Source organism: Saccoglossus kowalevskii, chromosome 19 (genome assembly GCF_978046115.1).
Source record: "Saccoglossus kowalevskii chromosome 19, keSacKowa6.1, whole genome shotgun sequence".
NCBI classification, from domain to species: Eukaryota; Metazoa; Hemichordata; class Enteropneusta; family Harrimaniidae; genus Saccoglossus; species Saccoglossus kowalevskii.
The window spans coordinates 10,409,051-10,481,139 of record NC_140659.1 but is presented as its reverse complement, the minus strand read 5'-3'; the positions used below and the strand labels follow the sequence as shown (position 1 = coordinate 10,481,139).

General features: G+C 35.5%; 1 protein-coding gene across 1 annotated transcript; it reads left to right on the top strand.

The window, feature by feature from the left end:
- The first annotated feature begins 38,044 nt into the window (after positions 1-38,044).
- On the top strand, positions 38,045-44,105 carry LOC146730262 (uncharacterized). Its single transcript, XM_085494077.1, has 9 exons — positions 38,045-38,341; positions 38,913-39,982; positions 40,369-40,471; positions 40,678-40,841; positions 41,248-41,327; positions 41,499-41,718; positions 42,184-42,393; positions 42,529-42,748; positions 43,660-44,105. Exons 2-9 carry the CDS (start codon positions 38,915-38,917, stop codon positions 44,103-44,105), a joined length of 2,511 nt encoding a protein of 836 aa, XP_085350203.1. The 5' UTR covers positions 38,045-38,341; positions 38,913-38,914.
- The last annotated feature ends 27,984 nt before the right edge of the window (positions 44,106-72,089 follow it).

The following is a 72,089-nucleotide window of genomic DNA, read 5'->3' as shown; positions in this document are numbered from 1 at the left end:
TGTATAATATCATGTATGATGTATGTGTGAAATTTGATTGTGATTGGTACAGGCATTTCTAAGATACAGGTCCGGACGCACGCACAGACGCACGCACTGACGCACGCACAGACACACAGAAGTCAAAACATAAGTCCCCGTTTTCGGACTGCGTCCGAACGGGGACTAAAAACTTGTAAAGTTGAAATCCGTCAATCCCCGACACAGCTAACGGCCTCCGAGATCTCGTTGAAAGCACGAGACTTGTCTTTCTGCGGATTGTTTCTCGTCATCACGTGTACTGTCCCTAATACCATAACGAAATCACGTAGTCCCCTTGCTCTCAACGAGATCTCTGCGGCCATATACGTCTGATATCTATTTTCATTCCATTGACCAATGTTGAAATGCATGTGATTAAACTAGAACACTTATTGCTGAAGTTAAGTATAGCCACATTACAGTCAATCGAGAACTTCGTCATGGATAGATTTGAGACACATTCATTCTTGCAAAATGTGTGTAGAACCACGCATACACAAGTACTTATTTAACTATGCGGCTGTAAAGCTATTGTAGTATTTTGTTGAGCACATACATCGTGTTTATATTTTGATATTTAATACTAAGAAAATAATTAATTGAATCAGATTATATGAATGTTTCATTTGCATGGCGTCAGCAGTTTTTATATTACTAGTCGGACACAGATGGAGGGTATATAAAGCTGAACATAGTTTAATACTGGGTCTAATTGACCAACTGTTTAGTAACAGACTGGCGACGGATTATTCATGTACGCTTGCTTACCTATATTCATTTTATGCAGTAAGGTGTAGAACAGTTAACTAGCAACAACTTATATTTTCTACTAAATTTTCATTATAACTCTGAGTGTATAATAATTTAAATAGAAATACAAGACGATTGTACTTAAATAATACACTTAAATAAAATGCGGAAAATCCCAGTGATTTAATTCCAATTACATCACAAAAAATCATGATTTTGGAAACAATCGTATTTAACAATATGATGTCATCATTCGTGATATGAATGCAATTTACATTTTTCATGTCACCAACTAGCTACCTTCTAAAATGTAAAGACATGGCTCGTTTATTGTCTAAACAAAGTATTTTTATGAAAACTGTTTGAAATGCAATCAATTCAATGGGTAGGATACGTTCAGACGCGCGCACATACAAGGGATAAATAGGGTATCAACATTCGTGCAATATCGTATTTATGAAACTTGTCACAGTGTAAGGCCTGCTTATCGCAATTGAGAGGGCCACCCACAGAACTCGCACTGGACAGAGGGGTTCTTTCACTGCTAGTATGGGGTAGACAAGACAATAGTACTGGCAATGAAATACACATACACCAAAATATCGAGTTAAAGCTTCGAATAAAGTCACTAAAATAAGGGATTGCTTAGGAAAGTGTGCATTGCTGATAACTCAGGATGTCCAGGATGTATTAATGGACGACAGTCAATGGCGTCTGCAACACAACAACAAAGAAACACAGGAGTCTTGCTTGTAGAAGAACGCTGGTATTCTGGAGGGCACCGCTGAAAGCAGGAGATCGCAGAGCAGTTCATACTAGTCTCACAAAACGATGGTTGTAACCTGTATCACTTGTCACACAATATCGTAGCAGAACACACTGGATACCAAGTTGAAATGAAGGACCCAAACTGTCCTGAGTCTGTCCAATTTATATGCATGATTCAATGTCACCACCTGGGTTTCCACATAAGCCAATCAGAATGTGATCTCACTAGCAGCTGGGGCACGTAGGCAACTCAGTAGATCATAAACATGCTTTGTTATTCAAATAACAGCACACCTGGTATATTCCAACTCTCCTTCCAAAGTTGTAAACACCCTTTGTTATGTAAATTATAGGCACACAGATCCCGCTGTCCTTCCAGATTTGAAAACAAGTATGACCTGTCAGTCACATTTCTGACAGTTATCACAATGCACACCGTTTCTTCCCATGATTCCAAGCACACTTCCATTTGCAGGGTTTGAGGTAATATGACAAAAAACATGAAATAAAGGATGCTGACAAAACTAATAGTATAATAGTTGTCATGTGTTCCTTACCAAATGCTAGGAAATTACTACACTTGTTTACGTCTATGATCACTCATTGAATATTCTCTTTCTTTTAAATTTCTTCCAAATACTCCATGTAAGAATGACTAGTAATCATATTAAACCAAATTTAAAGCATTTGCCTGTTTTGTTTTTATTTGTATCACCGTCTAAGCCGATAAGTACTGGGAGCAACACACTTACTCGTTCTATTTTAAATCTATTTATACACGGAAATAACACTGTGTTTCACATAAGTACGCTACATTGGGGTTCAGCAATGAACATGCGACCACTTATTCCATTTCAATACCGTATATGCAATTTCACAGTATTTATAAAAGTCGGCTATTTTGAGGGTTGTTTACTCTGTCTTTAGATCAAATGGGAATTGGGAAGAAAACATACACATGATCGGCTAACAGTGTGCTTTTTATTTCTTTACATGTTTACATTCGTTGTCGGCAGCTATGTATTGCATGCATATATTGAACGGAGTTTAAAATATGAATTAACGTTCGCAATAGTTGCGCCCTCTAGCGACGATCTGCTACTGTGACGTCAATATGACACAGTGTTGTTAAAATACACTACCGCTTCTGCGTTTAGTTGTTCATTTGGAATACAAAGTTTGAATTTATTGACGGACAACCACGTAGTTGACAATAGACGCTGTAAGAGAAATATTTTGTCGGTAGAGGGTGCGCCTTACAAGAACGAATACGTTATTTTCTTTAAAAATCACGTTTTGCAGATGTGTTTATCAAATGTACATATGTACTCTAAAATTAAAAGCAACCAAGTAAAATCAACATAGAAATATAGCATACTGCTTTGATTTTACAAGAGGCAAATGTTCGGGATTTCTTTTTTTTAGCAGTGACAATTTATTTGGTGTCCTTCGACACATATATTGTGCTTGCTCACAGTCGATTTTAATATATTGTAATCTCTATTTTTTTTTAAATTAGGCGATTGTCAATAGCTTTTGTGCCTATTGTAACAATATCTGATTAACAGTCACATTTAACAGCTTCTAGGTGACACTGCGAGTGACAGAAAAGTATCGGGGAAATAATAGGTGTTTGACATATATTGTGTTAAACCAGTGACGAGTGAACATGGAGACACATTTAGTTTAATAACTTGTGGAATTTCTATGAATATGTGAACAAAAAATAATTGCGATTGCATGAAATGCAAAACCTTGTAAAAATTAAGTGTACCACGTGTGTTTGTGGTCATTTTGTCACATACGCAACGTCAGAACACATATGCAAATACCTTGAATTCAAATTTAAGGTGTTGTTAACTATAGATGTGCCGTCACTTTGACGATTTCTGCTCGAATATATGGCCCCATCGACATATTAATTGATTCATTCTGTATTTTAACTAAGATATATAGGACCAAATTAATAACGTTGCATACCATGGCCTCCGTTTTTCATATTATTATAGCCATATGTGTATTTGTTCTTTATTTAATATAGCAGTTATAGTTGAATAATGCACGAGGCTATAACACTCGTATGAGTTGTGTACATTTGAAGCAACGTGTCGCTTAGCAACGCGCCGTGTACAAACCTGCCAGTACACGAGAATATCACTTGCTCGGTCAAAATGCGGGATATCGAACTCCTAAGGCTAATATTTCAAATAATTCCTAATGCAGTCAATTACTGCAGATTAAGTACTTGATTGAACCGATTATTTCTATAATAAATATCATCTCATATGTCATCTAATGCCATGATGAGCCGACGACATATTCAAGCAGACGTGTCAATTTCACTTTGACGTATTTCAATGCAGTGTGTCACGCTTGTATATGGAAACGTAGATATTGTTGTTATAACACACAGTTTGATTGCGGAATGCTCAATCAATTGTAAAACAACGAATCCTGGTGAGCAATTTTAATCGCATTTGTCGAAGTTGTCAACACCGCAATTCAGATAACTGGGCGTATTTTAAATGTACGTTTTAACGCTTTGATGATTGTTTCTTCTTCAAACTCATTATGTTTAAGACGTACTAGTATTGTAGTTTATTGTACAACGATCAAAGACAACTATTAATCATGGGAAGACACACTTTTATCACTTACAGAATATGACAATGAGCAAGAGATGGTCGATGCGTAAAGCTTACGCATAATATCTGATAATCAATGTATAACATATAGATGATTGTGGTTGGTAACGTAGTCCATGTTAATTATTCGATATAACCAGACGTTCCGGTCGTTCTTTCGCAATGGTAGACCTGAATAGAACAATATAGCACACAAGAGTACAACAATTATTTTGTATCCGTGTGTCCGTAGTATTGAAAGTAGGGTAAAACTAACCTGTCTCACGACGGTCTAAACCCAGCTCCGTGTGTTCACACATTCATGATATTATACATATGTACATTAATTTGTGTCACAATCAGATCAAAATCAAGCATTTATGGATGGATTTTGTTCAAACATAGTACATACGTTGGGCATTATGGTACCTTGATACATGTCATTTTATTGTTCAAGTCCGATTTAAACTGGACGACTGGCGGCTATTTTATTTGAATGAATGCAGTTATAGTGCCATTATATCTCTGCCATGACTATGTTTAAATTTCATATATAATGTATTCATTATACATCATGACATAGATATACAAATATATTGGTTTGACTATCTGATAGAAAATGGACAAATGACGGCCATTTTAGTGCTAACAAATCATCAAAAACCAAGCATTTCTGGCATTCCGGAACCGGATCTTTGCGTTTATACATGGATTTTGTACAAACTAGGTACATAGTTTAGACATTATGAGTTTCGCGTGCATGTCATTTTATTTTTCAGGTCTGATTCGAAATGGCTGACTGGCGGCAATTTTGTTTTATCCGTGACATTCTTTGACTGATCATATTAAAATTTTATATTTTCATTATACATCATGTTATAGATGTATTCAAAATGGCGGACCGATGGCCAATTTGTTATAATTAATGCTGTTCCAGAGCAATCCCTCTCAATATGGATAGTAGGAAATCATGCGTGCAATAAAAGAGACAATCGATTTATTTCTCACGCCATCAAATATTGCTTTCGGATTACTTCACTACCTCAGTGATATGGTTGAATGAAATAACGGGCTTAAAAACAAAATACGACATAGAGTTTTTTTTATTATCAACTTTCATTTTTTTTTACTTTTCTCAATTTGTTGTACTCCTGACTATCGCGATTTGTCATGGTTGAAACTACTAACCAAATTACTGCATAACATCCGATCCAATATTGATAACCGGATCTCTTCATAATGACCCTGGGGTCGTTAACAAAATTCGGCTTAGCTCGTCGCAAGTTTGATTCATCCAATTGGCAGGAAAAAAACAATAAACACAATTTCAATTCGTTTGTTATATCCCAGAGCTGGTAAATACGTTTGATTGGAATGGTATTTGTAGTATTTGCTGGAGTACTTGTATTCCTGCTGGCATTACGCCGACTTTGGTGATCCGAAACCGTGGGGAAACCACTGAAAATGAGACCCACATCACGACACGACGCGGTGTGACATGCTACGTGCGGCCTTTTGTTTTTATAATATTAGGAGAAAATCATAATAACTAATAATAATTACTTGGAATTCATATGTTAGGTTCGAAAAAAATCAAAATCACCTTTTTGGAAGACTTGTATTACAGGCCACTGTTAAAGGCATTCCTCATTGTTAACATTAAGGCTCCTAGATAAGCAAGCACTGAAAACTCCATTTCTGTTATATTTTCACGTTCAAACAATTCGAAAATGCTAAACTTAAACACGTCAAAATTTGTTAATCATACGTATAATCTTCTATAACTACTACATACAATTTACACAGTACCAGTTCAAGTTATCAGATAATATTTTTTCTTATCTAAATAATACTTTTTTAATGGAAATATCTAATGACGTTCAGCTGTCCTAATATCTGATGTGGCAAAGCGGTATTCGATACTATCTGTTTCTTAACAGAAACCATCCGAATAGGAGACATGTGATACATGGCAGGTGTCACAGAAAAGGGTAATATGTGATTTTGTTTAACCCGACTTATTTCTTTTTTGCATGTCCCGTGGCTTATTTTACTTTTTCCCACTATTCCATGTAACGTGATTGTCAGTCGCTCATTGTTATTTTTGTTTTGTGACTTAGGTAATATATATATATGTATATATATATATATATATATATATATATATATATATATATATATATATATATATATATATATATATATATATATATATATATATTGATATTGGGGGTTTTGTTATTATTTTGATCGCAAATCAAGCAGCAGCAAATGTTACCAACATACTATAATAATTAAAGGGCGGTGCCCTTTGCGAACCGCGTGTTCGAATTTCATGCAAACAAACATGAACAATGTATTTTATACGCATTGGGTGGGTCGTTCTAAGTTCCATATTGAACAGGACGAGGCGCGACGACCAGCGCCATTCATACAACGTTGTAATCTTCCAATTGTCTTAATACAATGGCTTAAATATAAACAAAGGTCATACACTCTCTGTTACAGTGTATGAACCTATTGTTAAATTGTGAGTAGTATTTCATGATACTTTGGGTTTTTATGGGATATCTCCGTATGAATGTGTTTCCGATTAATAGGTTGATGGGTTTAATTTACTAACAACACGCCAAGTAAAACCGCACCAGGAAAACTCGAGTTAATATTTTTTTTTTCAAACTTCTTTGTAGTGTTGTCGAGTGGTATAACTACATTTGATGTTTTATCCAATTTCACCACCCACGTCGACAGTATGTACTGCACATCTGGCTTATGTTCACATTTTGTCTTTATGTTTGCTCAGCAATGTCTGTCCCTGGTCTTCTTTGTTCGTCAGATTAAAGTACCACTTGAGTTTTCTTCTCCTGATGAGGATTTGGGAACACTTCATTCATTCAAATATTTTAGACTCCTAAAAACACCAGTATTTATTAGGAAAAATATTTTTTGGATAGCTTCGCGCCAAATGGATCTCCTCCTACAAATTTGGGAGTAAACACCTCAGACATAGCTCGTTCTACCAGCTTGAGTGTGGGCGCAGAGTTAATATTTCAATTTTTGATATTACCGAGAAATTTAACCCCAAAGTTGGGGTAACTGTTCATCAGAAATGGCTTTTTAACTCTTCTGTATTTTTTTTTGGCTGAGCCGATTTGGTTCTAACTTGGCAGGCAAGTCGTACCTTCACTCTAGTTAGGTTGTAAACTCTGAAAACAAATTCTGGCCCTCCGTTTCTATGGCAAAAGCCGAAAACTGTTTTTTTAAGACATTCGAGCCAAATGTATTTCACCCTACATTTCTACGACTAAAAAGCACGGGCGTAGCTCATTCTACTCAGCTTGATTTGACCCCAAAGTTGGGGTAACTTTAACCAGCAACGGCTTTTAACTGTTATGTGATTTTTTTTAGCTTGGCTGATTTTGTCCATACTTGACAGGCAGGTCGTACCGTCACTAATTAAAAAAAAAACTTGGCCCACCGCTGCCATGGCAACAGCAAAAAACTTATTTTTGAATAATGATTATGCTTTTTTATTTTTGCTAATTTGCGCACAGGTGAGATATCACTGGCGCCGATATTGTTACACTGTATCAACGTAATTCCGACGCAACTTTGAACTTCGAATGAACTGTAAATGCTGCCTTCATTCTAGAAAATACTATCGCAAAACCGTTGGAAATAATAAATGTAACAGCAGAATACGACATAGTAATAAAGTGACTTCTAAAGACTGAATGGTTTTTGGCGAACTTCGTATACGAGGCCCATTTATTTATAAACTGACGTTAGCTTCACGCTCATGTCCTACCATGGAAACAGCCAAAAACATGTCGCTTGTTTTTTGAGCAGAGCGAATCGCCAACCAGCCTATCGGCTTGTTTAACTTGCTTTCCAATTGTAGTTATTTACATACTGGGAACAATTCAATGTAAATGCAATGTCTATAGTTGAATCGTTATAGACATTAATTTTAATCTTTATAGGCTTTAATATTACTTATACTGTATTGTTGGTCGAAGTATTTAGTTGAAGTTCTTTAAATTTGGAGTAACTGATCCTTAATTTGTTTTCATTCATTTTTTTCCACTCGTACACACGTTTTCAAATTGATTGCTCGGTTGTAATGTTGTCTCATTGCAACAAATGATATCCTTGTTGTTGGTCATTTGTGGGATGCTGGTTACGTGATATTCTGTTTGGTTACGTCAGCAACTTGCAGGCTCGTTCCAAGTTGGTTTATAACTCAAACGTTTACTTATTTCTACTACGTTTCACCCTGTAACTCATACATGCTCGAATATGTACCATGGGAAATATATCTCTGAATACATTTGCCCACCAGGTCTAATAATTTGAAGGACTAGTCATCATAACAAATAGGACAAACGAGGGAGAACAAAATGGCGGACTTTATGACATATTCGGACATTAATGCCATGTAACCCTGATACAATCGTCAGTGTGACCCATTTACATAGAATACAAGCTAAACAGGCGTTCTATTCATATATGACAGAGCTACATAACTTAGTGGACGCTCTAATCATAAACACACATGCCGCATTACGTATACAATGTATAAGTTTCATCAGTGATTATCTAGCACCCTGGGAAATGATGACATATCAGCGATGACGTCACGGTGAAAGCTCTTCACAATTCATGCGCAGCTTATAGTAAACGCTAGTCGGCAGTCGCTAGACTAATTACACATTACTGTGCACTTTATCGTTGTGGTATTGCTGCAATTGAATCTACCCATAGAATAGTCGTTTTACAGCGTTTGCAAGGCGGAAAACAACAGAGAGCTTGAGAAACCTGGCGAAAGACACTTCCTTATTGTCATTACCAAGTACATATCATGGAGGGTGGTTATTTCACGGACCAATGTGACGAGAATGTATAATGTGTTTGTACGTTTGAATTGAAGTGTCGTGATCGTTGCACAGTGCATTTAAATTCATGCACATACGTTTTGCACGCGTTGTATACGTCGCATGAGACCCATATTGAGCATGACGCATGGCGACGAACAGTGCTCTTTGACTATACATAAACAAATAATTGTTTTCTTTTTTTAAATATTGAACAAGTCTTAATAGTGCTGCACCCGCGTCTTTCTGAGAAATAGACGATAGACAGTACTAAGATCATTCGCCAGTTTAATCATAGAGCGGCCTTGATCAAATAAAAACTAAAAACGACATAGCATAGCCACAGATCCATAGTTATCGACAATCAACAGATTTTTGCGAGAATGTTACTGTTGTTACAAGCATACGCGAAAATAATTGAATTTGGTTTCCTATTCAAGAAACATCTGATGCAGAACCCGGACTTGAGTGGTGTATCGTTTTCATTCCGTCACGTACGACTACATAACAACATTGTCTAACTTACTGTCAAATGCCAACATTTATTGGATAAATGTGACTTTTAACCATATTTGAAACCTCGGCACGGTGCTTATTGAGTCTGAGTAATATAAGATTGTCCTATGATATGCAAACTGTCCAGCGTCGCATTAACTCGAGGATGATTTGCATCGCAATTAACCGAACCGGGCGACACTCATGCGTTGCCTTGAATGTACACACATAACCTATTTCATATACATTGGTCTCCGTATAATTTGTAAATTGCGAAACAAGGGTCGAATCAGATAAAAAGTGTGTAATGGTGTGTATCAACGTGTGTGGGGTGGGTCGGTACGATGTATATATTTTTTTACCTCCCCCTTCATTTTTTGCTTTTAGCAATATTCGAGTTCTAATTTACCAAACCCCTAAGACGATACGAGACGAGAATGAGACACACATATACAGAAACACAGCTGCAAACATTAAAAGATCTGTACATGAATTAAAACAACTCATGGGGCTACCATTAAACAAATCTTGTGTATGATGGGTAGTTCCCGGATGCAACCCACTGGATCGCTTTAGCTTTCATGATGTGTGGTGATTCGGTCTAGCGTCACGGGTCAATTGAATGATATACTTAAATACGAAATAAATCAAGTTGTTGTTGATAGGGCAATAAACTAGCGTTCAGGTTTTTTTTTAAAATATTATCACAGGTCAAAAGTCAGCAGTGTTGCACGCTTATGCCTACTATTATTTTGAAATGTGATTGGAGAGGCACTCGTTTAGTTTTTGTATGTGATTTTAACTAAACGACTTATATTACTTATAGTACTATATTTCTAAAGGCAGTCATTATTTTAATATTTTGGTTTTGATGTTACCCCTTCATTCATATGCTTGCTCAGTAATCATCGTTGTATTAATTATAACATTGTTGACATTAACTGTTGATGGATTTACTCAATAATATCAAATGGATTACCCCTAACTACTAAATTTGTTCCTCTCACTATAAACAAGTACATGCAAGTGATGTTATAATGGGTCGACCCTATCATTTAAACCCTATCCTGTAAAATGTGGCCAATATCGTTAACAAGGTCACAAAGCCATATTAACTTATATGGATTGCTTTGGAAAATATTATCATAAATTAAATAACTTCAGAGGTTTCTGTCTTCGTGATCGGGCTTGTTAAACGAGCTATCTCTGTCTACTGGAGTGAAGTCTGCTGGATAATTCATGCATCAATGAATTGTGCAGCGTTCGAGTATGCAGCCCCAATACCAACAAGCTCAACGTGTCCCGTATATAGAATCATACTTCAAGAACAAACAAAAATGGGTCACTGACGCCCAGAAGATGGGGGAAATAAATAAACCTCATACAAAATGATTGAATAGACACAAATATCCATTGGAGATTAAATATTCAGAAATCATCGAAATTTGTTGATACCACTATAATGCCGATGATATTACACTGTAATCATTACATTAAAATATAATATTGATGAGCGAAGACGTAAAAAAAACGAACTCGAAGAAACAAATCAATTTAAGGAGCCTGTCTGTCATTGGCTTCATATGCAACTGATATTAAAAGTTTTACTGAATACATAGTAATCTTAAGAACACCAATAAGTTAAGCTCGTAAAACGGTATTATCGTTCATAAATCTGTTGCATCCTTTGCATAGCAAGAAATTTGTTGCCGTGGAGACATGCTCACTGGCCAGAATCTTCATCTTTCTATACTTTACAGATTTAGAGCATAGAGTACTAAGTATATTATATTAATTACAACGACATACTGTTTATTGATTGACACAACATACCCAGCTTTATTCTAGATTTGTAAACAAAGAGATGAAGGGTGGGTAGTACAATGAGGTGAATTCAATCTCAGGTACTGTCCACCCTTCTTAGTCAAACATCCTACCGGTCAGCTCTTAGTGGCATTTGATGTAGTCAACCGACATTCTATGTCGTCCACGCAACAAGCACACTCACACTGGCCGTCAAGGGAATTAAACAACAAGACGAAGTAAACCTAAACTTTTTGATATTTGGATAAAAATCTAAATAAATGACACTCGCCTGTTCACAAATATATGTTTATCTTATGGTGTCCAGTGTTTGTTTGTTTGTCTCTAGTATTTGTTTCATGTGCCTGATCAATATACATGTCTTCTCATGCGTGCACATTCTCACTGAACTAAACCTCGTACGTGAGCTGTAATCAAATAATAAAAACACGGCAAATGTATTGTCCACAGTTGTACACTAATATAAATTCAACTATTTTGTAAATCAAACGTATTTTTGAAGAGCAATTGCAAAAGAAAGTTCAGCTAAACCACCGCTTTCAGAGTTTGCCACCAGCGCTGTCATTGACGTAGATAAATTAGTATAATGAGCATGCGCTCGCGCATTTCTTTTATGTACTTGACCCGACCTTAGAATCAGAATAAGGTGTCCTTACAAGTGGCAATAAAACCGACTAATTAACAATATATACTTCGTAGTTCATCTGAGACCAACTGGAACTACTGCCAAAATACAAGAGAGTTAGGGGACAATCCTCGTCTATAATGGGTGTACGTCATCATCATCTTTCACAGAAGAGGGTATACTATAGTAAGATTACTGTTATTATAATTTCTTCACTGACAATATATTTGTGGAGATTGAAAGGCATGTATTTCAAATCACTGGAATTCTCATGAGTAGACATTATCCACCATTGCCAAATTACCTATTCCTACATTCATATTAAGCGAGTTTCGTCAAAATGATTTTGCCAGGAAGAGAGATCGTGAAGCAACATCCCTTAATTGCAGAATAAAATGTATTGATGGTGTTATTTCCATAAATTGAATTCAAATTGAATGGTGCTTGTCTATTGATGTATTTATCAGAAACAAGTGAATCAGCATGTGCTGCTTCATATTTTAATATTTACCTTGAACATGACACTACTGGTCATCTTTCTACAAGACTTCGTGATAAAAAGAATGAATTCTATTTTGACATCATACACTTACCACACGTTTACAGTAATATTCATTTCTCTCTTGCATTATTACATCATTTATATTAAATTGCACCAGGGTTTCATTGCGAATTGTAAATTTGTTTCTGGATTGGCACTAAACTATTGTCAATGTACAAGAGTAATAGGGAACGATCTCATCGGCAGTTGACAGAGACTATCATCACTTTGACTTTTATGAACTCTTGTCAATATAATAGACAATAAAGGACGACGTCATCGACCATGGTGGATAACATTATCGCGTTGACCAACACAATTATTGTCAATGTATAAACATATGGGAATGACCCTCCTGTCATTGATCATGTATCTATTATAAATATATACGCCTTGTGCCACTGGGAAAAACAAATTAGTTAATATGTAAATTCAGGCTGGGAAAGTGTAGTATGTGGTGTTTAAATTATGCATCAGCTTAATTGGTTGAAATATACATGAGGAAATTGCGCCATGTTACCTTCATAACATGTGATGACAAGACATGTATTCTCATGAACAATGCATTGAAAGCCACTTATACACTCAGTTGACACACACTCGCAATTATAATTTACGTCTTCTCTTTAAGGGCACTGGAAGTTAGGACTTTACCATATGGCTGATGCAGACACTGATTCTAAAACCCGTACATGTAATATTCTTCCAACGAGACAGCTGTCAACTGGAAATCAATGACGAGCTGATAGATAGATAGGAATCTGAATTATTGTATCTGAATATCCCGCAATATTGAATATATATAAATTGTACTACCACTTGGTGCACAATATACTAAATTGATAAATACGTAATAATGCCGTAGTTCTTGCGTCATTTGCTCTAAATGCAGAACAATGCACACGGATAAATTCTAGCGTTTGCTATATATAACTGCAGCTCTTCACATATCTGCATATAAGCATGTTATGTAACTGAAAATCGATATAAAAAACATTGTTTCAGTCTGCAAACAGGTAACAGTTTCTATTGGGTGTGCTATTATTACAAATTGAAGTACCTGGAGATGGCAAACGCTTTCCAGGTATGAACTAAATGTCAATTTATGCTCACTGAATAGATTGGTACATGCTGGTAATAAGTGTCTTACGTCTTATTTGAGAGGCAAGGCGTCTAGTACATGTCTTAATTTTCATACTATATATAGTACTAGATAGTGTGCGCCATCATACTAGTAATATAAGTACAAAAATATTACGAACATAAAAACGCGCAACACATGAGATTTGAACGCGAACTTGTGATTAGGTGGACATGTGCAATCATAAGTTTTGGGTATTGGAGAATAGTCATGTCCTAGATTGCATAATCCAACCATCTGAGTTATCAATATCACCGGAGGAAATTATTTTCCCTGGGCAACTAGAATCAATTATTTCATTGTCGAATAGTTTATTCCACACTAGTATATGTATACGTTATGTGACCATAAATTGGAACACAATGCGCATCCGAAACATTATTATTATACTTTATTTCACTATTTAATCACATTCTTTTTTAAAATAAATTTACCTACGTGTCGAATAGACGTGCATGATACTGTATTGCATTGTACAGCACATATCGATAACCATTTGAATTGCCACGGTGGCTGCTCTACTGGCAAGTGAACATTTAAAATACATCATCAAATCTGGAGTAAGCCATTTTTAGTTAATTACTTAGACCATTACGTAATTCTCTCAGCGTATATTACAAGTTATTTTTCTTTAGTATATGTCGTCAAACTCCATAGGTTGATTTAGTTGGTCAATTGAGGGAAGTAATTAAACTTATAACCTGCGTGCTATGGTACTCAATGTTACGTTCTGACATAGGATCGCATATAACAAGTGATTGTGGAACATTTAGGTTCCTTTGTATTTTTTTTTATTGCAGTTTTGGATTTATGAGGAACGCAGCGTGGTATTTCGTCTGAGTTTTAATATTCTAGTAAGTGCAGGATCTATGCGTTGTCTGTGTACATACGTTCTACTGATTCGTTAGCGAGTTACAGTGTGTGTGTGTGTGTGTGTGTGTGTGTGTGTGTGTGTGTGTGTGTGTGTGTGTGTGTGTGTGTGTGTGTGTGTGTGTGTGTGTGTGTGTGTGTGTGTGTGTGTGTGTGTGTGTGTGTGTGTGTGTGTGTGTGTGTGTGTGTGTGTGTGTGTGTGTGTGTGTGTGTGTGTGTGTGTGTGTGTGTGTGTGTGTGTGTGTTGGTGTAGACGTAGAAGTAGAGCCAGTAGACCAGACATACACAAACAAAGTGGAGCCATTTGTACAAGTGGAGCCCCAAATTGGTGGCTCCACAATGTTTCATAATTTATATTAATTTTTAATCGAATTTAAGTCATGTTTGCGAAGCTTAGGTTTAGTATCGGGGAAGGTATGGTTCAGGTTATATTAATATTAATATAATTATACCATACCTTACCCCGATACTAAACCTAAGCTTCGCAAACATTTCTATGTTCAGTCACGGGATAATCAACTCTAGTTTAATTAAACTTAATTAAAGTGCAATTCTCCATTGTATTGCATTTTAATTGAGTTTAATTAAACTCCAATTAAAACGCAACCCTATATAGGAACGCGTTTTAATCGAGTTCATATCGCAACTATATTAAAAGTTAATTCAACTATATTAAAAGTTAATTCAATGGTGGCTCCACAATTCATGGGACACCTGTGTGTGTGTGTAATATTCAGTTGCGTTACTACATGTTACGTCTCTTCCAAATGAATTGCAAGTCACTGTTTTTGTAAAGGTAAACTTAATTAAAATCTCATTTCGCAAATCTAAGCACCGTTTGCCATGTTTTCATATCAAGATTTATCAACCTTATTTGTATAGTTTGTTTATTTTGACATACATTATGATGTCGCGGTAAATGTATCTGAAGCATGCTACACTAATGATTGTCCTCTTAAATGTGTGTATACTCATCACGTGACTTGTACAGGTGGCGCCCTTCCAATTGGTATCATGAAAATAGTATTCAGCCAACATTGATATAATTTGCCATTTCCCATAAGATAAATTAAAATAATTACTATGCAGCGAATATATCAATGTCGTGGTTACAACATTGATTACTATAATGAGATTACTAAGTTAAAATAATCCTAACAACAATTAAACTAAAACTGTCATTTGATTAGCGCCAAGATCATTGAATCAGAAGACCTTTTCGGCCAGCCATCAATAGCACGCTTTTTTATTCTTGCTAGGAAACACTACATATAGTGACAACATTGGTCAACCAACAACTAACACCAACTTTCATATACAATCGAACAAGTTGAAATAAACATGTATAAATAACAATTTGAATATGTGCAATAAACATGCACAAATTAAAATCTTTTTACTTCCTGTCTTTGTAATCTTGCGTTTCTAACCACTTTCAATGCAATAATAACAATACTGTATTTATTTTGCCAGTTTGATAAATTGACGTCACTACACTGACGTCACTTATATTTGGTAAATCAGTATTAAATATCATTATAGTATGAGATGGAAAAACACGATTACTTTTTTTTCTTCAAGTTAAGATGGGTGTTATCATGCTGGAAATTATGTTCTTTGTGTATGCCTTGTTGACGTAAATAATGCTAGATGGTGCAACTATCTATCACTACGTTTTCATGTTGAAGCTCATTGGATGGTTACACTGGCCAATCCGTGCGAAATATATTTGACACTCATTAGTTTATCCCTCAATTTGAGTGTTAATATATTCACAGAGACAATTCGTCTCTAATTCTGGGGGATGGCCCACATAGAAGACATTTGTATCAGAGAAATCAGCTCTTACATACTAAATGTCGTACATGATTAAACACAATGCGGACAATGGCTCAACTGACCCTTGTATTTTTACAATCCCTGGAGACTGACGCTTACGAGACATTAAATACGCTGAGAATTTAGCGTAACACTATTAGTTTTTATTACATGCCTGCAGAGCCGAGATTGTACCACTTTTCAAGATTGCAAAGCAACCATGCGATTCGTGTTTAATTACACCCCACCGTCAACATATTTTACAAGAATAAACTATCAATTCCCCACCTCTCCAACATCATCGGGAATTCGTTCTATAACTGAATATGTGATAATTAAATTTCAAATTAGATTGCCTATATATAACTTTTTGAATGAGATTATGACGTTGCATACCACACGTCTACTTTGGGCGGAAAATGGTTGTCGCATACAAATCCACTCAGTGATACGCGCGTGCGCACTTCGCTATGTTTGTGTCATTTTTAAAAAAATGGGTACCTGGATGTAATTCTAACTGTAAATCATTATCAACGTCAAAATGGGAACACTTAAAAGCACTTATATTTTCAATCTAAGGAAAAAATACCAATTTCAACAATGTTGTGATGTTTCAATCAAAACCCGTTCCTATTGACAGACAATATCGCTCGTTCGCTTTTGTAAGATTGCGCCGTAATAACTGAGGAAACATGGTGTAATCAGAACGTAACGAGATTCGTAGTTCAACATTCAATAAAATAATGAGGATAATAACTCACCGATGATTGCTTTGAAGTACGCAATATATTTACAATGTTTGGGGTCAACACATTATTATCGTTGCATGTAATAGACACAGTGAAGTATATTTTATGGCATAATTACGCGCGCCAATGGTACGTGGTCCGTAAACACGCAAAGCCATGGTGTTCAAACCGAGATGGCAATTTTAAAAGTATTCAGTTGGGCAATTTTAATTTTTCGTTAAATTGCTTCAGGCACTTCAGCGCTGAAATTCACATGGCCATCATGCGATTGATTTGCATAATTTAAACTTGTGTCTATGTGATCAATATATTTATTTGAAAACAATACTCGTTGGATGAAGATGATATTGTACGATCGGAACTACTGTGGCGTTATTTAAAAGAAATTCGTTCGATCAACGGAATTCAATCGATAAGTGCCTTTGAAATACACACGTACACATACGTACACAGTTGCCATGAAATTTGCATTTAAAAAAAATGAAATTAAATAATAAATTATCTTTGAATAAAATTGAAAAAAAAAAAGGATTCTGAGTTGTAGCCATCTCGCACTCGACAGTTTCCGGCGTTCTGGCTTCTACATATCGAACTAAAACTGCGCCATCAAACGTCAAACAACGGCGGAGTCGTGTGCGTGTTTCTCGGGGCCTGCTTGTGGTCTCATACACTAATGTTGACCGATCGGTTCCAGTACGAATGGCATTTTGGTAAGAATAGCCACAAAGTTTATACCAAGAAAGTGAAATGAATTCTCACATGTAACAAAATTGATCAAATTTGCCGTCATCGTCATTTTCAGGAATCGTTTGATCACAAAGTTTCATTTCTGTCCCATTTACTATATTTTACGTTGCGTTATTTTCAGAATACGATCTATATCACCACAGTCACTGTGATATCACCACATACGCTCGGAACAGTGAACAACGCTAAACATAGCAATTTCATTTCAAATAACTATGGATATTTGTGGCTAGTAATCTTTGCAGTGACGTTTCAGATTCGCGAACACAATTCTCATTGTTTTCGTTGAACCATGGACAGTCTATGGTTGAACCTGTTATGTGGTACTTGGTAACGCATAAGGAACTGTGTAAATCTTTGTGAAAACTAGACTGACTATTCATGTTTTAGTGCAATCACATCACGTGACATCGATTGACAGTTAATTGTTCGAGCTTAGTAGCGCACCGGTTTACCGGTTCACGTTTTTAAAACATTTATTCAACAAAATCTTAATTTTAACTTATTTATTGTCATAAATACAACATTGAATCACTACAGTGACATTCATAGTCACATCTACTGTTTACTGCAGCGAGAATTGCAAAAAATTAATTAATATTATTTAGAAGCCTATTTATACTTGGGTCACGACGACCCTTTTCCGAATTGGTCTGTAAACTTGTATTTTGTTATCAGGTTTCATTTATAAATGTAAATAAATGTTTGACTCTTACAATCATTTGAATTCCTAAATATATTTTACTAGAAATTTCCCGTTTTTCATAGTCTATAGTATGTGTGAGAAATACTTCAATGGTGCAGTTTCGTTTGGGTATATGAATTCATTTCAGCTTTGTGGTAGAGTGTCTCACAATTATTTGCGCGAACTTTTGCGAGCGTCCGTAGAACTATGGAAGGTACTAACGGAAGGAGCCACGACGCAATTGTTTTTGCTTTACCCATTGATCGTTTGTCAATATTTGTTCACAAACATTGGTTCTTGTTAGATCTTGGCACCTTCTTACAATGGGTTACGCTACGCTTATCTCGGTAAGGCCACACTGATTTAATTTTATGGATGACTTCCTATGAACAGCCCAACACTAATGCGAGAGGGCGAAAAAAAAAATCCTGCCAAAAAAATGCTGCTAAAACCACAGGACTACGGAGCTGTTATTACGAATTGAACCACAGTGTATCAAAAAACAACAACTAGTCTTTATTTGTAGGAGGCACAAATAGATCTCGCCCACAGTCTTCAAGCACTTCGGATCACCAAAATATGCGATCTTTAGTTACAACAGTAAATCGTTTGCACATCGCTACATCAAAACAGACAGAAGAAAGCGTGCTATTTTAGAAACCGAAACCAAGATACCACAAGAGAGTAATATCAATCCTTTTAGAAGTTCTGAAAATCAGCATGCCCGGATTGACCCTGCAGTATTTGTAAGTTGTGTTTAACTTTCAGTCGATGTAGCGTGTCTAGCTGTGTCATTTCCGAGACACATAGAAAAGTCACTGTTCAATTTGTCACACTTAGTTGAATACCATTATATCATTGTAACTATTATAACTTGTATTCAGTGGATCGATTTTGAATATAGCATAAAGTATGCGAAAGTCGAAAATTGATGTCCGATCTAAATAATTGACCTCTTCCCCCAAATTACTAGTAATTCATGTGTTTATAAATAAATGTGTAGGTAGCAAACACGAGTAATAGTATCGATATTATATTTATAAACAAAATACTAGTACCTAGAAAAAATTACGAGCACGTGCGGCGCCCAAGAATCAAATTACTGCGTGACTGATTAACCGGAAATGTAGCATGACCTACAATTTGTGACCTGTATGCAAATGTTCCTGAAAAATCAGCCAATAGCATGCGCTTTAAATATGCCGAGTATACGCAAAGTATACGTAGATCTGCGCCGATGTTAATTTTGTGCACTGGTTTGTTGCATGACCATATACGCTACGTATACGTGGATCTGTGTCAGTATTAACAGTGGTTTATCACGTGTCCGTACATACTACGTATACGCAGGAATACGTGAGAAAGCATTGTTCTGCATTTGGTGTACGTTAATGTGTGCACTGTATACTTCCGGTCTCCGTAAATATACTGCTGTGTATATTTACGTATCAGTATGTTCCGAATGTGTGAATATACGTTACGTATTCCACGTACACACGTTGAATGTACGTGTGCGCCGACCAACGTATATCTTCGAATATCCGGAATATACGTGTGCGAATACGCTAATGTACCCGCCGTATATCTACGATTTTGCCCGGTGCCAGCAATGGCGTTTAACTCCTTTTTTTGGCTTTCCCGATTTTTTTTCATACTAGATCGTACCGACACCAATTTGAAAACAAATCTGGCCCACCGCATGGCAACACCCACAATCTGGTTTTTGAATTCTTTCGCCCAAATTTATCACCTTCTACCAGTCTTGTAATAACAGTGTTCAAATGACCATGCTTTTTATTTTGGGATACGTTAAGCACTGTCAAGATATCGCCGGCACCGACATTGTTACACTGTATCAAAGTAAGCCCAGTACAACTTTGAACTTTGAATGAACTGCAAATGCTGCCTTCAATCTAGAAAATACTACCGCAAAACGTTTGAAAATAATAATTGTAACAGCTGCAGAATATGTCCAAGCACTGTCCCTCGTGGAGGGACTGTGGTCCTAGTAATAAAGTAAAGTGACTTCTAAAGACTGAATGTTGTTTGAGAACTGTGTACACGGGGCCCGATTTTAGTTATAAACGGACGTTAGCTTCACGCGCCTGTCCTACCATGGCAACAGGCAAAACATGCTTGCTTGTTTTTTGAGCGGAGCGGATCACCAACCAGCCTACCGGCTTGTATTGTTACAAGTGACTATTGACAAAGTGGACGCATAAAGAGTTATTGTTATGTATCAGTGGGCTGATAAGTGTAGAAAGACAAATAAGCGACGCCAAATATTAATGTATTATATGGACCAATCTCTAAGTGACATTTGGATTTGCCCATCTTCTAAAGTTACAATTGGAGTTACAATTATGTTCACCGTGTACATTAATCATGTACATATATCATCAGTACTTGTCTTTATTTATGTTCACTTGCAGTTAATCTTACAAAAAAAAAACACTTGTACTGTGTTTGCGATACGCATTGATAACAATAGAAAAATGAAAATTAGGAATGAAAAAAATATACAAGCATATTTAGTAAAATCAATATAACCGATATATTGTGGTTTAAAAAAAGCACAGTTAGCATGTAACCCAAAATATGTTTGTAGCGCCTCGCAATATTCGAAGATTTACGTTTTTCAGTGTGGAAAATTTTACTATAATCGCTGTTTAATTTACAACTATTGTGGCTCGCACTGAGCTGTTATGATTGGTGATTACAATTTTCCTAAAGTGGTAGGGTTCGAAGTCAGACGCACTGTATTGAAACTGTCTATCTTCAAAATAGGTCCTTATCTGTGTTCTATATTTTAAATTATAGTTTTAGAAACATTGTTTTATTATCTCGAGTTAAAAAAAATCACAGTTTTATTAAACTGTATTGAACAACCCCAATGTTAGACAGAGCTGTGATATGGCTATTACTGCATGAGAAGGGCGGGGGTCTCAGGAACACGAACAGATGTATTACTTGAATATTTCATGGTAAACACGTGCTTTGTATTACTAGTATATTGCATACTTGACATTGCAATACAGTGATTAGCATATTCTATTGAAGAAAAATAAAGTTGACTAAGATAGCTGCTGAATTTTGTGAGAACGGCTGTTTGAATGACAATCAGAGGGGAATTCTAGAATAATACTTCATTAATTTCATCTTTTTCATGACAAATGTTTTATCGTCACAGGGAAGAAAATAAATAATTTAATTTTGTTCCATCCCCCGGCGCCATATCATGTTATGTTGTAGCACCATGTTTCCACATAATCGATTCACATGCATTCGCATTAGACGTCTGTAAGTTGTAAGTTGTCAGCTTCGGTGAGACCATTTGTACACGGAGTTCCATGCTCTGTACTTCATAGAGTTGACAGGGGGCGCAATGAGTACATGTTAGGGTATCAAGGTGCTGTACAGTTACAACATTCATAAGTTAAAAGTAATCGTCAGGTCATCGGCGTCGCGTTGGTATTGTTTAAATTAGTGTGCCTTGTCAGTAGCAACGAAAAAATGTGAAAACTCTTACGTAATAACTGAATATACAATGCAGTCATACACTAGTTCTGCATAATTAAAACGAGGGGTCAAATTAGAAGTTACATATATGAGGCTTATAAATTCACGGCGAAGCGACTAAAGCCCAAACACGCATTCCGGAATTCCTACGCAGGGAATTTATTGCATCGCTAAATGCTCATCTTTGTCATACGACACGGACGAGTTTTAGGTTACCGTGTTGCTGCGCTGCTCAGCGCACGACAGTTACAATTATGTGATATGATGAGGCCATTGTGTCAAAGATGTGTGTTAATACATTCCACGTCTGTTGTTGTTTGGAAAGTCTTGAATCATATACAAAATTCTAACTGTCACGTGCATGGATGCTTGGGAACTAGAGATCCCGTATATTGTTCGCATTTTAGTGTCTTGCAGAAAATAAATCTAGTAATATTTGATCCTATTTTAATTTTATTTCTCTTTAGTTTGAGTAAATGATAATTAATAATAATGTCTGACTGGCAATTAATTTTTATCGCAAAACGTCAACCTGTCCAGATGCATTTCGGATACAATTCATGACATAAATTAGCTATAATCGTTTATAATAAAATTTTACACGCTATTAATTAAGAAAAATAATTAAAATATTCCTACTATAATAATACTTTTCAAAAGAATGTTCAATGCGTTCGCAATAAATCTGCATAAATCTGCATAAATCTGTGTAAAACTAATTAAGCGTTGTCAATTTTACAAGTGTATTGCTGTTACTTTAATTAATTTATAGACGTATACAGCAGCCTATCCGATATTTTACAATTAATTCCATTGCTTCTTTCTCGTATCCGTTCCAGAGTAAGGTTTTGAGATAAAGTGACAACCGGAAATCACGTCACACGTAAAAGTAACCCGGTCGTTAAATTAGTCTATTTAATCTCCACGTCAGTTGACGATATGTCCAGGCACTATAGATGTAAAGCATAACAACGCACACCGCGAAGTTTAAAGGTAAGTAAGTTCTGAAAAATGTCCACGACCTGATTACTACTATTTTATTTATTTATTTTTTTTGAAAAAAAATAGCTAATTTCGTGCGTACAGATGTTGTGTTTCTCAATGCACGGCTGTTGTGTAAATAAATAAACATAATATGCGTACGCACTACGCGCGTACTGCGTGCGTGTCGCGTGCATGCGCCTACAAACAATTCACTATGTTTATACCTATGTTTTCCTGCTCGTAAGAACCTATTGGGTGTAGCATGTGACATAAACTCATAGAAATATAGTGAATACCTTAGCGTCCGTACATGGGATTGGACACGTACAGTGGAGTGTCTTCCAGGCGGACGCAAGCTCTTCTGATAGATGATTACAGTGTGTCGTAAGAGGCGGGCGCTGTGGTTCTCGTGTCGTTTGTCAATACTTAATTGGTATGACTTTAAGCTCAATCTTTAAGTGTTAATACGTGTTAATACCATCACAGTGCCGCTCTTAGTATCACCAATCTTTTTTCTTGTCTACCTGCTCTATTGTTTCATCCTTGCCAACTCTCAGTTACTATTGACCCGACCAAAGATAATCTGTGACAAGAAAACCGTATATTCAATAATCCCATCAGCAAGAAATGTGCCACTAAAACGCCACAGTCGCCGCGTCATGTCGTGTACTTGATGGGTCCCGTGCGACTTTTACAATGCCTGTGCATTGTTTCCTTAAACGAACTTCGAACACGCGCTGCATGACGACTCGGGGATTTCAGTACACTCCAGTAACACGACGATTGAAAGTCATGATTTCATTAGTTCCATTAGTTTGTGTGTATATGTTTAACGGGCGTAATAAATCACAAACGGGGTTATGATTGTTTTCAATTTAATAATACGAACTTATTACTAGTTTTCTTTGTATCATTAATTTTAAAGAAACTAAAATTGACATTCAAACATCTATCCTGGAATCAAACACGCTTCGGTGGTGACACGAACTGTCGCAAGGGAAGTTTCAGAAGGATATATTCACTATTACGTATGATTACTAGTTAATTTACTGAACTCATCGTCACTTTTAATATTGAAAATAAAATAATATACATTGAAACGTTCTGGGGAATGTACGTTCTGCTTTACAGGACATTAACTTTACTAATACTGTTATTGTTACGCCGTATTGTCCCGACACCAAAACAGCAGCATTGCCAGGGGACGTAAAACTAATAGCGCGGGACTCGGACACGTTGCATATAAAAAGAAGATCTAGATATGATTGCTTTAAAATTAATTTTATTCAATTGCATACATTTTATATAATAAATGGCAAACTGTTTGTACTGAAAATGTATGAAATCTCAGGACACCTTCGAGTGATGGTTAGTTTGGTGCGTGTCATAACGCCTGTAAATGAATGTATTTTGCCGAACGGCGCACCCTCGTAAAAGTGGTTTGAAGTAACCGGATCTAATCATGTAACGATATCGAGACGCGCATAACAAACCAATAAGCAACTCAGCAGGCTATGATGATGTTTTGGTGTTACAGAACAGTATGGCGGTCACAGTAATATTAAATCACCGAGCTGCTCATTTTGTAGATTAACATCGAAAAGTCTATCTGAAGCATAATAGTTTGCGGGTCATACTACCAAGATAGGGCCTTATTTAAATTATTAATGTTTCCAAATCGGATCACGTTCGTTTTTAGTAATATCACATTCTTCACATCTTTCCAGCGAGCAATGGTAAACGATCTAGTTAGGAGACATTTCAGGTTTGCGATAGAAACACTAAAGTTGTCTCTAATATCACAGCGCGTCAGTGGGACGCCGTTCTGGCACAAATACGCCATGTGAATTATTATATACCCCATATATATAATATGTTTTTAAAATGCAGTCCCTCACAATCTTGGCTATTACCGTAGATTTATCGTAGCCGGAATGATTTTGGTTTCTCGGGCATCTCTGATAAGTAACCAATCTAACAATTGGACTATATTAATGATATTATCAAACAATCATAGACGATGTTGGCGAAAATCGTTCGTTTTTGGTCTCTATGTGTTTTCGGTCTGAAACGCAAAGGCGATAAGACTAGATTTTCAAGGACGCAGTTTGTTTGGATCGGGCGGTTTTCATTTGTTTCGAGTTCGTTGCGTGTCAAGAAACATTGCGATCTGTGAATCGAAACATTTTAATAATTCCTTATTGCAACCTCTCCTGCATAAATAGTCCTCAACTCTCCAAAATTTGACAATGGTACCAAAAAACAACTAAATAAATAACTAGTCCATAATGAACATCTTTTTCATGGCGTCTTTGATTGTTCACGTCACTACACGTAAAAGACGCACACTCAGGAACTCATTCACTCGAGCGTTTATCGTGCAATGATAGAAGCAAAAATATGGGAACACCGACTGCGTCACTCATAGTGATCGATGATACGAAAACTGTCCAGGATAGCTGTATTTAGTAACAGTTGTGTTTCTCCTTTTCTCGGTATGAAATCGTATTGCTGCTGTAGACAACGATGACCGGCAGAGTGCTACCACATTTTTTGGGCTCTCTTGACACCGGAAACTGACATTTTAGCTTTCATTTTTTACATAACGGATTTTTTTTGTGTGTGTATTGTGTATGTCAGTCAGATATTGACGGTCCAGGAATTAGTCAACATAGGACTCGAGAGTCACAAATAAATGAACGTATCGTATCTGATACGATATACTGCAACAATATTCATGGTCTGGTTACGGATTTTGCAGCCTAAAGTCGTGTGGTGGGAGCGTCCGAGCTTGCGATGTCGCGTAAGACCGTAGGGCTGCTTACGTAACCATATGCAAATATTGATAACATAATTTATTTACGTGTTTAATTCTAGACTACAGTAATTACACTAACAATGATGAAGACTTAAAATCATGTACGCTGGAATTCATTAAAAAGAAGAACTGTATACAATATAACACCCATGGTTAAACTGATACTGACACTGCGATAAAAACTTTCCGTTTTTGACATTGTGATTTTTTTCATTTTTATGAAGAAATATACAGCATTTTTTGTAAGTAAAATCGTATTTATTGAATTAATTCATTGTTCATACGTGAGTTGTTGAACATATTACATAGTTTGATTGTTCATTCAGCTTCATTCGCTCATAATTCAAGATCAATTCCATCTTTATATCCTAGTTCTGAATTTTACCTCTAACTTAGCGTTTTTCCCACGTTGCGTACCTTGCTCCCACTACAAATAATTAACAATATACTAATGTTAATTATGTGGTAATCAATAAGGTTGGTGTGCTCGTACTCCCTCGTATTCTCAAAGGTTACACGTAATGTTATTTGTCTTTATGGTGGTGGATATGTGTGCGCAAGTGAATGTAAAATGCGATACATCTATTAAATATTAAATGTTCAATTATACTTAAATATAATGCAATTGTTCGGTCAGCAAAGGTATCTATAATTAACAAAGAAATAAAGATCGCGATGGAAAAATTAAAGATGTTTTGAATTTAAAAAAAACAAACATTTACGTCACAATTAACGTTATATAAACCAAAATGTCTATTACCACGAAGCCAACTAGTTATTATTTAACAAAGTATACAGTGAGCCAGTTGTCGTCGCCACTTAGATATGAATGGCAGCGTTTCTTTACCGAGGCGCATGCCGGTATGTGTCTTCGATAATTGATTCACAGCAATATAAGTGGTGCACAACAACAGCTCATAGAAGTGTTTTGGGAATATTATTGCACAGTGTAAAACTAAAATGTATTAATATTTAAACCATATTTAGATAATTATTCACAACTCGTTTGTTCTCTAGAGCGTAGACTATTTTGCTAAATTAAAAATAAAAGCATATTATAGAGAATAGTTCGACAAAATGCTTCTTTCAAATTTGTATGCGTTGCATTACATGAAGAAACAATTATATGTTACACTATGTATGATCGCTAATACGACTCACATCGGTGTTCTGCGTTAAATTAAAGACAGTATTTTCAATATGAGGGTCCTCGTCGAACTACCATCGTCTATGTCCTCCGCATCTTTGCCGGCCAAGGAATGTTTGTTTCGGGTCACCCCTCCAAACTAACCTTTATCAGATTGAATCACTACACTGTGTATTTAATAGGCGGCATTAACGACAAGGAGGGGAGATGGGACGAAAATAAACAGCCAATCATCTTGTATCAAAATACAGTAAAGCTGTCACGTTTTTTTTTTCTTTAAATGACGAACAACAGAACATATCACGCAGTTTTTCTAGGATAAAAAGCCTCACTGATCACCAAAATCATGTAATTGAGGCATTACCACCTGAAAGATAGATGAGTTTGTTGCAATGAGGACAGGGAGTGTCTGATAACGTCACAGAAGCGACTAACTTTTTTTCAGTAATGACGCTACGCACCTATCGCGCCTGACCTCGAAGCTTAGCTGTACGTAAAAACGAGTTCATGTTTTGTCTTACAAAACATGCCCCATTAAAAATACCTTGGAGAACTAGAGCACCGTTACTGTCCGTTGGCGCCATGAAAAAACGTAAACCTCGGTTTTATTATAAGTAATTAATTACACCAAGCGTGGAAATAACTCATCGCATTTTATTGGTATTGATCATCCCGTCACAGCCAATAAATTCCTCCAGAAATGATTAAAAGTATAAATCTTAATTCTGTTATCATTCATCAATTAAACATGAAAACATCGCGATATTACACTCAAACAACGGGAATGTCGTGAACAAAGCATCGCACGTCTGCTTCTCAATTGGCGCGTAACAATACCTGTCGTCTGCGCTTTCAGAGAACGTCTTTTATCTGATGAGAGAAGAATGAATAATTAGGAGTGTTTCCTCCTTGAAAAAATAATTTAACAAAAAGAATGTGATTGTTAATTTATCATCTTTTTAAAAATTATTTTGGGCAATTATTGAGTATGTTTTTGAGAATTGAAAATGATTAGAAATAATTTGCGGGAATATATCAAACATGATCACAATTTTATTTTTCGTGTCGGTGTAACCTACATAACTCATAAGCAACCAGAAACGTTCAGAACCGCATCGTCCACGGTGTGTCTAATTATTGTTCATTTCAACTCATCAACTGTCGCACACGTTATGTCGGACGTCTACTTCACCGCACCAACTGACACTCAAGGTATGACTGGCAGCTGAAATCTAAAGGTAAATAAAAATTTTACTTCACGAACAGTTTTCTCGTTACGATGCAAGCCGTCTATTCAGCACGTACTGTACCTTCGATAATTTTCACAATTGTTAAGCTATTTATAAATATAGCTCAGAAGTTTGTGGGTGGCGTAGTAATCTCGATTTGTTCTACTACTATGTCAAGTAGTACGCTACGCTTCAATTTTGTGATTTCACACATACACAAACAATGCTAGGTCTTTTTTTATGTAATTATGAAATATGTAGAATTTCAAAAAAAATACAATTCGCTAACTCCGTGGATTATTTCACACTAAAATAATAATAATTTCAAGTTGTATGAATACGCGAATGTCCTTCCATCTATTTTGAAAACATCTTTTAGCACGCATGTATTTAACACTGTTTTACATAATATAATACAACGATATACAAGCATTAGGTTTGACAGTGTAATTTTATCAAAAACCATCCAGTTTTGAATTGACGAACTAAAAATATTAGAGTGACGCTGGGTCAACCTTTCCGTAATGTCGGTATCACTGTGACTTCTTTGGTGGTATTTCTAATTTTGATTTGAAAGTGTTTGCACAAGAATTCGTCCACGGTGAGTTTAATTTCAGTAGGGGCCGTAATGTTCAGACGTTAACACGTTGTGTTAGTGTGGTCTTAGTTGCTCAAGGTAGTCAAACATTTCACGAAAACCAATCTCCACGATTTAACAAACGTTTCATATTTGATACAGTGGATCATCAACTTTTCGGAGCTAAGAGAAGGTTCGTCGTGTAAGTTTACAAGGTTTTAAGTGCGCCATCACAGTGCAAAGTGAGAATGTCTGAGTAGACACAATTATCTGCATTGTAACTAAGATATCAATCTGAGATTAAAAGTAGGTAACATGTACGAGGGAATTTGTTTCTATTAATTCATGAGGGGTATTTACACCCTCCCGCTGCTGAGAGAAATAGTGAGAGAATTAGACGTACGGTTACTAACCATGATGCAGTCGTGCAATACTCATTGAAGTGAGCGCAATTACGTCAATAAACCGTTACAGCAATCTAACGCATTAAAGCGTAACTAGATAGAAATTAGGATACACTATATAGGTTTATAAAAATAACGTTTTATTGTCGCGCATAAATCGAAAACAAACAGTGCGATAATTAATTACAGTTTGAAAGAGATCGTAAATACACAAACATGTTAAAAATTTCCCAAACTTCACAAAATAAAACAACTGCAAACATTAGATCAGTTTATGGTGGAATACACATATACGAGTTATTACCGATCAAGATTCTTCTAAATTGTGTCTGAATTTATCTGCAAAATTAGGATGGAAATCCTCAAACTCGGTTCAGAAACTCAAACTACTCGGTCAAAATGCATTTGATTAGTCATTCATTCAATAGATTACTCTCATGGATGTCAGTCTTAAAGCGGGAGGGTTTTCACCTGCTCACGCGTGAGAATGGAGTCCCAAGCGACGATAACAACACACGCTAAATACGCAAAAGCTCATGGGTAGACGCTTGTTTGTAGACAATGACACGCTATGGCCATCTGACGCATGCGCAGGTGACGACTCCCCCGCTTTAATGGTATTGCGGGAGTATGGGGGGGAGTAAGGCTGATAAGTTAGCTGGCGATGTTCAACACACATGAACTCGGTAATGTCGGTTGATCTCTAGTGCTTTCTGAATCAAGAATAAAACACACACATACTGATGTAAAAACAAACGGGCCCGGATACGAATAGTATACAATAACAGTAATTTAAATCAGAGTATGTCGATAATACCTTCGGATGCTTGTTTAAGTGACTACTTTTCAAGATATTCAGATAGTTCGACACACAGAAGTGGAAGGTTATTTTTCAGAATAACGCAAATGGCGCCTGCTAATTGTTTGTTGTCTGTGCAGTTCTGTCAGACAGGTCATGTGACCGTTAAGGTTGAAATTCATCGTGTCAGCTTGGTGCTGTACAGTGTGCGTGGCGACAGATCTGTTGTTAGAAAGCTAGTGTTATTATGTCATCTTTTCAATAAAATGAAATAGCTGCAAGTGGGCTTAGTATGACCTCAAATTTGTCAAGAAAACACTCGTGACAGAGCAAGATTAAATAAATGACGCCATTCATTTCTGTAAAATTGACGCAAGCCAACGTTAAAGATCGAGAAGAACATCGAGTTACAATTTAAGCGTGGTTTCTAAAATATGGACGTGGCTAGTTTGTAACTCGATGTTTTCGTAACTCGATGATCGTAACTCGTATCCGTAACAATTCAGCATCTCACTGGGTTCAATAGTTTCAAGTCTGAATATAATAACTAGTTCTTATAACAAAACTCACTGTACCCCTGGAACGAACATATCGGAAACGCTGTGCCTTCTAGAATTAAAACATAATGACACCGGATAAAGGCGCGGTTCTCATACGGTTCACATATCTGAGAAGGTTATGCCCCCTAGAATTAGTATGTAATGACACCGGATAAAAACGTCTCTCTAACTAAACTCTATTGCAGATCATAGATAGACGTCATATCTTCACGTTCAACCGTTGCGTATTCTCGAGGACGGTGAAAGTATAGGATGAAAACACTTCGGAATAAATATATTGGTATTTTTTCATCAAAGGAAACTGCTCAAAAAAATCGCCATATTGAAATTATACAGTTAGGTTATTAAAAATGCAAGGAAAAAAATATATATTTTTTACATATTTGCTTAGGTGCTTATTTGAAAAAAAAATACAGTGTTCGTACCGTAAGCACTAGACTAAGTAAACTACTAGTGAACTAGTGTATTTTACACGCGTTGTATGCGTCGTCCGAACCCCACAATAAACACATCACACCTTGACAAACTCCACCAACATTTATTTCACTATAACCGAGATTGCCGCTAAAACATTGCTAAACGTTTTAACTCTTGTCGACGTGTGTTGTTTGTATTTTATAATTCATTTCCTGTAACCATGGTTATCGCCGCAGATGCTCTCATTTGCGGTGATTAATTCTACACGCCTTAACGTACGAGGGGTTATCCGTTTGTATGACAAACATTATACGAAGACACGTGGACTCCTTTCTCGGAATGCTTTTAATGGCGTCCCCTATTTACGCGGTGATTATCACTGCATTCCATGAACAGTTCTTGTAGATTTCCTTCAGAAATCTACACCGATGTTTACGGGGTCGACCGAGATTCCAGTGGGAATTAACTAGGCATCTTTACGTCATCTTGTTACTTTCTTCCGTTGGTATTCACTCTTTCTGTGATAACTTGATTTACATCCTGGAAACCATAGTAACCATCGCAAGGAACCGCCATAAACTCAATTCGGGCACATCAGCTTTACTATCTATTAGAGTCGAGCTGCACTGTCACAGTAGATTAAAGCATATCAACAAAACTTTTCAATTCTTGAGAAACTCATATCAACGATTGTACGTCTGAACAGATTTCATCTGAATCGTATTTTTTTCACAAAACAAAATAAAACACTAACACCGTGTAATATATTCACATGCAAACAGATTATGAAAGTATTCAATACGTGTGACTTTTCAGTCATATACACTATATACAACATTGACAATACGACATCACGTACATGGCGCCTAAATCCGTGCAAAATAGATGTTTTTGTTTTCATTGCTCACACAGAAAGTGGGCGAAAGTGTATATATACTTTCAGACAATGACATGGTTGTTATATTTTACCGTGTATTATTTCATAGTAGTTGTTTTGGGAAATCAATTTAACGTTCAATAGCTCTAACACTATTTCTTGAACATATAGTATTTTGTATCATTGGCTTTATTTCTGACATTGTTGTTAACACGTGGTTTGTTTTTCCTCATACACCTCGCCCCTGCCTATTTTTCAAAATGGTACACCCATAATACTGTTAGACATCAGCGTATTGAACCAGGTGCTATCATGACTGTCATATTCAAAACGTAACGTCTCGGTAATATGTTTCGCACGATTCAGTGATATCTTATATATCTATTACGATTGAATTCCCGGACAGTGTAATTTTTTGCGTTTGTGATCCATAACCAGGCAGTAATATCATTACTGTCAAGTCTAGTTCCTAAATGAGTTATAAATCATCGTAAGACGGATATTGGGGATTGTTTTGTTGTTTTTTTCGATTATCACCGTCACGGTATAGAAGATACATGTAGTTGGACACAAATGAGAGAAAAGGCCATCATATGTGTTATCAGCAGATTTAACTATACGGTTCCAAATCTAAACTGTACGGTTCTTGATTGTATCTTTCACTTATCGTCCTGTCGATTTCCGGGGGTTACCTCCTCGGAATAGAGGAAAAGCGTCAATGAACATTGATCTATTCTCAGTTATGAATCATCTTGTATTGCAATTTTAATATCAAAGAAAGAGGCTGCAGAGATGGAAACAATTAATGGCTGTGTACTACTGTTTTATCCATCAGCACCTATAATCAAATTAGCTTTTGATTACGTAACATCTGAACTTTTCAACTTTCGGAACTATTTCTTTGCCCAATAACGTTAGTGCCTAAGTAGGCTCCATATTAGGCCATGTGCATACCAAACGGCATACTCTATAGTGAATATTGTTTATGGTATAAATCCGTACTGACGTATCCCAACTCACGTTCCCTGTTGGTGGGTGAACAATCCGATAAGTGTGACATCCAAACTCGTCTTTCAATACCTATTGCATATAGTGGACTCTATAGTGAATTGTATGGCAGACTTCATGATATGTAAATTAGACCATATGACATGACCCGTTGTTGCAAACGCCATAGAAAAATCATAGTAGACAATATATATATATACTATACACCGTATGGTGTATCTTAAGAAAGACTATATTCCATACCTATAATATATTCTATGGTAAATCACATGGTTGACCCTGATGCAGTCTCTGTGGTAGACCATATATTAAACTCTATGATATACCCAATAGTAGACTCTGTGGTAGATCCTGTATTAGTCCATATGATATAAACTCTATTATATACTATAAAGTAGACCCTATAGTAGACTTATGGAAAATAACTTGTAGTAGACAATATGGTAGACACTATGGTATAACAGATAGTAGACGAAGAAACTATCGGCAGACCAATACAGGAATGTACGGGTTACTAAGAATGTGTGTGTGACGTCATAATGCAGACATGAATACAGTCTACATGTCTCATGGCTACTTCCCAAAACTAACCCGTTAATGTTAATTTGACTTATTGGCAGTCCATCCTACTATGCAATAGTTATATGTCAGGTGGGCCAAACAAGAGCCTCGTGACCGTTTTTAGTGGTTAATATCATGGTTCAATGTTCATTGCATGCATTGGCCTTATGTATTGGCGGATTTAGATGGGGGCCGAGGGGGCCGCGGTCCCCCCTATTTTTAACAACCAACAGGGCTTAGGACAACCCTAAGTGCTTTTACGTTGAGGGTAAAACATCAGTTGTCGTCTGAGGAAATATTTAGTTTACACAGATGGCAAACCATGTCCACCTTGCATAGACAGAACAAAAACTGAAACGAACATTAAGCGTTCGCATTGACGTTCTAGAGAAAAAAAACAAGTGTAGACTCTAGTTGTTTGAACTCTGAGTTCGCAATTGAAAACACTTAAATCTCGAGAAGCAGACTTCCCACTTCTGTTGAACCGTAAATCCTGACAAGGAATATTCTTGGGAAATCTAAAGCAGGTCGGAACAATTCCTAAACTTATCAGCACTAAAGAAGTGTGTGTTGATTTGTATTCGCACAGAAAGCCACTCTTGTCCGCTGAATCTTTGTCTTAATTTGTTATTTACTCTAATACTGTTATTTACCAAATTCTATATTTTCTCTAGTCTCTCGAGGATCTGGATTTTACTCTTACATATTTGGAAATACTTATCACAATCTTAAGCACAGTAGCTTCTCAACCTGAGAGGTCTGTGTAATACACGTAAAATACAAAATAATGCGTGATTGTGCGTCATCCTCCTGAAAAATATTCTTATTATTGACTGGCGTAAAAGTTATATAACCTCAATTCCATTACGCCATCTAAATTATTCCCGTAAAGTATTCACAAATACAAGAATAATTTTCATGTGTTTCCACTCACCCACCCACTCGTTTCTTATTTCTAATAAATCTCCACGCTTAATTATCAGTAAGTAGTCACTTGTTATTCTCGAAACCTAGCATGTATAGATATGTTGACTGACGCATGCGCAATTCTATTGTTGACCTTTATGTGCGAACAGAAGCCAATCACTTACTGACTCCCAACAGATACGTCACAAACTGGATAAACGAGTTAACTTTAAAGGTAAAAAGCTCATCGTTGCTTTGTATGCATGTTACTTGTTCACCCATTTCTGTGATGATGAACGCTGAGCCAGCTGTCCATGAACTTGAATTTTACTCTCAACTTGACAAGAAGAACGTATCAACCTCTTTTGAAGTAAATATACAACGTTTAGCTCAGCGACAAATCGTTCCGAAACACTGAAGCAGGGAACATTACGATGAAATACATGAACAGTTCACGGCGTTTAAATTCAAACCACCGTCTGGCGTATTATTGTTTACTCCGTCCCATTTCAAACGCGCGATCATAATGATTGACAATCAACCCATTAACAATTCAAGCAATTTAATATTTAGGCAGGTATAGAGCTATCGTTATTGTTAGCGATGGCGGTTACACAAAAACGAAGTACCGGCGAAACCAGCATTTTTATTTTGCAATTTTCTTCAGTTGACGTTCAATATTTAGTGGGAGTAATGATTGATCAAGATCATTTCTCGGCTAAGGATTCTTCTTTGAGCAATGTTGACTTTCACCTTTGTAATGTCACACTTACTTTTCCCAGTTCGTTATTATTACTTCATTTGGTGTAATATTATATATATATTGGGTTAGGACTGGTCCATGAAATGGACACGTTATGAACTGTATTTAGTGATATGAATTTTAATGGAGTAAAGCATGTCCCATTTCCATTAGACAAAGTACCAATGACAGCACAATTGAAGTAGGTAGGTACGAGTGCAATTAACACGTCTTAAACAACCGCCTTATTTGTCTACTTGAAAATTAAGGCATGTGAACGAGGCTGGGTAGTGCCGTAAAACAATTGCAGCCGACTTTTATTCGCTGGGGAGACGATCACATCAAATGCAATTATCGGTTGAATGAGCGTGTAAATATTTCCCAGAAGCACACATAGTGCGATACAAGTCACGTAAATATATACGATCGTTGTCGTGCCACCGCGAGATCTAATCTTCTCTGAAATTATTCATCGAACGACAAGGTGAGAAATTTCAATGTTAATACAATTGCTTGTTGTGGTGATGTTCAGATTCTTTTCACTTCGTAAGTTATACCTTGCTGGATAGGGAAATGCTATTATTTTACCAAAATAGCAACGAATATAAGCGTAGGCCATTCAAATTAATACCGGTCTCGTTGTTGACGTCTGAGATAGAGTGAAAACTACAGGAGTGAGATCAGCTGTAGAACATTGTCAAAGCATTGGTCATACCGAAGTTGTTGTACATAAAGTATATTTGTATATTGCACCACTGTAATTGAAATCGTGAATATTTTTGAGGAACTCCTTGACACATTTTGTCACAGTTCAGGGAAGTAGTTCCTTGGCGGATGACGTCAGCACTACCACGTATTCTATGTATTTCATTGTTATGTAAATACATAGCAACACATAAATAGGTGGTTCTGAGAGTGGAACAGTACAGTGTAGTGTAGTGTAGTGTAGTGTAGTGTAGTGTAGTGTAGTGTAGTGTAGTGTAGTGTAGTGTAGTGTAGTGTAGTGTAGTGTAGCCATAAGATGATTATCATTATTAATCAACTATAACTTATACAAAAACAGAAATGCATTCTCATGATTAAGAGTATTCAGTTGTGAATATTTTAAGCTTAATTAAGCTTATAAACACTGTTTTACGAAAACATAATTAGAGTTGCATCCAAAAAAAAGTATTATACTAAAAACAAATCTCAAAAAAAATTGTGGCTGTGAGATCATGATGAATTTACAGCTGGGTTATACTTACTGATACATTTTCAGATCCCAATGGACGTTACCGGGTTAATTTGTCGCTACATCCTTGAAATTTGCAATCTGCAGTCCAATCCAATTCAATTCGTACAGTATTTTGACGTTTGATTAATGTCACGCCCGTATGTAAAATGAAAAATATGTACACAAACAAAAAGGGACCAACATATTTCTCGACGTTTACATGGGGAAAATGAAGAAAAGCATATGAACGCAATTTTGAATACCAACGAGTCTTCTGACGTTTTTGGCTTCAAATATAGAAGGGCAATTACTGTAGCGTGGTATATATTAGGGAACTAGGACGGAAGCAAGCATCGTTAATTGAATGTGAGTTGACGCAAAGACTACATTGAGTCTCAGACTAGTAATAATAGTATTACTAGTCAGAGATTGAGTTAAATGTGCGTTACGTATGGAAAATAACATTTTCCCAAAATCGTTTCTTTGGAAAAGCATATCAAACAAGTCGTTGATGAGTGTATCATGTTCTGGTAACGCGATTAATATCAATAACTGTTAACAATGGAAAGCCACGTGGAAGTGAGATCAATGTGGCGGCACTGTTTTGTAGCATATGCGAAGTTACTCTTTGTTAGACGCGCGGCTGATTTGGCGATTCGAGTTCCAACTTTTGTTTGATTCGACTCAATGAACATCGCCGCTGTGAGCGATACTACTACTGGAGTCATTGGGCACTTAACAATCATCGACCCGCAAATTATGAGTGCATCGAAGGTCATTCAATATATAATTCAATTTCATACAGAAACCCCAACTCTGCCTTGATTATCAAACAGTTCAATCTTTAAGCTTTCGAGGAACACTGAATCAACAATTTAAGATTTGAATACATGGCCGGGTTATTTTACTTGATACCCATTATTGGTAATTAGTAATGACATTTGATTTTGATTAGTTTTAGTGCGGTTCGGGTTTAGATCCATCAATCGTTACTTGTCTTCTGTCTCATGTCGCCTGCCTGCCACAGAGCTATACTATATATTCAGTGTTCTCACTTTATGGTCAACCACCAACAAATATTCTCCCATCGTCAGAAATAATGGGACAATATGGCCGGCACTTGTCAAATTTGCATATCCATTGTTCCACTCTAACGCAACATACACGTAATTGAAGTAACACAGAGTTTGACAATGTCTATAAAGAAAACACACATATCTACCTTTATTGATGCGTGAATCAATTTTGTTGGGCTTGAAATCGATAGTTATAGAACATACATATCCATTAACAGTCAGATAAACTAAAATCTAACAAGTCTCTCATGCTGAAATTGCCGTAACTTTGTGCGTTTTTTTGCCTAATGAATGTCAATTCCCACGCTTACTTACTGAAAATACGGCTTTTTAAAACTAAAAAAACGACCTTTGGAGTTGCGAAACAACTTTTGTCGGGCTTGTATGTTTTACATCCGCGTGAATCCTAGACACAGCAAGGTAGCACAAATAAAATGCGGCGTAATTCGTAGCCTCATTTAGTTTTCCGTGCGGTCGATTTTCGACTTGTTTCCCCGCCGCTGGGTAGCCAGATATTCTAGGAATAATTGGATTAGTAACAGGAAGTAAGATTTATTTGTTTAAAATACCGCTATCTTGAACCAGTGTTCGCTGACTAATTTCGAATTCTGTACTGCTATCGCCATTTTGTTTCTGGTTTGACCTGTGTCAAAGTTTAACTTGTCTGTCGCTGCAACCTCGGAAGTGGTCTAGTCGTACGATGTACTAGTCGTCTGGAACTGTATTCGTCTCATCAAAACAATGAAACCATCGTGGTCGACAAACGGTCGATCAGCCAACACGAGTATTAAACACAGTGTCTTTTGTTTCATTATGACTGAAACTAATGTACGTGTGAAACGATCGTCATATTCGCTTCGTGTTTTGAACACATCGCATCGCACAGACTTGAGCTCTATTTCCCGAACCTTATTTCGATATTTATACCCGGATTCCTACATCTCCGATTCATCGCCGTTATCTGCCAAGGTACGTAATACATTATGTAACACGAATTAGTAATTGTTTGTTACGGATGGGCCTGTTACAATGCCTTCCACACCTTTCTGTTTAGAAGTTTTTTCACATGACCCTTCAATGCGGGTGAACTAACGAGTGATGTTTGACGTGTACCCTCTAAATGATAGCCTGTATTTTCTGTTTATTTACGGCAATTCGCAATTATTAATAGCATGATGGAATTATTATTATTGGAGTAATATTATAATCTTAATACAGGTATGTCCGTATTCTGAATAGGAGCATGGATAAACATGCTCTCTAATCTTCATAGTACATGTGTTTAATAATTGAATGTATTTTTAATGGAATGTTCAGAAAAAAAAAGCTACTGATCTGGTGTATTTAATGTATTTTTAATAGAATGTTCAGAAGTTTGTTTAACTTTTAAATTTACATTAAAATAATTGTTTTATTTCATTTTTTTCCATAATCATTCTAAAAATTGCATGCATAGTGACCACATTATTTAAAAAAAGACTTTTCAAGTAAATATTTTGAAATAAACCCTGTATTAATTTATGAAACATTTTTTTTTCAGAAATGTCAGATAATATCCATTCATTATATAACAGGCTGAAGTTTTCAGAAGTATTTATTGGTAATACTGAAATCAGTCAGTTGACATGTACTCTCCAAGACGTTTGCGAAGTCGTGTTCGCATTACATGTTAAGTGGAAGACCTTAGAAGAGTGGGCAAGGGAGTTGACTGTGGGTAGCACAAAGGAGATTGAAAGAAACTATATCAAACTAGTTAACTGTTCAATTCCTGATGGAATGTTCAAACTAAACGAGCAGTCCAATCGCCTTGGACCAGTGTTCAGAAGCAAGAGCCAGGCAGTGAAGAAGACTCTGTCTTTAATCAAAACTACTAAAAAGAAAAAAGAAACAAGAGAAAAGGTGTGGAAATGCCACATTTTCAAAAATGACTTGCTTAATTTTACAACTGTCATCAGTGAGCTGAAAATGTGCCAAGAACAAAATGCCACACTTAAAGATGCTTTTACACAGCTATCTGATCAGAGACTGCATAACAAACACCTTAAAAACTACATTGAAATATTAGAGGGACAGACAATGTGTAAAGGGAAGAAAATAACTGATGTAAAGGTGAAACAAAGAAAGCGGAAATTGAAAGAGCTTCAAGGAAAAGCAGGAGTAGCACTGTGGTTTATGAAAAGCTTTGGTATATCTGTAAAATCCTTAACAACAAGTGATGGTGACAGTGATATTATATTCGACTTCGCTAATGACACCATAACTGATACAAAGTTAAAAGAAACAACAATGCATAATCAGAATTTGACAGATGTGCCTGTAACCTTGTGTTCACAGACAGAAGATGAACAGTTAAAAATATTTGAGCTGCAACACTTACTAGACAGATTTTCCATATCAAATGAGGCATACCATGAAATTACTATGACTGAAAGTGGAAAAGAGCTGCCTAGAAGTTATTTGGTGAAGCAGTGTAGAAAACAGCTAAACGATATTACCCACATTCAACCTGTGCCTGAAGGATATGGTGCCCAGAAATCATTTAAAGAATTGCTAAGGAGGGAAATTGATCATCTTATGAAGGAAGAAAACAACAATGTGGAAGAAGTCAAGGTAATGTTTTTTTTCTTTTTAATTTAAATGTCACAATGATAGCACATTTCTGAATAACCAAAATATACTAGCTGTTCTTTCATTGCTTACAACAACAAGTCTGTATCTGTTAATGCTATGTAGTGCCAACGTTTTATTGATTTTTATGTATGCAGCTTCTGTGTATATAGTGAGCCCCTGATTCAAAAGAGTTGCAATAAATAAATAAATAAATAAATAAATAAATAAATAAATTAATAAATAAATTAATACATGTTATAATAAAGAGTGCTACTAAAAGAGCAGGCTTTTGTTTGGAGAAATTTATATTTAATTGCTTAGGCATTATTATTGGCACATTCATGTATGGTATACAACTTGAATTAATTTTTATTTAAATTGTATAGGTGAAAATAAGTGGTGATGGAGCACAAATGTCAAGAAGTGCAAACTACAATTTTCTCTCATTTTCTTTACTGAATAGAGGGAATATAGTCAAGAGTGCAAAAGGTAACTGACATGCCTGTATTTATTTGATACACCTGCACAGTACTGTACTTTTCACAAGTCCTTGCATTTTCATTGTTTTATAATTAAAATGCATTTAGTACAAGATTCATGAATGTCACTGTGACTCCAATTAATGAAATTGGCAAGATATTGTGTTTAAAATTACATTACTAGGGCTAAAATGATTTTAATTATTTTTGTTTTAGGAAATCATACTATAGCATGTGTGAAGGGCCAAGAGTGTTATGAAACAATAAAGACATCATTTAAAGATGTAATATCTGAAATCAATGACATGGTTTCTGATCCGTATATAGAAGTGCATGGAAAGAATGTCAAATTAATCTTTTACCTTGGAGGAGATTACAAGGTATGTATTGAAATTGTTTCATTTTTATTGTTGTTGCATGTCATAGTGTGTATCAAAAGGTTGGCAGATTCTATGCAAAATTTAATGTCCCCATCTCATGTCATTCAAAAATGGCTGGTGAGCTAAAAGTGAATCTCCTGAACACAGCATAGAAGTGATTAGTAGAGAGATTCCATTCACGTAAAGTGATACAAATTGTGCGAGTGATACTTAGCTCTTGCCTTGCTTTGTGTGAATGATGGGTGATCAACAAATTTTAATTTTGTAAATAATGTTGTATGTCTATTTACTTCAATAACACCAAAAATAAATCAATATTTTGGTTGTTTAAAATGTAAATATAATGTGATTTTAATGTGAATAATTTTAGTGAATCAGTTTCTTCTCTTAATAATTTTTTTTTCAGTTTATATTAATGGTTCTTGGCCTTAAAGGAGCAACAAGTGAATTTGCCTGTGCTTGGTGCCATTGTCCAAAGCAAGAAAGGTAATGATGCACCTACATTGTAAATTATATGATTGCAATATCTCAAAATTTCCACATTTATTCGACTCTTTTCAGAGAAGTAATTTATTATTATTTACAAAACATTTTCTCTCATGAATTTGGGCTGGTGAGATCATTTACTTATTGATTGAGTATTTTTTTTGTTCGCAGACATGACATGGATAAACCAGATGAATACTGGAGTAATCTACCTCACTGCAGAAGTTTGGAAACTCTTCACAGTTTGAAGGGACAATACTCTATTCATAGAGGTCCACTATTTGCAATTCCACTGGAAAATGTTGTCGTGGATGAGTTGCACCTATTACTACGAATCACAGATGTGTTATTGAGAGCAGTTGTTCTGGAATGCCATGAATTAGAATTAAAGGTATGCTTTCTTACTATTTAAATTAGTATTGGTATAACTGGTATACCTTTCTTTATACTTTTTATTTGTCTTCTTCCTCAAATGTTATACACACACACACACAAACCAATATAACAGGCTTTTTCCCAGCAAGCTTAGGTTAGCCGGGTCACATTCATGTAGCACAATACAAACATGCAAATATCAACCAAAGTTCCATCGCCCGTGCCTATTTTGTGCTACCATGATTGCTATAGTGAGGCAAATTTTACTGACCGGATGCCCTTCCTGACGTCACCTCCTTTAGTCCCTTTTCTACATGTAGTACTGGTTCTACATGGTTATCAGTAGCAGGTAGCAGGTAATAACCTGACCTGACCTGACAATCCTCAAATGATATACAAAAAAAAAAAATTGCAATTGTGTGTGTGTGAATTAGAAATTTACTACAAATGTTTATAATATGTATTTGTAATTGTTTTGCAGGAAAAGAACAATGCACTAACATCTTTGGTCAAGTGCATCAACAATAAAATACATGTGACATTTAATGTATGGGTGAAAAAAGGATCTGGAGATTTAGACTGGACGAGTTTGACTGGAAATAACAAAAAAAAAGTACTGCAGAAATTGCCTGATTATTTTGAAGATTTGTTATCTCCTAATACTTCGGAAAAAGTAAAGGCAGTATGGCAAGTAAGTATGTTGTTTTCATTCTTACGTGTATTCAAAAATCAATACAAATGATTTTGAGTAAACAGAATGAGAAATAAATTCATATGATATATTGTTTTTTGCCCTTCAATCTCTACATTCTTATTTTGATTTCAGAATTTTAGTAAGCTTTATGATTTGATGAAATCCTGTACTGGGTCTGAATATTTAATCTTTCAAGAGAGTGCCAAAGATTGGATACGGCTATTCCTGACTCTGTCTAATCAGCGCACTGGATATCAAAAAGAAAGGATTACACCGTACATGCACATTCTTGCCTACCATGTTCCTCAGATGATAAAGATGCATGGTGATATTACCCTATTTACTGGTCAAGGTTAGTAAATATGCTAGTAAATCGGTAGTGTCTCTACTCTCCACACTAACCTACAGCGACACTGCTATTTGGAATCACTTTGTCCTAAAATTGAACGTAGTCATTTGATTGGTTGAATTTTAAAAGAGGCCAGCCACCTTTGCTTGTCAAATAAATAGATGTTCGACCTCTATTTTGAATAATGACAATGAGAAAGTTCATGTCACTTTTCACATTGGAATGGTGCCGAATTAGGTCATGTAATTTATGCTGATATAATTTGGTTTACTAACAGGAAGTGATTTTCATTGGCCATTGCAAAAGTCCAATGAAATTTAAATGTTTGTGGGTGGAAATAATTTTGAATACTAAATGTAGTCCCAGGAGGTTAGGGTGGAGTGTGAGCGATAACACGTCCTCCACATCTGGGGGCTGTAGAAGGGGAAATATTCACAGTGTTTAATTTTAGCGGATTTTATGTTTCGGGGATGTTCACTGGCATGTGAGGAAAGCAATGCAGTCTATAAGAAAGTTTGTTATTTAATTGCTCCACTGTCCCCATTAATAACAATTTGGTGACTGGTGTATTTTGCTTATTGGCAGTGATGAGAAATCTTGTTTTGTGGTACATGTATTAAATCTGATGAAAAATCTGTTACACATTTAGAACAACTTGCATATATGTAAATAGTTTATTATTTAATCAATCCACTGACTTAATTGTGGGTGATGTCGGTTTATATATTGTATTATGATGTTTTTTTTTTAATATTATAAGAATTCTTGGACATTTTTCGCAACGATAAACAAACACACACACACACAATTGAGACACAATGTGTTCACTGACTCGCATAGCAACCAGAAACATGACTGTATTACCATGTTGTGGGAATTACAAGGTTAATTTATTAATTTCAATTTATATTTAGGAGTGGAAAAAATAAATGACGATGGGCGCAAAGTTTATTTCAGACGAAGCAACAAGGCAGATGCACCTACAGACATTCTACGATCTGAAAACAGGCAAGATGCACTCGATGGCTTCTCCAGGAAGAGCAGAGGGTATGTCAAACGAAAAGCAGAGTACTGGGAAGAGGGAATATATAGTGAAAGAAATTCAAGACCATGTATAAGTAAAACAAATGCAGTAACTGATCATGGTAACTACATAGAAAATAACAACACCTCCGAACTGCCGACATCAAATCTACAAGAAAAAATAGCCTCAACATCTGAGCCACATGTAATAGATAAAGCGTTTGTCCTCAAGTTGAAGGTGCCTGGTCTAAAGACTCATTGTCGCGTAAACTCTCTATCAACCAATGGGAACAAAAAAAAACTGCAGGAGAGATTGATCAAGGCCTTGAAACTTTAATTACCATTAAGCTGCCATTTTGTTTATATCAATTTATTTTTTGTAGCAGATACAAGTATCTATTTATTACTGGGAGTTTTTATTTTTAGTTTTTCTGTCTAATGTTTTCAATGAGTTGTTCATTATTTATATATTACTGTTCTGTCTCAATATAATATTTTTTTATTAGCTGTTCATTGTGATAGTTACAAGTATTTATTCTTTTTTTTTATTCAGATTGTCTGTGTCAATATAATAGTTTTTTCTCAGTACATTGTAGTTTATTATGGCAGATACAAGTATGTATTTATTATTACTGGGGTGGTTCAGTTTTTTCGTCTGAATTTAATATTTTTCATGAGTTGTTCATTGTGACAGCTGCAAGTATTTATTTTTCTGTTTAAATGTATTTCCATTTATAGTTCATTTTGCACTACTCATTTTACGTTGCCAGTTTTGTGTCTTTATGAAATAAGATCATATAATGGAAATGTGTTTGGATACCTATATGTCCTATAAATAAATTTACTCAAAATATGCGTATTGAATTCATGATTCTGTCTTAATTAATACTAAGTGTAGACTGAAGTAATATGTATATATATATATACACACACGGTAGTCTTTTTTGGGAGGATGTGATGGCCCTGAAAAGGGCCGTTTTGTTTGTGTGAATAGATCACTAGCACCATTCCTTAGTTACTCTAACAGTAACACATTCCATTTTGTAGACTTCCTTGGTGACGTCTTCTTCACTCACATAAATATGAGGCTTACTAGTCTTCAGAACAGCTCTCATCTCCATGGTGATCACTTTACACTTAGTGCCAAGTGGTGTGGTATATTCAAACCATCCATCTGGAAAATATGTTGAAATGAATATGTTTTTATCTGTGGGGTCAAAACGCCATAGACGTTTTCGATACTGCTGAATGCCAGTATCCCCACCAAATAAAAATTCATAAACATCACGACGCATTGGGATGGTTTCAGAATATACCACCTTGAGTGGCGCACAAAGTGCTTGTCTCACCACAAAGATCAGTCTGTCTACAGATTCTTGTACCCAATGTCTACCAGGTGACTGCCTTGACTGCCACCTTAATAGGGCACCAAGGGGTATATCATCCTCCGGCAACCACAACCATTTACTGGAAGGCTTCATATAGTCTGCCAACAGATACAGTGTAACTCTTCCTAGCATTCTGGTACCAGCAATGTATGACATAACAGTCTGAGACATGTTGCTAGAATGGAGATAACTGCTCACTTCTAAGAGATTATACAGCCACAGAACAAAGGATTACCTCACCCATTGTTCACAAATTCAAGCTGTGAACTACTTAACATAACAAAGGGCACTCATGAGTTTGAACAATGGACCATGAGGGCCTGTGACATCATAGCTATTCCTGAATAAATTAGCATGTAATTACTAGAGTCAGACAGGAAATGCCCATATGACCAAATTCTATTGAGCATTTCTGGTGATGCAATTCAGTAACAAGGCTCATTTCTCGTTATTTGTAAAAATATGTACTAAAAATTAGAGATTTCAAATAAGGATCACAGTTACTGTTAGTATGAATTGAACTAGCATTTACAGTCGTTATAACTAGCTCTGGATGTCTTATCAAATGTCTTATCAAATTGTTTTTGCGTGCCAGTGATGTGTCTAAACAGCCGTGACGTCACTGAGTATTGTTTAACTGAGTAGGAAAATATAAAAAATCAAAGTTGTTCAGCATTATGTGAATGCCAAAGTCATTTTTGTCCAGACTTCAATATTTTTGATATTCCTAATGATTCAATTATCGAGTACTATCACTGCTTATAATGTCGTAATTATCTCCGAGATGTTATAACTAGCATCAGAACTACATCATTGTTGCCAAGATTTTTAATTTTGTCGATTCGTTCAAAACATGTTATGCTGAATATGATAACACAACCTGCGGCTTTTACTAATTACCGCTTTATGCCAATCGACGGCATAGTATCTTCTTTCGCAACTTTTACGAAATCGGGTTGGATTGATCTGTCATATTACGTTAGATTTATGAACTGTTGCAAGCAAATGCTATAAACATGTATTTTTCTGTATTGCACATCACAGTGCAAAGGTTTAACGAAAACTGATCACACATATCTCACATATAAAGACAAACACTGCTGTTCACACAAAATTGACCCCGAATGGTCATATTGGTGTTCCGTTGCCGATGTTGGATGATATTGTGATTGTCAAATCAGGCTCCAGTTATATAGATAGTGTATGATAGGATGTCACCGATGCCACTTTATCTTAGCGTTATTTTGCACACCTTGTCACCGTTCGTCATTTTCCGATGCTTGTTAGGTACTTAAGTACTGTAAGACAACTGTACTCTTTATCTGTCAGGGCCAATTTTTCCTCTTCACCAAGCTATTATACTTGAATCATCCAGTCGTTTTGTTCAGACTTTTGGATTCCGACACCTAATGTGTGTCAAATTCACAATTTAATAAATTAATTATGAGAAGGTAGTCGGCTGTTATTTAAAAAAAAATCATTGGAGCTCCTTGTTATTTTTTTTATTTATGCGATTCTGCACAGCACCCAGAAAAAAGAGTTGTGGTCACAAAACATGTCTAAAACTCCCATAGAAATGGCGATATTTAGGGAATATAACATTGGTTGCTATGGTTAAAATATCTTATTGTAACTATTGTGATGCGTTATGTTAGTGTGCGCAGTGAACGTTATAGTAGTCATGAATTATTAGGAAATTCTCTGAATTATTATTTATTCTTAATTTACCAAATAATGCTTTAAAACTGTTTCATATGGAAATAATTTACTCCAATATACATAGAAGTGAATATTTTATTAGAAAGCGCCCCCCAGCGATGACGCGTTTCTGTGATGCATATGGGCCACGGGAATTCATTTTACACCGTCGACATGTATCATCCGTCAATTAAAAATATTGTTTTTTAAACAGTTGCGATATCATAAATAGCGGATAACCACTCAACCAAGCAGATGTGATAGTTTAATGACATTTCTTATGTAATGTTGACTCTAAACAAACTATAGATAAACTATTTAACACTTGTTTAGATATCATATGTTGACACTTGAAAGGCACTTGAAAAAATGTGCTCATAAACATAAGTTTTTTTTATTTGCTCCTCCGTCTCATCATAGCAGTTTCCCTGAAACAATTCTAGTACTTGGACATTGCAAATTCAGTTATGACGGAGTCGCCTGTTTGACATTGTATGTGAAAACTAATATGTTAGTAAAGTTCCTTTTATTACATTGCACACAAAAAGCGTCATGATCTTGTAAATTGAAAAAAATTTATTGGGGTTTTCAAAAAATTAATGACAATGAGTTATTTGTCGTATGCCAGTATATATCGACAATTACATATTATGCAACAGAAACATAGCGTGCCGAGTTTGCTTACGCAGTCAAATTAAACGACCAATTTATATTAAAATTATTAATTTAGTATTTAATGTCATGAACATTTTACAGATATTGAAAACACGTTCAATCAAAGCGATGCCAAGTGTTATATTATCGTATATTACTGTAGTTTAATTCTTGTGATGGTTACTATAGTAACACGTTCAATATTGTCATTAATGTTCATGGTTTCAATCAAGATAAGTCAGTCACACAACTTCCACGTTTACTGTTGCTATTAGCAACAGCTTTATTTGCAACAAGACGTTGCAAAGTAGAATTATTAGCTAACTAATCATACATTGATTACACCCTCTGTTATGAAACGAGAGGACAAGTTTCCTTCCCTAGCCAAACTCAATCTCCATAAACAGTGAGGTAATCGGTAGTACAAGCGCATATACACATATATTCTCGTTAACGCAATGCATAGTAAAACTAACGGGCAACATAATTTGTCGGTATCAAACATCGTCGATAGTATCTTTATTCCCTTCCCTCGCTACTAAACAATGTGATATGTGTGTATTATTATATATTGCTTCTCATTTTATTCCAAAATAAAGAACGAGTGCCATCTTGCGTTAGGACAAGTTCTGCATTAAGCGTGAAGTCAATTTCCCAGTTAAATGCTTTTAATTGCTTGTATAATTGTACAACGATTCTCGGGACACTAATTTACTGCACACATCAAATTCTAATCCGTCCTCTTGGAAACTACTCATTTGTGTTAACGCTTTCACTATGATCCAGACGTCGTTGTTATTTGAACATTGTGATACTGATATTGCAGCCAAGTGTCCTTGGATACTGTAATGTAAAATGCATTTGTTGGCACCAAAGCAAATTAAAAAGCAAAGATTATGCATGGTGTTTTAATTTCCCTAATAGAAAAACACTGTTGTTTTCGACTGGGTTGACCATTCATCTACGTTTTTCTATCAACAAATAATTATCAATATCATAATTGCAACCTTGAAGAACACAGTCATTAAACGAATCGCGGTAAAACAGCGGATTGATTTTCTCAGTCGAATCAACTGCACAATGATTATGTAAGTTCATTTGTTAAGGTTGTGTGTATTGCAGTGCCTACAGGCGTATGATAATACGGGATTCACATTCTGATGACGTATGTGGCAATCTAATAACGGAAGTACTATATTGTATTGCCTATTTTCCAACCCCAAAAAGACTGAATCAAAAGCTTCAAGTGGAAACTTCTTGAGTAACATATAATCATTCGCTGTGATATGTTTTAACGAGGAGCGGATTAAAAACTTCATTTTGAAGGACTATATGTTAAGGCGTTAAGTGCCATGATTACCAATTCCCTCTTTTTTTGGAAAATTCAAGTAGCCACGAACTTTTATGCATTGAAGATGATTCACTGAGCGGTAACGTCGTAACTATTCTAGACAATACTTTGTTGATGTATATTTTACTTCACTTTGATGTCAATGTGATCCATTTTTCATATCACATTGTGTTTCTACTTAAAAAGGCAAATTTAATCACAATGTAGTACAGAGTATTTAATAGTGTGGGAGGGCGTGGCATTGGCTCTAACCGCTTGTTAATTGAACAGAGCGAAGGCGATATCCTAAGTACGTATTTAGAAACGTCATTTAATCCACCATATAGAGCTGACTCCTATTCCGAAGTGGAAATTGTAACAGCTTGTTGTATTAAGAATACGTGCTGTCCCATTATGTTAGCAATGGAGTGGCAAGGAATCTACCATTTGAAAAAAAAATCAGGTGCGTGACCATGTCTAACTTCTTTATTTAAAACGAAACGCAGCATATTGTTGAAGTCTTGTTGGTGTGAACACTTACATTGTACAAAAGACGAAGGTTTTAGATATGTGAATCCACCATAGTTCGCGCGAGAAATTCACCTGAATCACACACGTTGATTTGTAGTTATTTCAGAGACTTCAAGTCAAATAATGTTTGATTGTTACTGCTGTCATTATTTTATTTGACGGGTTTGGATACCCGGAAACCTTTTATATAGACTTCATACATCTCATATGTTACTGAATGTTATTTACTTCTACTCCGATGCCAAGACGTCATGTCATTGGTTATCTTAGTATCAAATGAAGGTAATTAAAACTAACGTGATCGTGATTGCTGTAACACGCTCAGTGCAGGTGGATAAATATATGATTTCCATAAAAAACAGTCAAAAGCACATTAGTGGAATTAATGGTGACAACGATCTTTGTGAATTTCAACACTGCGGCGATTTACTTGTATTACAATTTGCATTAGATGCGTGTATCTTCACTACTTACACTGTGGTTCCTGTAACTTCATTAGAGCAATCATGTCCGTGGGCTATACCTTATTCTCTGTAAGATCATTAGTTAGAAATAATACACTAACATGGCGCGCCTTCATTATCGTTTTACTTTCAGTAACATTCTGCCCATGAATCATCGTTCTACATGTACAGTCGAAAACACTTTCAATAAAGATTTTAGTTTTTCAATATTGACACATTACTTTGATAAGTACTGGCACTGCTAAATGGGCATACATAAATAATAGTACTTAGAGTAGATTTCTTCATGATTTTCAAACTTGTCACATAATAAACAAAATCTATTTGTTATTAACCAGTTTGCACAAACCAGTTGTAGCATGTAATAGAGAAAACAATATTATGAGTGATGTGAAAAAAAGTCAAATCTAAATTTAAAATGCAAGTCCCAGTTATTTATCATTATCTATTTGATACTATTTCACGATAGTTCAAATCACGGCGTTTCAAATAATATATATGTTATATACTTATCTTCAATAGTTTATAAACAATTCGGTCGAATATGTGCGTACGTTTTTTAAGTGTATCTACTTACCACAGATAAGTATGTGTCACGTATACAGTTTGTAGCTCTATGGGATATGAATGCCATTGTGCACACATGGGATCGAATGAGCCTGCGCTCACATTTGAGGAGAAAATGTCACACTATTATTCTGTTTCTTTTAAATATGAATCACCAGCTTTTTCTAATAGTTCATGACAATCACTTGTACTCATCATATGATTTTATGATAAACATGTTGTTTCCACCATATGTTGCTAAATACAATGACATTGTCACGATAGTGAAGTATTCTACGATTTCATGGATGTTTGACAAATGTTCTGTGTGAAAAGTGGATCACTAAGCGCAGTGACCGTACATTTGTGTCTTAAAATACCATTTTTACGATATTATAAAATAGAGGAAATCTGGCGATCTGTTTCAGTGGTAGCCTATTACATTCAGAAGCAAAAACAACGGTATTTACACACTCGACACGCTCGTTTTTTCGTTATATTAGATGTGCTATTTTTATATCAAGGCCATTCATGAAATTAAACTACAAGTACTAAGTGAACTTGCAAAACATCACGCCACACAGGTTCCAAACTCTGTCACTGTCAGCAGACGCGTATTTCAAAACACCACAGTCACCTCTTCAAATAACGTGCTATGGACCCCCGAATTACAATGACTAGATAAAATATACTCAAGCCTATCCTCAAGTCCGTCGTTCGCTGTATTATATATGAAGATAATGTTTCCTTGTGTTTCGGCAGGCACTTTTTTGTTAAATAAATTCTAGATGAACTCGCAAAATAGAGCAATGAAAACAAAAAAAATCACGATGTCGCTACTTTAAGTAATGGTTTTTGTGTCTGCCTCTGAACACAATAAATTGAGATGTTTTCAGACAATATTTTAGAGTTAAACGAATTTTGTTTTGACATCAATTAAAACACATGCATAATAAGTTAAAGTACTTCCATGAAACGAATAGCATATGAACAGTATGTCTATTTGTACTACCACTGTACGCTACTGCTGAATTCTGTGACTTTTGACAATCTTGTTGTCAAATTGACCACTGATTCACCAACACGTGTAATATGTCAGGGATCTAACCCGAAATGTGAGCGAAGTTTCTTTAAATTAGAACGTTTGGGCTTCACTATGAAATCTATGATTCGGCAAATGTCAAGAACAAAGAGCAGATCGAGTTTTGTTAAATAATTAGATTTTCATGATTTATTTAAACAAGGCAATTGATAATCTAATCAGTCCTCATAAAACAACTCTGATGGTATAGATGAGCCTTGTCAATACACAATTAGGAAAGTCAATTTATCAGCCAAATCTCATTATCTAATAATTCCGATTCAACATGTTGAATGGAAGGAGCATTTTAAATTAGCCACATTTCCCATCCGTCACGACCGTTTGTAATACATTGTTGGCAATGGACACGTGAAATAGCCATGTAATTAGACGAATTGGTTTGAACAGTTCAACTTAAATTTATACGAGTGATTGAGGAGTTTACGAATTGGGAGCTGTTCGTTCGTTGAAATAAACCCATCTAACCTGATTTAGCATAGTCGGGTGTTTAATTTGGGGAAGGCCACAGTCTGCCTATCGTCACCTATCTATATTGCGTTTGCAACACTTTGGAATGTTATCTGCAATATAATATCTATCATACTAGTAGTTTATTGTGAATTGTGGTAGTCTAATACAAAACTCGAGACATTTTTTAATACGAAAAAGAATGTATCTTTTATTGCACAAATATGGAACGTGTACCACATATGTGTTAACACAATCAAAATACATTATGTAAGGAATGAATGATGTTCATTTCAAAAGCATTACCCAGGCTGATTGTTTTTGCGCTTGAAACACTACACCGAAATTAATTTGTCTCACGCACTACGCTATCACACAATCGAAAGCCTCACGGCATTTATATAATTTCAAGATATTTCGCACATAAATTGAATAAACCAGACCATCTCAATCTACTCACATCTGAATCCTAGTTGATCGTACTAGAAAAATACGTAGACGTAATATTCTGTACGTTCAAGGCGTTGCTTGCATTTTTTCGCCACATTGTCTTTCGCATGCTTCTATGGGACTGATCGTTGTACATGCATTAAGTTGTTTTCGACATCAAAGGCCTTGTCAACTGTTACAAGGTCTTGCATTTTTTTATAATGAAGAAAATATATACTTCTGAACAATTAATGCTTAATATAGTTTCAATAGTCAGCGCAAACCAAACTGTAATTAAGTAGTAAAAAAGTAAATATTTTGCTTTACATCATGAACTAGGGGTGCTGTTGAACATAACAATATATTCCACACGGGAAATGCCTTGTCATAATAATAATTGCTACTACTGTTTAGATTACATAGCTTCTGTTATGTTGCCAAACAATACCCATTACTTGTAAACTTTGATGTATTTCACTTTAATACAATACTTAGAAAGGGTTCGTAACGAAGCATCACTCAGATATGATCATAACTGATATTATACGGTAAAATATACATAGTTATATCTACACGGGAATGTGTATCTCCACGGAAATGCTATATCGATTGTAAACTATTCCTCTCATTATACACTAATTATGTGTTTAGTGGCTACGCGAAATCATGTAGATCACATGTCACTGGCCGAAATTCATTCAAACATTTAGAAACAAGTGTTACAATCTCCATATGCGTGTATTCGACTGGGCGTGGTTGATACCGAAATGCAGCATTACATCGCCATAATGTCACTATATACACTATATGTACCGTCCGTATTTCACTTGCAATTTGCAGATACAATAACAATCGATGACGTCAAATAGCGGGCAGAAAAAACATATCTTAAAATAATAAAACATGTTATAAGCCATGTTGTGAACGGTAAATTGGTTGGGAATGTCCATGCATTCCGCATACACATCGCCATATGGTGATGACAACATTATTTGTCTTCATCTGTACGTTGTCAAGAACGTCATTATCCCATACCTATTAATATTGAAGCACATACAGAAGAGAAATCGTATTATAAATGTTCAATTTCTACAAAAAGATATTTTCGTTTAAGCCAGAATCAATATAAATCGAGGATTCGTCTAAGAAACCTAGCAATAATCTGTTATTATCAAGCCTTAAGAGGATTGTGCATTCTCAAACGTGAGATCGCGACTATGGATTGATGCAATGTAACTTGCGAATGCACAAAAGTACATATGAATATGCTGACATCTTTCACTAACAAGAAGTTACGATTATTTTCTATTTATAAATTAACGAGACACTGATTGTTAACAAAGTGCTTGTGCAAAGATTGTTAATTTTCAACATATGTACGAATTTGATAAACCAAGGACAATGTGTTAAGGTATTTCATTGTAATGATATAATAATTCCAATTTTCTCGAATCCACTGGTACATCACAGCGCTATCAAGATGTAAATACATCACTAGGTGTACGAATGCCCATATGGTGCGTACACAGGTTTTTTTTTGTTTCTTGCGGAGTCATTTAACACAAAAAATGTCGTCTGGCATGTAATAAAAACATTTTGTAAATATAAGTTGAGTAGATATACGTAGATGCACGACCCGTGACTTCACGTGACATTAACTGCACCATTTATTATTTATTTATTTCACCAGTTACATAGGAAATTAAATAAATACTAATGTACAGAAATGCATATATAAATAAAATATTGCTTTGTCGGAATGCAACTGGTGATGGACACGGAAATAGTTCGGTATTGAACTAGTCTAGTCCATGTCCACGCCTAGCGTTATACACATAAAGTGTCTGCATGACTAAGAAATATAATGAAATATAATTAAATAAGTGAAATAATGTAAAGTAAAATAACAAACTGTTGATGAAATATTTCTAGTGCATATATTCGTAACTAACTGTCATCGATGAAATCTGCATTACACTGACGTGTCTACTTTATTAAACTATATCTAGATTAATAACTGTGTCGCTACTCGTAGGTACCATTGGTTTAACCGCTAAGACCATCCGTCTTATTTGTCCAAGTTCATTACTGGGACCACGTGACAACAATGAGAATGATACAACCTATAAGAAAGTATTTTTTAAATGTTAGGTTTTGTTTGCTTAAAACGCTAATTTGTGCCTGAGATGGCATTCCAAACAGGTCGTATATATCCAAATAGTTGGACAGGGCAGCTTAACAGAAAGCGGGTAATTATAAACGGTTTGATTTGTGCCGGGAAACAGCATTTAAAAAAAAGAAAAATTACGATACTTCCGATATTGGCATGGCATAATTTCAAACGTCTTGTCACGAAGATAAAAATGGACAGAGAGTAGTAAATAATGACATTCGTTTTGATTCAACAAAAAAAACTTTATATATTTTGATGTTTAGCATAAAATAGACTTATATTCATTTCCATTATTCTACTTATGATATCAAAAAATGCACCGTTTTGAGTAAAATAATAATTTCTTTGAGTATGTTTCACTGAAAATAGAGAGTGTAATAATAAATCTATGGCTACTTTTCAAAAGTTTAAGTGAACCTCAATTTAACTTAAAGTTGTAATGTAATTTTAATTGTCGACGAAATTTTGATTGGATTGGTTTTCCTCGTACCATATCGTTGATATTTATTCTCTACTCTCAAATTAAAACGATGTAGTAGCACGATGCCATATGAACTGTCAAATTGATGGACGCATTGCAACGCATTGCAAAATATGCAATGAGGTAATGGAATGAGGTATAACTTTCTTGTTGTGAACCATTATTCAATAAGACATACTCACAGAAATAATGCATGTAATCTGTATTCTGTGATAGGTATTTTTGATGGTTAAAAACCTTTCACTTAGGTAACCGGGATTCGGTCGTTTCCACGCTAGGCTGACAAAAGACACACACAAGCTTCTTTCATGTTCCCAAAACGATTCTCTGCCAAGTCCCTGGTTTTCACCCGAGACAGCATTAAATCCATCTTTATTTCTTGTCACCCCTTAACCAATTACAATCAGTATAAGAGACTCCAAGGCCTTTCCTTCCAACAAACAACCAATCACATGAAAGTTTTACACATCATAATCAATTAATTACTCGTCAAGCTGTCTAGAGAAAACATTTCTATACATTGTCAACACTAACTAATATTGATGGGGTAATAATCTCGCACTAACATTCCACCAAGATACTACCTTTTTTAAACTCGCAAACAACATTGGTTTAGAATTACAGCTACTGTCTTGTATCTTAAAAACTGCAGAGTCATAAGATGTTTTTGGTTGATTTCGACCAGCTCGCCATCTGGTCTTGTCATTAACCTTTATCAGTATATGTCATGACAACCACTGTCAAACTGACTGAAATATAAATCATGATAATTCATTAAATAAACGAAAATTGCTTTTTAAAGAATTCCGGTATGTAATAGTTGTTTTTTGTGTCAGAGGTCATTTCAATTCGCTTACTGCTTACTGCTTACCGTTCTCATTGTACACGTGAATGTTAGATTCATTATGGATTAAGTTGTCAGGTAATTTATACACACTGAAACCAGTGACAATACAGCGAGAAAAAATTACCAAGGCTTGAAGAAAAAAAATTATTTATATTACTGATATAGTGGTGATGATCATGGATCCGATGAGCCATATCATCCTGGGAAAGAAAAGTTATATATATTGGGAAAGAAAAGTTACATCTCCCTGAGGTATATCGCACACTCATTGCTATTTAGGAAGTCAATAATAAATGTTCCTGAAAGAGCATGGAATTTTTTTTTTTAAGATGTACAACTTTTGTATAATCAATTGTGAAAACAGCCAGGAAAATTTGTTTTCAATACAAGTTTTATATGAATTTGTTTTCGCGCACATTTGGATTTAATTTGATGGGTGAAGGTTGCTATAAGATGTTTAATAAGTTGACAATTACAAGCCTGTAGGCAGCCAATCAAAGCCTAATAGCGAATGCATTTGCTTCTAATTACTCGGTGTGTACTTGTCTTTTTATAAGGTACACGAACCTGCTGAATGACACTAACGAAATGAGCATATATATTGTCACGTTGGGATTATGTGTTGTTACTTTTTATAAATATACGTTTCCAAAGATACTTTATATGCGTATTGGCGTACTTCAATAAATGAATGTCTACGATTCAGGAAAATGACTGTCCTTAGAAAAATAACGTCGGTTAACTCGAGTGACTAGCCGCCGCAAATTTGACTAATTCTGTGACTCTACTCTCATAATGCACGTTTACAAAAGATGGCAGATACGATGATTGACAATTATTTAGGTTTTAACATGCTAGAAAGATTTCATTACATCAGTGGGTGTTGAATCCTCCGCTTTGCATTGTATCGATTTGTATACTACATCTAGTGTGTGACGTACTAATGAAGGTAGCGGTATAACTTCACGTGGAAAAGTCAACTGTGCTGATGATAATGATACGATACAAACACATCCTTACTCATTGTCTATATCCCTGCGAAAAATCACTAAAGATTTCTATCATAGTATGGACATGCTGGAATGTTGAATTTCCTAAGGTAATGTAAAGAAATGTTCATAAACTTGCATAATCACCGACTCCAATTAGTAATAGTTTCATAAAACACTTATAGAAACGCCATGTCGTGCCCCAAATCTTACCTTTATTCGGGAAGTTGTATTTCTTTGTAATATATGACGGAATTATTCACGGAACAATCTTCATTGACATTTTCTCGAGCGTGGGGTGTTGATTGATTACGACCGTCAGATATATGTATCGCAAATAACATGAACAACTCTTGTTGCCAGATAACCTGTTTCTGTCATTAACGCCAGGCATTATGGATGATTTCCTAAACAATCAAACAATTAGCTGTTGTTGAGCACAGCGTTAGGTCTTTAAGAGAATGATCTAGTACACACACAATAGCAAAGCACACATTGTATGATTTGAATACCTAGTTGATTACATATAATGTGATATTCATATTTTGTACTTAAATGTAATTAAAATGCATCAAAAAACCTCCACGTATAGCACTACTCATGAACTTGTTTAAATGTACGGATTTTTGAGTGACATTTTGAATGATGCCAATATAGTTAATTGTTATGTACATTCGGGATTAATTAGATCTGAAGTGTAAATAACGCGTGTTTGTTTTATAAATATAAACTGTACTGGCAATTAAGTTTTATGCATATTATCGTTCGCATGACTACATCAAGTATTTCATTCTATGCATTTATTAAGTTTCGGGCTTTGTTATTATTTTTAATACTCTTTAATTTAATTTGAGTCATTACTAATACTGACTAACATTTATATGATTCAGTGATTATTAAATATGAATTACGAGCTAATTTTTCAGAGCATTACTCATAAACTGTATGTACGCAAATACTGTCATTGTGTACGTCAGATAGAGAGTAGAGATTAGTATACAAAATATGACAGATAAAATGATTAACAGTCATTTGTGGCACTGGCGTGGAGTGCTTGTAATCTCGGATCGTCGTTTTTCAAATAAGAGATGTTATTTACAACGTATTCTGTATCACGAACATGAACTAGTGTACACAATCTATTGTTCAACAATAATTCCGGTTCAATTTAATATATACATATGAATGTATAACTAATCAAATCATTCATAATAGTTGTATTGCACTATTGACTTACTTACCCTTCAAAAATAAGATATGTCTCAGTAACATTGTATTGTTCGCGGACGCTTCATTTATCATATGAAGGGAGGATGTGATATTTTATCTGTATGTTATATTCCTGGAATCATATCTAAAATAGCAATACATAACCTATTAACATAATCACAACTAATAGGTTCTGTGTAATGTTAAACATTTAACGGGACTATAGGATAAATAACGAGTTATAATCATACTTATTTAGTTATATCGCATAGATTGCATGTATATCAATAAAATAAAACATGCATATAATCCTAGTATCTCTTGGAATTGAACTACATTGCCTGTGTGAAATCCCAGAGTGGATCTAGTGATTGCAGCAAATTTTGTAGACTATGGTCTAAACAGACTATCATAATGGTAGACACGAATCCAAATTATTTAGTAGTGATGGACAGGATTTAAAGTTGAATCAGAATACTTTCAAAATGCACAGCGCCGTGATATGGTTGACGAACTCATCTGCCAGATAGGGTTACTGTTATCCCAACGGAAACAGTTTCTGTCGGGTTGTGACGGACGTAAACACCACAAGCACTGTGCGACCCGATATCTTCCACAGTATTAAATCCAATTGTTGTTGACGTACATTCTGTTCTCCAAGCGCCTCATTGCCTGACATATGATATTGTAGCTTACCCTGAGGCAGGAAGCGCTTGACGAACATAACACAGTTCTTGGGAAACAGCATTCATAGACCAAACTTCAAAGCTTCAGACATTGCGGAGGTAGGTAGCACACCCCTGCACGTAACCAAAAAGAACTTATAATTAAAAACAAAAATTGACGAACGTGTTAAACATTCTAGGTGAAGCATCATAGAAAAGAGTTCGTATATACTTTTCTTAAATAACACGGATACTAACTCTCATATTCTTACTACGAATGATACATACTATGAGGATATTATGAGGATATCGAAAAGTATGCACTCAAACAGTACGCTGAGCGTCGGTCGATACTCCCGTTGTACTGTCAAGGGAATGCCGAAATTCAAAAAAGTTTAGAACAAATTGAGCGAACTCCTTTGTATGGGGTTCAGTCGAACCCCAGGAGCTGCCATGTTTGGTTTTTATTATTAGAAGACGCTTCCACGCGTAATCGTTCCATATTTGGAATTCGCATTTCCTATTATGGTACGATTAAAATACCCCGTAAAAGTACGGCACGCTGTAACTTATGCTTCTTTCTTGGGCTAGATTTAATGATATAATGACCTGATTGATAAGATATACAAATTGCTAGTCTTGTTTTAATATTATTCGAGTCGGGGGGGTGTCACTCATTTAAAACCAATTGTTAGAAAATTATTAAACTGTTTAATTTATTTATAGTATTTTGCTCACTCTAATACATATTTGTCGTTTACATGTCTCTAAACAGAATATTTGACAATATATTTCTGACGTGACCCTGGTCACAAACAAACTGAAATAACACATTAGCACCAGCACTGTTCATTATGGTTTGTCAAGTATGCACATAATCCTTTGTTGTTAATGCCAGCAGCTAAAGTCAAAATTTATAACAGCAATGTAAAATCCATTTTGCTGTAGGGGAGCGAAAGCTGGAGGGTCACCAAGGTTGACATGAAAAAGCTATCAAGTTTTCACCATAACTGCCTCAGGCGCATCTGCAAAGTTTTCTGGCCCTGCCGAATATCACCTTGGACCTCCTCAAAAGAACTGGAGCCACCTGCATCACTGCACAAATAAGGCTTAGAAGACTCAGATGTCTTGGGTATGTTCTCAGAATGTCCGATTCATACAACACCAATATAGATCTCCGCTGGACACCACAAGGAAAACGACCAAGGGGCAGGCCGAAGAACACCTGGCGGAGAACCATTGATCAAGAACTCAGGTAAATGGGTTTAACATGGGGAGAGGCAGAAACCAAGGCTAAAAACCGTGCGAATGGAGGGATCTTGTGTTAACCTTATGTTCCGGTTGGAGCAACAAGAATTAAGAAGAAGAGCCTCTATGCATACTCTATGCATTCATTTGCAAATTCCGCAAATGGCCACTTCTTTTCTGTTCAGTGCAGCAGAGCACTAATACTGTATTCGTGTAATCGACACTTATCGCTCTGAGTAAACAAACTGTAAATGTATCGAATCGGACACGAATCTCCAAAGAGCATTACGCGACTTTTTACCATCAATTACCCGACTTTTTCCCGCTCCTGTCTAAGATCTAATTCACTATTTCAATTTGTCCCATTTATTTGGTGGTGTCATACGCATATGGTATGCATGCGTTGTGTGCTCTATACTGAAAAGGTCTTCTACTCATCTGCCTGTCATCCCATTGAATTGTCTCCAATTTACGGAAATGTTGTTGATAGCGCGGCTCTTGTGTTTCCATGAGTGGAAGAGATGCAGACACAATACTTGTCAATACAAATGCTAACGGCATAACGTAACCAAGGGCTAAAGGTAATCAGTGTCAGTCATTTCTCCCTAGTCTAGATCCATACACAGACACAGATCTGGGCATTTTATTTCATAATAGCTTATATTGCAAAGACGAAAAATTATTATCAAAAATTACGTCAATGAGAGATAACAAAAAAATAATGAACGGTCAACTACCGACATACATTGAAACAACTGCTCTGCATAAAATGTCAAAGGTCATCGCAATTATCGCTCACACAGCTTGTATGACAGCTTGGAGATACATAATGTGTGACTGATAAACAATACAGCGACGTACCAGTGCGTACCAACCACAAAGAGAGAATTGAATTGAAATCAATTTTGATGAGGGAAACGTATTTTTCATCTGAAATCACCGTGCTGCTATTTCAAAAGGGTTACTGACTCTTTCGTAGAAATGAGGAGAGTGTTACTGATGCAAACAACGCAGTACTATCTGGTAATTCCAGTTAAGTTTGTCGCTTTATCTGTTTAATGCATAAAGCATAATTGTATACTAAGTTTTACGTATTACATATGGTTATAATCATTATTTATTGTTAGTTGGATTTCTCCAAATAGTCACACCATCAAGTAAAATGTTGATTTTGAATCACGCCCTTAAATAATTATCATATTCTAAGAAGACATGAAATGCGTGTGTTGACTCTGTAAACTATACTCTAGCAACCTATACCATAGCCGATATAAAGAAAACAATCGATTTTTGTAAACAAAGAGTTAAACATTCAAGTTTGGCAACTGGCTAAGAGCTCTATACATCATATATCATTTCAAAGTATGCGATCAATAAACATGTCACGATACTACAAGATTGTTGCGGTAAATTGCCCCAGGGTACACACTCTAATTCAATCGAATATGGAAAAAAAACATCTACACAAATTTGAGATGATTATCTCTTACTGAATCGAATTTTGGAATTGATGCATTTGACAATTTACTTATCTGCTGCCCATAGATCTATACTGATGGATTCAAAATAAGAATAGTAGAGAAATAATTATTTTGTTTCGCAGACCAATGTATGTCATTCTCGTGGAGAATTGCATTAGCTTTGATTGTGTATCACATGAGTGGACAAATGTGATGTATTTTGGCCATGAGATAAAAACTCGTCACGTTCTGCACTACGGTGACTAATTTTTACAAGCATTTTTCAATTACCCGAACGGTAAAAGAGAAATTTTAGAGGAAATTCTAACTACCTTCCCTGTCGGACTGACGTATTTAAGCACAGACATATAATAAAAAAAGAAAAAGTGCACAACACTGTTAACAGGCATACCTAATATATTATCGTCAATGATATACTTATCTGAGCCATACGGCCGACCCTAGTATGTATGTTAGTGGAGGTGGTATTATAGTATTACATTTGTACATTTGATCCATTACATGAATTGTAAATCTTTTACATAACAAAGTTTGATAATTGATTTTATGTGTAATTGATGTTTAATAATTTCATTGATTTATATATATTTAGATCATTGATAACAAATTAACTTAAAAAGTACATTAATTTATATGCATACAAACTACTGTATGCAAATGTTCAAGTAGAGTTCGGTGATAATATATGTATCAATGCAGCTTAAAACCATCAAAATTGTTACACAAGTTTTTGTTGATAGGGGAACGAAGTTTGTTTTGTTTTTAACACAGTTCACCTAAAAACAATTGTTCCACATGTTTCATAATATGCATGGTGAATACGCAGTTATATATCTTTATTTCAGAATTTCATGCTACATTAAAATGTCTCATCGTGTGTTCCATTCTCAAAATAGAAGATGGGGCTCAAAATATGTATTTATAAATTGAAGCATATTTAAAAAGCGATAAACAACTTTTATGGTCGAGTCAAAAACATGTAGTTTTCAAAAACAGACTCTTGGGAAAGTTGCCTAATTTACAAGAAAAATAATAAGTAAGAACCATGAGATACACAACTTACTTGAAGTGCGATAGATTTTAAAATTGCAACTTCAGCGATTAAGAGAATTCGCTTTCAACCTTATGCTATTATTGTGTGTGCATTACTGTTCGCTAGATCATAATGCAATTCGGTCTGCTTCCACCACATACTTAGTTGTCTAATTGCCAGGCCAGCTGTTGTTGTTTCCGGCGTGGAAACACAGCATACTATGACCCTGTAGGTCCAACACGTGGGCTGACAGCCTGTCCCAGAATAGGTGAGTACGATTAAATCAATTGAGAGAAAAAGAACGGCGAGATTAATTATTCATAGTCAAATTACACTGTGCAACATGATGGTGGAATAAATTTAAATGTTGCAACAGCGGGAAACAAGATTATCCGGAATATTCGACAGAAGTGTCATATTTACCATGAATGCAAGATGTATGTAATTACCTGTGGCTAAAATTTATGAATAAAAAAAGCTTTTTCTGTGACAATCTATTTTCGTCATTCTGATATCTTACAACTAAACTTATAAAACAACGTTTTATGTCGTCATTTTTTTGTATTTCCATCATACTTTATGGAAACCTGCAGTATATACACTTGTAAATTATATTTCGACCAAAACCTCAATAATTTCATTTAAAATTTTAAATATATCAGTTCATGTTGAATAGATACATGTGAATTATTTTGAACTAAAATGAAATTATTATTTATTTGTTTATAAAAGCACTTGTTCAAATGTAATTATTAATGCCAGATATAAAATGTTATATAAGTTTAACGGGTGAACGGTTTAACATTATAGTCGTCTCAACCAAATGAAACAACATCCTTCGATAATATTCATTAATTGCATGGAACAACGAAAACAAAATATACTCAAATTCACTAACCAATGTCGACAGGGTGTCCGATTCCATTGACTATGAGAACAGTGACGGCTGAAGTATATGAACTATCGCAAACTATCAGTGACACTGGCACGGTTGTGATCGGCGCGACGCTACTGTGACAAGCGTTGAGCGGCACAACAGAACACTGGTACGCTGGATATTCTAATCAACATTCATGCCTGAGAAGTCATAACGACGACAGTGGTAGGTTACAGGAGTATTGTTTTCAGAAAGAAATGAATCAGAGTTCTAGGAATATTTTATTCCCAAATACTCAACTTTGTTCACGCCTTTTGTATAATGTAGATATTGCACATAATGTAGATATTGCACAACATATATGCACGAGTCGCAGATGAGTAAAAATATATCCCACCATTATCTTTGTAGTTAGCAATGGAAAGAATATAAAAAAAGCTTGAAATCAAGAAAACAAAATCGCACTGAAACGACCCGTTCTAAGTCCAACACTGGAAAAAGAATTTTACCATTTGAGATACTTGAGATGTGAGGGTGGCGATGCTTTTTCGCGAGTGTGCTAGTGCAGATAGTTACTGATTTTCAACTCACCTTTTTTTGCTTTTACTTTTTAATCAAAACTGTTTGTTTTTTTCTATGTTCGATAATGATTTAAAATACTGGATATTCATTTACTGTATCTCACTCGTAAAACGATAACCTATTGCAGTATTGCTTGACAGTAAGTACAATATGCTCAATTTATATATGGCTTGCAAGAATTAAAATACGCCCTCAACACCATAACGTATTCATAGCACGAATACACTGGTATAATATAATTATTATTAATTTAAGATGTATCGTTGTGAAACGAAATGTATTATATTCTATCATATACTACTATATCTGTTCTTAATACATGTACTTAGACTAGGTATTACCTCTACAGATTACCTAGGCGATTGTAATTACAAATACGATCACACTAAACTACAAAGATAATATAAAACACACTCTGCAAATCAATAATTTTTCTCTCATGAGCAATTGCAGTGTGAAATAAAAAGAAAATGTGACATTAATGATAAGAGTAGCTTATCAGCTACATCTAATAGCAGTTTTGTGTTGCTTATACGTAATTGCTTCAATGCGTATCCCGTGACCGTATCAGGAAATGTAATGATGCTCGTCCAATTATATTTCTAACTACCGTGCGTCAGTTCATTATTTGCGTCGGGTATTCGTCAACGTACATAGAGACGTTATCTAACAAGCTATAACTGAATCATATAACAAGATAAAGTTTGGAATGATGTAAATAGATTTACCTTGTCATTATTCTCGACTGTGCCACTGTCATTAAATGCAAGTTTGTTTGTTTGTTTTTCAACGGTGGTATCGAACGCATTTCTGAAAAAGTTTGGCGCTTCACTCGTATACATTTTGTGAAAGATCAGCTGAACCCCAATGGGATTTACCGGGATTGTTAATAAAAACAACAATTTTGCAGATTTCCAAAATTATTTTTGGAGTGATAATTAATTATCTAGTTATGTTTGTTATTTTTAGTTTAGTTTTAAATACCTAATATTAAAACGTTTTCAACATAATTAACGTTAATGTTTGCTGCAACTATTATCACGAGATGACACGATACTTTAAACTATGGGTGAGTGCATATTTTCCACCGTGGTTAGCGAATACAATTATTCAAATTTACAAGTTATTTAACAAGTCGTGAATAGCGTGATTTTACAATTGACTAGAACAAACATTTTGCATATCATAGATTATAGATCAATACGTTGTTCAAACACATTAACTTACGAGATTGGATTTGGGAATTCTATTAACACTATTTCTCATTCTGTATAGCGTATACCACATGTTGTTTGATATTAATGTATCGAATTTGTACTGTATAGGCATTTAGCGCAAATGGCCGCCGATTTTTCGTACAGAGCAAGATATTTTTCTTTTGCTGTTTTATTCAGTCTTGTCATCGCGTTCACTGTTACAAATGTCATGGTTACATAGATCAGGGGAACAATGGACGCGATTACCGGAGAAGACGGAATTTTGGGAGCAAAAACAAGTCTTTGACGAGTTCTTGACGGCCATTTGCCTCTGAAGTCTATGGTTAAAAAATGCGTTAGCCTCATTAAATAATCTTGATAATCTGTCATGATACAGATATTACGTGATCATGTACATAATCGACATATCAAAATGAGAGGACGATAGTGTCTTCCATTTTCGTGAGAATGACAGATTTATATTAGATAAAATGAATATTCAATCACTGGAGTTTCATGCAATCAGTATAATATAATCACAGTTTCATTACTGACAACTGGTTGATACCGTACGAAATATTATTTATACATATAAAAGTGTCGGTCGATATCGAATAGAACCCTGCTATAGTACAATATTACAACTTCAAAACCAACGTACGTCTTGTCAAGACATACACGCAACTTGAATGGGAATGCTTTTCGGAATACTGCAAGACATTACACGTAATTTCATTGCACTGGTTTAAATGCACAGCAACATGGTATATTTGTTGTATAACGTAGTTTTCCATATGCGTTCTTACTCGCCATACAGTTAATACCCTACTTGCTTTCAGAATCGACCTTTACGTCTCTGTGCTTCGCTCTGTTTTCATTGTAACTAATGTGAGTGACATTCGCTCATTTGTGCTATACAAGTGATTTCTGCATTGCATAATACAATATTTAGGCTGCCATTTCTAATATGATCTGAAATGTCAACACACCATTAGAATTAACAAAACACATTCAATAGCCAATGTTGTTCTAAATACGTGTGTGCAAATGCAGATTGGAAAATGTACCAACATGAAATAAACTGGTGATAACAAATTCGATTGCAAACAATAACGACGAATTAGTGGCATACGTTTTCCATACTATGCTTATCACTTCATCGTGACAACCATATTTGCACAAGATAGACAAGGATCTCATGCAGCGGCTCATCTTGCAAAACGTGATATTTATTTCTTCGTCGCGTGTGTTGGATTGCGTGTATGCTAAACATTGTCTAATTAATAATTAAAAAGTTTCATAGTCCCTCGTCTTGACATCGTAAACGTCTAAGCGAACTGTAGTGATGTTTACAGCGTTATGGATTGGCGATTTAGTTAGCAAAATAGAAGTAGGACATGATGCCGATCGTCAACACTCGGCATTACGGGGCTTTCTTTACATCGCTACAATGTTAATACAAAGGTGACACAATAAGCCGAGATAGGATAATAATTAAGCTTTACACGCGAAATGGTCGTTGGCGTATCCCAGTTTAGGATGTTACCCCACGAGAAATATCTTAGTCCTATTCCTTAAATTGACATGCTACTGGTAACTAAACTGAGGGGCCTGGAAGGCTGTATTTTTTTATTTATTTATTTCATGTCATCATGGCGGAAAGACTAAAAAGCGAGAGGGTGTCTCACACTTGGATACACAATATCGAGATTTATTATCATATACACGAGATATAATTATAGTAGCTAGATTAAAAGACCTGGACGCAATGATCCCGGGACCCGCCGGAGGCGGCAGTATTTTCATTCGAGGTCAATTTTGGATCACCAGGTCAATTTTGGGTGCCAAAATGCATCCAAAGACGTTTATAATTTGCGCTGTCAAGACAAAGTTCAGGCTAATAAAATAAGATTGACGACGTTTTCCCATGAGAAAAAGGTGAATTATTTGTTGAAAAAAGCGGAGAAAAATTGATACGCAGAAATCGTGACGTTGACTCTACGCATGCAATGCAGCGTCATGGAAATTGTCTACAGTACACGTACACGCATCTTTTGATGACGTGATTATTTTGCCAGCCAGCCCAGGACGCCGTACAGACATTGTACTAAGGTAAGAGCCTTTGCCCTTTTCCACAAATTCTAATATATTCTTAACAATTGCTTTACCTCTAAAACTATGCACATCATACTATGATCATTCAGTGTTTTGTACTAAACGACTCATCGCTTAGCAAAGCCAATTTTCAGGATATATTGGCACATGATGTCATGAATCAGAGAAACTAATGACCAAAAATAAATATTGCATCGTATATAAATGATGACAGCGATTTACTAGGCCTATGGCCTGTGAACTCATATGATGTGTGTGCACGGTCCGACTAGTAGCAATTACCTAACCTACCGGTCCTTCACGGCCACAGTTGTCGCGAAGCATCTCAATAAAATAGCATCTAAAACCAATTAAGGCCGATGTGTGTAAATACTTGTACATTAATAGTCTAGTCTATGCAACCAGCAATAATGACATGCACGAATGACATTGGCAAAATGATGACCTCGGATGTAGCCATGTCTAGGGGCATGGATGTGATTTATAGTCTTTGCCCATTAATGTAATGTCATAATGTATATTTGTGACCACAGCATTGATTATTCGGCATAGGCTACCGCACACGGTATAATATTGAGCAGAAAGTCATGCAAGAAATTGCATTTGATACACCACATTGGCATGGCTGGCTGTATTCATTCTTACTTTTTCATGATCATTGTTTGGCTCACTACAAGTTTCTTGTGATTTCGGCTGATTTTTGTCACATGCAAGAAACAACAAGAGCTGCAATGTGTACATCAGGGGGCTTTAATCATGCTTGTTATGTTGCTATTGTAGGTAAATTGCCACAGCAGGAATGTACATAACTGTCATTTATTAGGCAGAAACTGATAGGGGCCAATTCCTTGTGCTCACTACATACACATGTACATCAGTGAAGGTTTTTTCTGTTGCCAGCTGCCATTTTTGAAATGGTGCCACCGATCAACAGTTCATGCCACTCACCTCAACCTTAAACAATGACATGTGTTGTCATTTGTTATTGATTTTACTTTTATGGAAATGAACTGAAATGAAACTGAACATGTTGGGGAAAACATAATTCTAAAATAATAAAATCCCTGCCTAACTACCCAATATTTTTACTCTAATACTGGAAACACCAAGTTTGTTTCTCATTGGCCTCATAATGGTTTGCGATCTTTTTAACATGGTCCACATAAATAATGAGGGATGAACTGGGATTCTGTACAAACAAGTCCATGTATTTACATTCTATGTTTCTGGTTTGATGTTGACTCATTTACAGCCCTGTCATTGGTGATACAAGAAGTTTACTCATTATAGCATGTGTGTGGGCTGTCTTATGCAAACCAAAAATTCTGTTATTGCTCATGGTCAATTCACTCTGGTTATATGTCAAATGACACATTACCATTGCCATGCGATAAATTCATTACTTTTACCGGTTCTATCAGTCTGATGGAATTCATATCATCATTGATAACTCTATGAAGTACAATTACATTCCATATAGTCTCTTTGCACCTACTTTATTTCTTATTTATTCTGAATGGACAGTTGGATGAACATACAATAGCCTAAAAGTAAGGGGGTATATTTGTACAACACCCTGTAACTTTGCATGATATTGGGGTATAATACTGTCTTGTAAACAGTTAACTACTGGTTTTGTACAGTTTATTGTTGCTGCACATATACTTATTGAAAACAACAAGATATAGTAATTTCGGCAATATGACTACTACCAAATTGGTCGGTGGTGATACCTATCATTCGGGTCTTCCGTCGACACTTATCTGCTTTTGCACCATGAGTCGTTCCATGCACATCATACCAGATTTAATCATGATACTCCGTTTACAACACTAATTTACCTCATTATAATGTGCATAACCTGTGTTTTCATTGAGAGGATGCTTGAATGCACGGTAGTGCTTTCAGAATCCTCTCACTAGTCATTTACAATGTGCCTCAAGATTTAATTTATGGAAAGTCCAATCATTTCCAAAGCATTTCAACAATGTTCTTCCTATTGAACATTCCTCTACTCAACACCTTACTCAAATCATTCATTACAATGTATAATCTTACCACTTGTTTTTTGTTTTATTTTCTTCCAGGCGAGATATTTCAACCATCACCTGTATCTCCTACTGGTTCAACTTTGTACTTTATTCTTACTCGAATTTTTTGGTAAACTTGTTTTATATTGATGGTTAAGATAAAAAATAAAAACTTAATTTTTTCCTTGTTCATTACAGACGTTTATTGTATTCACACTATTTGTACATGGTTGTCTTCCAAATAGTCATGCTGAGTGATGTCTAATAACAGCTGACCAAATTACAATCGAGTGGTGGGTGGGTCACAGTCAAGTACAAATAAGCCATTCACTGCCAAAGAACAAATATAATCATTCTTTCCGATCAAGTACTTTAACCTCCCCCTCTTGATTCAAATGACATTACCAAGAGACTTAAGACGTCACCTACTTCCTATAACACACAACACCATATTCACATAATTTTTCATACATGTATACATTGTCACAGCAAAATCAATTACATAAATTTACCAACAGCTCCAGCAAATCATCTGCCCATATTAACTATAGCCTCTTTTGTAATCCCTCTAATACTTATACTTTGTGTTTCAATTACATAATGTTAGTCCAAAAATGTCAGCTTCTATTATTTGAACACACTCCTATTATCAAGGTCACGTTTGTATTGCGATGGACCCACTAACTCTGGGTTCATTTCATTTAGAGGAGTTTCTACCGTTATCACTGAAGGTTTCAAATATTTTGAGTAGCCACTAGCCATCATCCGAAACAGTTCTGCTTTGAGAATTTTTACCAAATTATATTCGCAAGCCGTGACTTTTAATATACATCAAAAGAACAACAACAATTATAATGATATCAACAAAACAATAGAATAAACGCATTTCTGGTAATTTTGATTTAAATTTTAGATAACTTGATAAGGTTATGAAGCATTTCATGTTGTAGACCACCTGTTCCTCAACTATTTGCTTTTTGTTGTAGTCCTTGTTTGTTGGTGCCTTTATATGCCACACACTAAAGCTCTTAGGTTGTAAACAAATGTTGTAAACAGACAGCGATACTTTTTTATTTAACCGTCGATCTAGTTTATCTATCTAGGTCTATCAATTATTTATTTCAATCTGTGTTATTTTGTATAAGTCATAACCTAATAAATGATATATTTTTCAAAAATCTCCCTGTGTTTGTAATAAATCCAAATCTATGTTTGTGTGATTGGTGTAAACGCCAGCTATGTTTTTATTCGCTGATAATATATTACGAGTCAATCATTGTTAGAGTAGAAACTACTACGTATTAATATACAGAGCACACATATAATAACCAAAACCAAATGTTTCATTCCTTTCCGAACGGCGACAAGACGGTGAACAATTCCGAAAAATGTTTGCATGTGCACCTTAATATCTGGATTATCTGATTACAAATTGTGGGGTTACAGTTAGTTGAGATTCTCAGGTAATAAAGTCGTCTTAATGTCTTTCAATCAAGCCACAACATATTTGCTCAGTGTGCATGCTTATCCAATAAGCTCCATACGATTCTGTGTATTGTGTAATTGTTTTGAATCGATGTAAAATTTCCGACAATTCAGTTCCACTTAAATTTTATAATGTCTGTTAATATGCATAACCAAAAAAACACCTTGGAATTGGATCTAAATACCTATTGTTTCGATTTATATTACAATTTTTTTTATTTAAAGTCGAAAAAGTCGTTTTACTTTTGAAACAAAATAATGATTGCATACCATGTCGAAAGGCTTGTGGTAATGAAAAATATATTTATTATAATAGGAAAATATCAACAAAACAGCTTGGATACACACGATTTGTGCATCGAGTGACAACAAATACACAATTATATGTAGTATACTTTATCTGGACTAATTGATATTCGAATTACTTGATTTTGAAAACAGTATTACCTTTTTTCACAGTTCACCGTTTTTAGATGGTAATATGGCGTTGAGATACCCTTACTTTGTCAAAATTGACCGTCACCGAATGTGTGTATTATTAAAGGGGAAATTATACGTGTTGGTCAAATCCCAAGCACTTTGTTTGTCCTGGTTTAAGTTCGATTTCCACATAACTCCCGATCTCGAAAAAGTTCGGAAAGTGGCTTGTTCAATCACACGTTAACATCATTGTGCACGACAAACAATGCTATCTCTGCCGCGCCTACTTATATAATTAAAATCAGCGAGTCATATATCAAGAATGGTGTAAATCTATAAACATGTGTATGTGTATGTGGTGTATGTCATCTGTGTGGTCATGTAAAACACGTGATCGTCGGCATATTATGGATTTTCCATCAAACACTCGTAAATCAATAAAATCAATTAAAACCCATTGTGAGTGTGACATCTGGTGAATAGATTGAGAATTGTCTGTTGAAACTGAAGGGAATGCAAACAGACACTCTCGCCTTGTCTAGCTCTTGTTGTGACACACACCGTGAAATTGAATGTTTTGTCAGGTGAATAATGAAATAAATAAGAACGCAAGACTGCTCTGAAGAGCTTCTCATCTTATTTCTGTTTGTTATTTAACATTTTCAAGATATTTCCGAGTGGGATAGCATGGGTCATATTCCTGAATGTAATGACGTGAAAACAACAACCTTTAACGATGATACTAAAGTACGGGCATTGCTATAGTTAGATAATTTTGAATTACCGGTGATACAATTGAAATGTATTCGACGTGTGAAGTACGAGATATGTCTGATTTTTTGACATCAGTGTCATTTGTATTTCACTTTAGAATCGTGAAACAAGGTGCTTCAACTTATTC

Excerpts from the sequence above, each read along its gene's own strand:
- LOC146730262 (XM_085494077.1), top strand. The coding sequence starts at position 38,915 with ATGTCAGATAATATCCATTCATTATATAACAGGCTGAAGTTTTCAGAA. Across the intron at positions 41,719-42,183 it reads GCCATGAATTAGAATTAAAG|GAAAAGAACAATGCACTAAC; the intron begins GTATGCTTTCTT and ends ATTGTTTTGCAG. Across the intron at positions 42,394-42,528 it reads AAGTAAAGGCAGTATGGCAA|AATTTTAGTAAGCTTTATGA; the intron begins GTAAGTATGTTG and ends TTTTGATTTCAG.